Source organism: Aegilops tauschii, chromosome 7, assembly GCF_002575655.3.
Source record: "Aegilops tauschii subsp. strangulata cultivar AL8/78 chromosome 7, Aet v6.0, whole genome shotgun sequence".
NCBI lineage: Eukaryota > Viridiplantae > Streptophyta > Magnoliopsida > Poales > Poaceae > Aegilops > Aegilops tauschii.
In genome coordinates this window covers 441,624,060-441,696,148 of record NC_053041.3, presented here as the reverse complement: position 1 = coordinate 441,696,148, position 72,089 = coordinate 441,624,060, and the positions used below count along the sequence as shown (strand labels likewise).

Here is a 72,089-nt window from a genome sequence, read left to right as displayed (position 1 = left end):
TAACTCTTTTTGCGGTGTGTTTGTCGGGATCCGATGAACTTTGAGTTTATGACCAGATCTATTTTATCCATGAATGTTATTTGAGTTTTGATCTCTTATATGCATGATTGCTTATAGCCTCGTATTTCTTCTTTGAATCTTTGGTTTAGTTAGGCCAACTAGTTCGATTTTTCTTGCCATAGGAAGAGGTGCTTTGTGATGGGTTCGATCTTACGGTGCTCAATCCCAGTGACAGAAGGGGACATGACACGTATGTATCGTTGCTATTAAGGATAACAAGATGGGGTCTATTCCTACAAGAATAGATATTGTCTACATCATGTCATAGTTCTTATTGCATTACTCCGTTTTTCCATGAACTTAATACACTAGATGCATGCTGGATAGCGACCGATGTGTCGAGTAATAGTAGTAGATGCAGGCAGGAGTCGGTCTACTAATCTTGTATGTGATGCCTATATAATGATCATTGCCTGGATATCGTCATGATCATTTAAAGTTCTATCAATTGCCCAACAATAATTTGTTTACCCGCCGTATGCTATTTTTCTCGAGAGAAGTCACTAGTGAAATCTACGGCCCCGGGGTCTCTTCTTTATCATATTTTCTTTCCGATCTATTAATTGCCACTTTTATTTTCATATATATTATTCCAAAAACCCAAAAATACCTTGCTGCAATTTTTTGTTATTTATTTTATTTCGTGTTCCCACGAGATCTTTTTATCCAATCTACTACAAACCAATCTATCTTTTACCTGGGAGGGATTGACAACCCCTCTTACGCGTCGGGTTGCAAGTATTTGTTCTTTGTGTGTAGGTACCGTTTACATAGTGTTGCGTGGTTCTCCTACTGGTTCAATAACCTTGGCCTCATCACTGAGGGAAATACCTACCGTAGTTGTGCTGCATCATCCCTTCCTCTTCGGGAAAAATACTGACGCGGACACGAGCCATCAAGAAAGGATTTCTGGCGCCATTGCAGGGGAGACATCATCAACATCTATCAGGTTCCTAATCACAAATCTCATCTTCTTGAAATTTACATTATTTTCCATTTGCCTCTCATTTTCATCTCCCCCAATTCACAAAAATTTACCGTTTTATTCGCCTTCTTTTTCATTTGCCTTTTTTCTCGTCAGGTCTTTTGTTTGCTTGTGTTTCCATGTGCCTTCTATTTGCTTGCATCTTTGCTTGCTAAAAATCTATTGATATGGATCCCCATCCACTTGCTAATCTTTTTAAAAGATCCAATCATGATGAAACAATTGCTGGTGAGTTGAGTGCACTAGATTATCTTTATGAAGTTTTGCTAGAGATTCGTGAATCTAAAAATTGTGATGAAGAAATTTATGAAGTGATTAATGATAGCTCCTTGAATGAAAAGCATGATTGCAATGTTTTTACCATAAATTCTATTAATGTCAGTTGTGCTAATAATATGCAAAACCCCAAACTTGGGGATGCTAATTTTGATATGACTACTACTTATTGCAATGATCATGATTAGGGGGATAATGTTTCTTATGATCTTGAAAATTTATTTAAGCCTCATGATGAATATGATATTGATAATAGTGTTTGCAATAATATTGAAAGTGGGTTCGAAAGAGTGTCAACTCTAGGTAAAAATAATCCAACATATTTGGAGAGTGTTCAATCTTGTGAAAGTTTTGATAAAAGTAGGTTTGGAGAGGTCATGACTTTAGTTGATGTTAGTCCCACTATTTTGGAAGATTATAAAACTTTTATGCATGTGGATCATGAAGAGAAAATTGTATATGATAGCTATATTGTTGAATTTGATTACGATCCTAAATGTAATTATTATGAGAGAGGAAAATATGGTTGTGGAAATTTTCATGTTACTAAATTACCTCTCGTTATGTTGAGATTGATATTGTTTCTTTCTTCTTCCTTGAATATGATCGTTTTTTGCTTGCCTTGATAAATTATTTCCTATAAAATGCCTATGCATAGGAAGTATGTTAGACTTAAACTTGTTTTTCACATGCTACATGATGCTCTCTTCGTTTTCCAGTTTCTTATCTTTCATGTGGGCATCGTCGAAATCTTATGCCTAGCTAGGGGCATAAAACGATAGCGCTTGATGGGAGGCAACCCAATAAATAAAATTTATTTTTGCTTTTTTCTTTCTGTTCTTGAGTGTTTTCATAATTATGCTACTGTTATGATTGTGTTTTTCATGTTTTAATTAGTGTTTGTGCCAAGCAAAGCCTTTGGGATCATGTTGGGTGATAGTTGATTTGATCTTGTTGAAAAAAAGAAACTTTCTGCGCCAATAACAGAATTTTGTAAAATCACAGAAGCACGATACAATCCTGATTTTTCTACACAAGATTGATATACTGATTGGCTACATTGTCCTAAATTTTCAGAATTTTTGGAGTTACATAAGTATACAAAGTTTCTAGATTGCTCCAGACTGTTCCGTTTTTGATAGATTCTGTTTTCTTTGTGTTATGTGCTTATTTTGATGAATCTATGGACTTTATCGGGGGGTATGAGCCATAGAAAATTTGGAATATAGTAGATATAATACAAAAATAAAATATGAATGGGTTTGCAACAATACTTAGAGTGGTGATTTGCTTTGTTATACTAACAGATCTCACAAAGGTTTTGTTGAGTTTTGTGTGATTGAAGTTTTCAAGTTTTGGGTGAGATCACGATGGATGAAGGAATAAGGAGTAAGAAGAACCTAAGCTTGGGGATTCCCCATGGCACCCCAAGTTATTATCCAAAGAGAAACAAGCAACTAAGCTTGGGGATGCCCACGAGTGGCATCCCCTCTTTTTCTAACGACCATCGGTATTTTACTTGGAGCTATATTTTTACTCGTCACATATCATGCGTTTTGCTTGGAGCGTCTTGTATTATATGAGTCCTTGCTTGTTTTGCTTTTTAGTTTGTGTCATCTATCCTTGATGGACACACCTATTTGACAGAGCCAAAATTATGCTTTGATTTGTTAGAATTGCTCTTTATGCTTCACTTAAATTTTTTGAGCTATGGAATTGCTCTAGTGCTTCACTTATATCTTTTGAGCACGGTGTGCTTTAGTATTTTTAAAGAAATTCTCTCATGCTTCACTTTGATTTATTTGAGAGTTAGTAAAATTTTGAAGAAATTCTCTGATGCTTCATTTATATTGTTTTGAGAGAAGAAATTTTTATGCTCATGTTCTTGTTGGGGAATGTAGCATGCAATTTCAAAAAATTCCTACGATCACGCAAGATCTATATAGGAGATGCATAGCAACGAGAGGGGGAGAGTGTGTCCACGTACCCTCGTAGACCGAAAGCGGAAGCGTTAGCTTAACGCGGTTGATGTAGTCGAACGTCTTCGCGATCCAACCGATCAAGCACCGAACATACGGCACCTCCGAGTTCAGCACACGTTCAGGTCGACGACGTCCCTCAAACTCTTGATCTAGCAAAGGGTCGAGGGAGAGTTTTGTCAGCATGACGGCATGGTGACGGTGATTGTGAAGTGATCCGCGTAGGGCTTCGCCTAAGCACTACGTGAATATGACCGGAGGCGTAAACTGTGGAGGGGGGCGCCGCACACGGCTAACAATGTTTGTTGTGTGTTCTAGGCGCCCCCTCCCCACATATATATAGGTGGGAGGGGGAGCAGGACAGCCATGGGGCGCCCCAAGTAGGAGGAATCCTACTTGGAGGCCTCCTCCAATTCGGCCTCCCCCTTTCCTTATCTCCGGAGGGGGGAAGGAAAGAGGGGAGAGGGGAAGGAAGGGGGAATCCTATTCCCTCTATTTCCTTTCCTCCTCCCCTTTTACTTTCTCCACTTAGATCAGCCCATATGGGGGCGCACCAGCCCACAAGGGGCTGGTCTATCCCGCCCTAGGCCCAATAAGGCCCATATCTTTGCCGGGGGGGTGCTCGGAACCCCTTCCGGTGACCCGATACGTACCCGGTACCCCCAGAACACTTCCGGTGTCCGAATACTATCGTCCTATATATGAATCTTTACCTCTTGACCATTTCGAGACTCCTCGTCATGTCCGTGATCTCATCCGGGACTCCGAACAACATTCGGTCACCAAATCACATAACTCATATAATACAAATCGTCATCGAACGTTAAGCGTGCGGACCCTACGGGTTCGAGAACTATGTAGACATGACCGAGACACATCTCCGGTCAATAACCAATAGCGGAACCTGGATGCTCATATTGGTTCCTACATATTCTACAAAGATATTTATCGGTTCAACCGCATAACAACATACGTTATTCCCTTTGTCATCGGTATGTTACTTGCCCGAGATTCGATCGTCGTATCCATGACGTTCAAAACGTCGTTGAAGTCCCGGTTCTAAGCCGTAAAAGCATGGCACACTGAACTATCGAGTAGTCATCAGCTTTGCTCTGCCAGACGTTCACAACGTCCGGCGTTGCTCCTGCAGCGGGTTTTGCACCTAGCGGTGCTTCCAGGACGTAATTCTTCTGTGCAGCAATGAGGATAATCGTCAAGTTACGGACCCAGTCCATGTAGTTGCTACCATCATATTTCAACTTAGCTTTCTCTAGGAACGCATTAAAATTCAAAGGAACAGTAGCACGGGCCATTGATCTACAACAAGATAGACATGCAAAATACTATCAGGTACTAAGTTCATGATAAATTAAAGTTCAATTAATGATATTACTTAAGAACTCCAACTTAGATAGACATCCCTCTAATCATCTAAGTGATCACGTGATCCAAATCAACTAAACCATGCCCGATCATCACATGAGATGGAGTAGTTTTCAATGGTGAACATCACTATGTTGATCATATCTACTATATGATTCACGCTCGACCTTTCCATCTCAGTGTTCCGAGGCCATATCTGCATATGCTAGGCTCGTCAAGTTTAACCCGAGTATTCTGCGTGTGCAAAACTGGCTTGCACCCATTGTATGTGAACGTAGAGCTTATCACACCCGATCATCACGTGGTGTCTCGGCACGACGAACTGTAGCAACGGTGCATACTCAGGGAGAACACTTGTACCTTGAAATTTAGTGAGAGATCATCTTATAATGCTACCGCCGTACTAACCAAAATAAGATGCATAAAGGATAAACATCACATGCAATCATTATAAGTGATATGATATGGCCATCATCATCTTGTGCCTTTGATCTCCATCTCCAAAGCACCGTCATGATCACCATCGTCACCGGCTTGGCACCTTGATCTCCATCGAAGCATCGTTGTCGTCTCGCCAACTATTGCTTCTACGACTATCGCTATCACTTAGTGATAAAGTAAAGCAATTACATGGTGATTGCATTTCATACAATAAAGCGACAACCATATGGCTCCTGCCAGTTGTCGATAACTGTGTTACAAAACATGATCATCTGATACAACAATTTACATAATCACGTCTTGACCATATCACATCACAACATGCCCTGCAAAAACAAGTTAAACGTCCTCTACTTTGTTGTTGCAAGTTTTACGTGGCTACTACGGGCTTAGCAAGAACCGTTTTTACCTACGCATCAAAACCACAACGATTTTCCGTCAAGTTTGCTCTTTTAACCTTCAACAAGGACCAGGCGTAGTCACACTCGATTCAACTAAAGTTGAAGAAACAGACACCCACTAGCCACCTGTGTGCGAAGCACATCGGTAGAACCAGTCTCGCGTAAGCGTACGCGTAATGTCGGTCTGAGCCGCTTCATCCAACAATACCGCCGAATCAAAGTATGACATGCTGGTAAGCAGTATGACTATTATCGCCCACAACTCTTTGTGTTCTACTCGTGCATATAACATCTACGCATAGACCTGGCTCAGATGCCACTGTTGCGGAACGTAGCATGCAATTTCAAAAAAATTCCTACAATCACGCAAGATCTATCTAGGAGATGCATAGGAACGAGAGGGGGAGAGTGTGTGCACGTGCCCTCGTAGACCGAAAGCGGAAGCGTTAGCTTAACACGGTTGATGTAGTCGAATGTCTTCGCGATCCAACCGATCAAGCACCGAACGTACGGCACCTCCGAGTTCAGCACACGTTCAGGTCGATGACGTCCCTCGAACTCTTGATCCAGCAGAGGGTCGAGGGAGAGTTTCGTCAGCATGACGACGTGGTGACGGTGATGGTGAACTGATCCGTGCAGGGCTTCGCCTAAGCACTATGTGAATATGACCGGAGGCGTAAACTGTGGAGGGGGGCGCCGCATACGGCTAACAATGTTTGTTGTGTGTTCTAGGCGCCCCCTCCCCACATATATATAGGTGGGAGGGGAGGGGGACAGCCATGGGGCGCCCCAAGTAGGAGGAATCCTTCTTGGGGGCCTCCTCCAATTCGGCCTCCCCCTTTCCTTATCTTCGGAGGGGGAAGGAAAAAGGGGAGAGGGGGAAGGAAAGAGGGGAGAGGGGAAAGGAAGGGGGAATCCGATTCCCTTTATTTCCTTTCCTCCTCCCCTTTTCCTTTCTCCACTTAGATCAGCCCATATGGGGGCGCACCAGCCCACAAGGGGCTGGTCTGTCCCGCCCTAGGCCCAATAAGGCCCATATCTTTGCCGGGGGGGGGGGGGGGGGGGGGGTTCCGGGCACCATATATAGAACGATAGTATTCGGACACCGGAAGTGTTCTGGGCCGGCGAAGAGATGGTGATACAAGTGCAATATGGATGGTAGATATAGGTTTTTGTAATCTGAAAATATAAAAACAGCAAGGTAACTAAAGATAAAAGTGAGCGTAAATGGTACTACAATGCTAGGAAACAAGGCCTAGGGTTCATACTTTCACTAGTGCAAGTTCTCTCAACAATAATAACATAATTGGATCGTATAACTATCCCTCAACATGCAACAAAGAGTCACTCCAAAGTCACTAATAGCGGAGAACAAACGAAGAGATTATGGTAGGGTACGAAACCACCTCAAAGTTATCCATTCTGATCGATCTATTCAAGAGTCCATAGTAAAATAACATGAAGCTATACTTTCCGTTCAATCTATCATAGAGTTCGTACTAGAACACCTTAAGACACAAATCAACCAAAACCCTAATGTCACCTAGATACTCCAATGTCACCTCAAGTATCCGTGGGCATGATTATACGATATGCATCACACAATCGCAGATTCATCTATTCAACCAACACAAAGTACTTCAAAGAGTGCCCAAAATTTCTACCGGAGAGTCCAGATGAAAACGTGTGCCAACCCCTATGCATAGGTTCATGGGCGGAACCCGCAAGTTGATCACCAAAACATACATCAAGTGAATCACGTGATATCCCATTGTCCCCACAGATACGTGTTGGGGAACATAGTAAATTCAAAAAAATTCCTACGCACACGCAAGATCATGGTGATGCATAGCGACGAGAGGGGAGAGTGTTGTCCACGTACCCTCGTAGACCGAAAGCGGAAGCGTTAGCACAACGCGGTTGATGTAGTCGTACGTCTTCACGATCCGACCAATCAAGTACCGAACGTACGGCACCTCCGAGTTCAGCACACGTTCAGCCCGATGATGTCCCTCGAACTCCGATCCAGCCGAGTGTTGAGGGAGAGTTTCGTCAGCACGACGGCGTGGTGACGATGATGATGTTCTACCGACGCAGGGCTTCGCCTAAGCACCGCTACAGTATTATCGAGGTGGACTATGGTGGAGTGGGGCACCGCACACGGCTAAAAGATCAATAGATCAATTGTTGTGTCTCTAGGGTGCCCCCTTGCCCCCGTATATAAAGGAGCAAGGGGGGAAGAGGCGGCCGGCCAGGAGGGGCGCGCCAGGAGGAGTCCTACTCCCACCGGGAGTAGGACTCCTCCCTTTTCCTTGTTGGATTAGGAGAGGAGAGGGAAGGAGAGAGACGGGGAAAGGAAAGGGGGGCCGCCGCCCCCCTCCTTGTCCAATTCGGACTTGAGGGGGAGGGGCGCGCGGCTGCCCCTTGGCCACCTCTCCTCTTCCACCAATTGGGCCCATGAGGCCCAATAACCTCCGGGGGGTTCCGGTAACCCCCCGGTACTCCGGTATATATCCGATAACCCCTGGAACCATTCCGGTGTCCGAATATAGTCGTCCCATATATCAATCTTCATGTCTCGACCATTTCGAGACTCCTCGTCATGTCCGTGATCACATCTGGGACTCCGAACAACCTTCGGTAATCAAAACATATAAACTCATAATATAACTGTCATCGAAACTTTAAGCGTGCGGACCCTACGGGTTCGATAACTATGTAGACATGACCGAGACACATCTCTGGTCAATAACCAATAGCGGAACCTGGATGCTCATATTGGCTCCCACATATTCTACGAAGATCTTTATCGGTCAGACTGCATAACAACATATGTTGTTCCCTTTGTCATCGGTATGTTACTTGCCCGAGATTCGATCGTTGGTATCTCAATACCTAGTTCAATCTCGTTACCGGCAAGTCTCTTTACTCGTTCCGTAATACATCATCCCACAACTAACTCATTAGTTGCAATGCTTGCAAGGCTTAAGTGATGTGCATTACCGAGTGGGCCCAGAGATACCTCTCCGACAATCGGAGTGACAAATCCTAATCTCGAAATACGCCAACCCAACAAGTACCTTCGGAGACACCTGTAGAGCACCTTTATAATCACCCACTTACGTTGTGACGTTTGGTAGCACACAAAGTGTTCCTCCGGTAAACGGGAGTTGCACAATCTCATAGTCATAGGAACATGTATAAGTCATGAAGAAAGCAATAGCAGTATACTAAATGATCGTGTGCTAAGCTAACGGAACGGGTCAAGTCAATCACATCATTCTTTTAATGATGTGATCCCGTTAATCAAATGACAACTCATGTCAATGGCTAGGAAACATAACCATATTTGATCAACGAGCTAGTCAAGTAGAGGCATACTAGTGACACTCTGTTTGTCTATGTATTCACACAAGTATTATGTTTCCTGTTAATACAATTCTAGCATCAATAATAAACATTTATCATGATATAAGGAAATAAATAATAACTTTATTATTGCCTCTAGGGCATATTTCCTTCAATACACACGGCAAGACATACATCAAGTGTTCTCAAATCGTTAAAGACTCAATTCGACAAGACAACTTCAAGGGGAAAACTCAATTCATCACAAGAGAGTAGAGGGGGAGAAACATCATAAGATCCAACTATAATAGCAAAGCTTGCGATACATCAAGATCGTATCACCTCAAGAACACGAGAGAGAGAGAGAGAGAGAGAGAGATCAAACACATAGCTACTGGTACATACCCTCAGCCCCGAGGGTGAACTACTCCCTCCTCGTCATGGAGAGCGCCGGGATGATGAAGATGGCCACCGGTGAGGGATCCCCCCCTCCGGCAGGGTGCCGGAACATGATCCCGATTGGTTTTTGGTGGCTACAGAGGCTTTCGGCGGCGGAACTCCCAATCTATTCTGTTCCCTGATGGTTTTAGGGTATATGGATATATATAGGCGAAAGAAGTCGGTAAGGGGAGCCACGAGGGGCCCACGAGGGTGGAGGGCGCGCCCAGGGGGGTGGGCGCGTCCCCTGCCTCGTGCCTTCCTCGTTGATTCCCTTAGGTACACTCAAAGTCTTCTGGATTGCTTCCGTTCCAAAAATAACTCTCCCGAAGGTTTCATTCCGTTCGGACTCCGTTTGATATTCCTTTTCTGCGAAACACTGAAACGAGGAGAAAAACTGAAACTGGCACTGGGCTCTGGGTTAATAGGTTAGTCCCAAAAATAATATAAAAGTGTTTAATAAAGCCCATAAACATCCAAAACAGATAATATAATAGCATGGAACAATCAAAAATTATAGATACGTTGGAGGCGTATCAGCATCCCCAAGCTTAATTCCTGCTCGTCCTCGAGTAGGTAAATGATAGAAACAGAATTTTTGATGTGGAATGCTACCTAACATATTTATCAATGGTATCTTGTTTTTTGTGGCAAGAATATTCAGATCCATAAGATTCAAAACAAAAGTTTAATATTGACATGAAAACAATAATACTTCAAGCATACTAACAAAGCAATCATGTCTTCTCAAAATAACATGGCCAAAGCAAGCTATCCCTATAAAATCATATAGTCTGGCTATGCTCTATCTTCATCACACAAAATATTTAAATCATGCACAACCCCGATGACAAGCCAAGCAATTGTTTCATACTTTTCATGTTCTCAAACTTTTTCAATCTTCACGCAATACATGAGCGTGAGCCATGGACATAGCACTATAGGTGGAATAGAATGGTGGTTGTGGAGAAGACAAAAAGGAGAAGATAGTCTCACATCAACTAGGCGTATCAACGGGCTATGGAGATGCCCATCAATAGATATCAATGTGAATGAGTAGGGATTGCCATGCAACGGATGCACTAGAGCTATAAGTGTATGAAAGCTCAACAAGAGAAACTAAGTGGGTGTGCATCCAACTCGCTTGCTCACGAAGACCTAGGGCATTTTGAGGAAGCCCATCATTGGAATATACAAGCCAAGTTCTATAATGTAAAATTCCCACTAGTATATGAAAGTGACAACATAGGAGACTCTCTATGATGAAGATCATGGCGCTACTTTGAAGCACAAGTGTGGTAAAAGGATAGTGCCTTGTCCCTTCTCTCTTTTTCTTTTATTTTTTATTATTTTTTTATTTGGGCCTTTCTCTTTTTTTATGGCCTCTTTTTTTTCCTTTTTTTTATTTTTTGTCCGGAGTCTCATCCCGACTTGTGGGGGAATCATAGTCTCCATCATCCTTTCCTCACTGGGACAATGCTCTAATAATGATGATCATCACACTTTTATTTACTTACAACTCAAGAATTACAACTTGATACTTAGAACAAAATATGACTCTATATGAATGCCTAAGCGGTGTACCGGGATGTGCAATGACTCATGAGTGACATGTATGAAAGAATTATGAACGGTGGCTTTGCCACAAATACAATGTCAACTACATGATCATGCAAAGCAATATGACAATGATGGAGCGTGTCATAATAAACGGAACGGTGGAAAGTTGCATGGCAATATATCTCGGAATGGCTATGGAAATGCCATAATAGGTAGGTATGGTGGCTGTTTTGAGGAAGGTAAATGGTGGGTGTATGATACCGACAAAAGGTGTGCGGTATTAGAGAGGCTAGCAATGGTGGAATGGTGAGAGTGCGTATAATCCATGGACTCAACATTAGTCACAAAGAACTCACATACTTATTGCAAAAAAATATTAGTTATCGAAACAAAGTACTACGCGCATGCTCCTAGGGGGATAGATTGGTAGGAAAAGACCATCGCTCGTCCCCGACCGCCACTCATAAGGAAGACAATCAATAAATAAATCATGCTCCGACTTCATCACATAACGGTTCACCATACGTGCATGCTACGGGAATCACAAACTTTAACACAAGTATCTCTAAAATTCACAACTACTCAACTAGCATAACTCTAATATCACCATCTTCATATCTCAAAACAATCATAAGGAATCAAACTTCTCATAGTATTCAATGCACTTTATATGATAGTTTTTATTATATCCCTCTTGGATGCCCATCATATTAGGACTAAATTCATAACCAAAGCAAATTACCATGCTTTTAAGGACTCACAAAATAATATAAGTGAAGCATGAGAGTTCATCTATTTCTTCAAAATAAAGCCACCTCCGTGCTCTAAAAGGATATAAGTGAAGTACTAGAGCAAATGACAAACTACTCCGAAGGATATAAGTGAAGATCAATGAGTAGTTGAATGACTATGCAACTATGTGAAGACTCTCTAACAATTAAGAATTTCAGATCTTGGTATTTTATTCAAACAGCAAGGAAAAAAATAAAAAAAATGACGCTCCAAGCAAAACACATATCATGTGGTGAATAAAAATATAGCTCCAAGTAAAGTTACCGATGAACGAAGACGAAAGAGGGGATGCCATCCGGGGCATCCCCAAGCTTAGGCTTTTGGTTGTCCTTGAATATTACCTTGGGGTGCCTTGGGAATCCCCAAGCTTAGGCTCTTTCCACTCCTTATTCCATAGTCCATCGAATCTTTTCCCAAAACTTGAAAACTTCACAACACAAAACTTAACAGAAAACTCGTAAGCTCCGTTAGCGAAAGAAAAGAAAACACCACTTCAAGGTACTGTAATGAACTCATTCTTTATTTATATTGGTGTTAAACCTACTGTATTCCAACTTCTCTATGGTTTAAAAACTCTTTTACTAGCCATAGATTCATCAAAATAAGCAAACAACACACGAAAAACAGAATCTGTCAAAAACAGAACAGTCTGTAGTAATCTGTAACTAACACAAACTTCTGGAACTCAAAAAATTCTAAACTAAATTGGTGGACCTGAGGAATTTGTCTAGTAATCATCTGCAAAAAGAATCAACTAAATATCACTCTCCGGTAAAAAGATTTAGCTAATCTCGCGAGCGCTAAAGTTTCTGTTTTTTACAGCATGATCATAAAGACTTCACCCAAGTCTTCCCGAAGGTTCTAGTTGGCACAAACACTAATTAGAACATAAAACCACATCTAACCAGAGGCTAGATGGATTATTTATTCCTAAACAGAACCAAAAAGCAAAAGACTAAAATAAAATGGGGTTGCCTCCCAACAAGCGCCATCGTTTAACGCCCCTAGCTAGGCATGATGATTTCAATGATGCTCACATAAAAGATAAGAATTGAAACATAAAGAGAGCATAATGAAGAATATGACTAGCACATTTAAGTCTAACCCACTTCCTATGCATAGGGATTTTGTGAGCAAAAACTTATGGGAGCAATAATCAACTAGCATAGGAAGGCAAAACAAGCATATCTTCAAGATTTTCAACACATAGAGAGGAAACTTGATATTATTGCAATCCCTACAAGCATATATTCCTCCCTCATAATAATTTTCAGTAGAATCATGAATGAATTCAACAATATAACCAGCACATAAAGCATTCTTTTCATGATCTACTTGCATAGAAATTTTACTACTCTCCACATAAGCAAATTTATTCTCATCAATAGTGGTGGGAGCAAACTCAACAAAATAACTATCATGTGATTGAAAATTAAAATCAGGATGACAAGTTTCATGGTTATCATTATTCTTTATAGCATACGTGTCATCACAATAATCATAATAAATAGGAGGCATGCTTTCATCATAATAAATTTGCTCATCAAAACTTGGGGGACTAAACATATCATCTTCATCAAACATAGCATCCCCAAGCTTGTAGCTTTGCATGTCATTAGCATCATGGGTATTCAAAGAATTCATACTAACAACATTGCAATCATGCTCATCATTAACATATTTTATGCCAAGCATTCTATGTAATTCTTTTTCTAGCACTTGGGCACAATATTCCTTTCCATCATTTTCACGAAAGATATTAAAAAGATGAAGCATATGAGGCAACTTTAATTCCATTTTTTCGTAGTTTTCTTTTATAGACTAAACTAGTGATAAAACAAGAAACAAAAAGATTTGATTGCAAGATCTAAAGATATACCTTCAAGCACTCACCTCCCCGGCAATGGTGCCAGAAAAGATCTTGATGTCTACTACGCAACCTTCTCCCTGTAGACGTTGTTGGGCCTCCAAGTGCAGAGGTTTGTAGGACAGTAGCAAATTTCCCTCAAGTGGATGACCTAAGGTTTATCAATCCGTGGGAGGTGTAGGATGAATATGGTGTCTCTCAAGCAACCCTGCAACCAAATAACAAAGAGTCTCTTGTGTCCCCAACACACCCAATACAATGGTAAATTGTATAGGTGCACTAGTTCGGCGAAGAGATGGTGATACAAGTGCAATATGGATGGTAGATATAGGTTTTTGTAATCTGAAAATGTAAAAACAGCAACGTAACTAAAGATAAAAGTGAGCGTAAACGGTACTACAATGCTAGGAAACAAGGCCTAGGGTTCATACTTTCACTAGTGCAAGTTCTCTCAACAATAATAACATAATTGGATCATATAACTATCCCTCAACATGCAACAAAGAGTCACTCCAAAGTCACTAATAGCGGAGAACAAATGAAGAGATTATGGAAGGGTACGAAACCACCTCAAAGTTATCCTTTCTGATCGATCTATTCAAGAGTCCGTAGTAAAATAACATGAAGCTATTCTTTCCGTTCGATCTATCATAGAGTTCGTACTAGAACAACACCTTAAGACACAAATCAACCAAAACCCTAATGTCACCTAGATACTCCAATGTAACCTCAAGTATCCGTGGGCATGATTTTATGATATGCATCACACAATCTCAGATTCATCTATTCAACCAACACAAAGTACTTCAAAGAGTGCCCAAAGTTTCTACCGGAGAGTCAAGAAGAAAACGTGTGCCAACCCCTATGCATAGGTTCATGGGCGGAACCCGCAAGTTGATCACCAAAACATACATCAAGTGAATCACGTGATATCCCATTGTCACCACAGATACGCACGGCAAGACATACATCAAGTGTTCTCAAATCGTTAAAGACTCAATCCGACAAGACAACTTCAAGGGGAAAACTCAATTCATCAAAAGAGAGTAGAGGGGGAGAAACATCATAAGATCCAACTATAATAGCAAAGCTCGCGATACATCAAGATCGTATCACCTCAAGAACACGAGAGAGAGAGAGATCAAACACATAGCTACTGGTACATACCCTCAGCCCCGAGGGTGAACTACTCCCTCCTCGTCATGGAGAGCGTCGAGATGATGAAGATGGCCACCGGTGAGGGATCCCCCCCCCTCCGGCAGGGTGCCGGAACAGGGTCCCGATTGGTTTTTGGTGGCTACAGAGGCTTGCAGCGGCGGAACTCCCGATCTATTCTGTTCCCTGATGGTTTTAGGGTATATGGATATATATAGGCGAAAGAAGTCGGTAAGGGGAGCCATGAGGGGCCCACGAGGGTGGAGGGCGCGCCCAGGGGGTTGGGCGCGCCCCCCTGCCTCGTGCCTTCCTCGTTGCTTCCCTTACGTACACTCCAAGTCTTCTGGATTGCTTCCGTTCCAAAAATAACTCTCCCGAAGGTCATTCCGTTTGGACTCCGTTTGATATTCCTTTTCTGCGAAACACTGAAACAAGGAGAAAAACAGAAACTGGCACTGGGCTCTGGGTTAATAGGTTAGTCCCAAAAATAATATAAAAGTGTTTAATAAAGCCCATAAACATCCAAAACAGATAATATAATAGCATGGAACAATCAAAAATTATAGATACGTTGGAGACGTATCAATAAGTCATGAAGAAAGCAATAGCAATAAAACTAAACGATCATTATGCTAAGCTAACGGATGGGTCTTGTCCATCACATCATTCTCTAATGATGTGATCCCGTTCATCAAATGACAACACATGTCTATGGTTAGGAAACTTAACCATCTTTGATTAATGAGCTAGTCAAGTAGAGGCATACTAGGGACACTCTGTTTTGTCTATGTATTCACACATGTACTAAGTTTCCGGTTAATACAATTCTAGCATGAATAATAAACATTTATCATGATATAAGGAAATATAAATAACAACTTTATTATTGCCTCTAGGGCATATTTCCTTCAGTTCTTAACTTAGATTTGTTTGAGCTATCAAAAGCAACATATGAAACTAGTCCCAAAGTGATAGATATTCAAGAGGGATATAATAAAACTTTCATGAAGATCATTGGACAAAATAAACTTGATTCTTTGTAATAGTTTTGTGATATGATGATAGTAATATGTGAGTCATGTTGGTGAGTAATTATGCTTTAGTAAGAATATTGGTGTTAAGGTTTGTGATTCCCTATGCAAGCACGAAAGTCAATAGTTATGCAATGAAATTACATTCTACTTATTGTGCATTATTCGGTGTTATTTATGCTTAACGCTCACTTATGTGATTTTTCGTTTCTTTGTTGGATGCTTCTCTATCTTTTTTCTAGCCTTCCCTTGCACAAAGTGGGAATACTACTTATGCATCCAAAACCCTTAAACCCAATTTTTTCATATAAGTCCACCATACCTACCTATATGCGGGATTCTCTTGCCGTTCTAAGCAAATTTGTATGTGCCATCTCTAATTTTCTAAATAATTTCCTTTTTGTGTGCTCGTACCGCTCATGAAACGGTAGGGGGTGGCTGATATTTTTCCATGCTAGATGTGTTATTCTCAAGATGAGTGTTTATTCACTTGTCATTGCACGAGAGTACGGCAAAGGTATTAGGGATGCCCAGTCCTGAAATAAAAAAATGAATTTACTTTATGTTGTCAAATAATAAATTCCTTGGAAAGTGTTGGTATGGAAGGTACCCGTGGATATGGCTAGCCGTAGAATGTGAAAGTATGGTGGAAAAAGGAATAAACTTTATTTTCTGTTTGGGAACCGCCTATGATATATCTAGCATGGAAAGTATCGGAACTACTCATCGTTTTCGTTAACAGGAAAAGCATGCCACCCAAAATGTTTTACCTCTATCTTTTTTTCGCTTTGAGCTCTGGAACCTATACAAATCCCTACTACCCTCTGCGTCGGGCCTTTCTATTTACTTTATGCAATTTTTATTTTTATTTGAGTCTCCATCTTCTCTTATAAAGCACCAACTAAGGGCACTATGATCGTACTTGAGTATTGGGTGTAGCTAATATGCGAGTGTGTTTCATGAATGGATCAATGATTGAGCATAATGGGCTAGGGATAACTTGCTTTAGTGTTGGTATTTTGAAAGACATGGTTGCTTGTTGATATGCTTGAGTATTAAAATCTTCATGTCAAAAGTAGACTATTGCTTTGAACCATATAAAAGTCCAAATGTCCATGCTACAAAAGAAAAGAATATGTGATGAACATGTTAGGCAACAATTCATATAAAAAATTCTATTTTTATCATTTACGTACTCGAGGACGAATAGGAATTAAGCTTGGGGATGCTGATACGTCTCCTACGTAGCTATAATTTTTGCTTGTTCCATGCTGTTATATTATCATTTTTGGATGTTTTACAATCATTTTATAGCAAATTTATATCATTTTTTGGGACTAACCTATTGACATAGTGCCCAGTGCTAGTTGCTATTTTTTGCTTGTTTTTTACTTCGCAGAAAATCAATACCAAACATAGTCCAAATGCAGCAAAACTTTTTGGAGAATTTTTCTGCACCAGAAGGAACAATTTGGGCCGAAAAAGTACCAGAGGGGTGTCGATGTAACTATTTTTGCAGTGTGTTTGTTGGGATCCGATGAACTTTGAGTTTATGACCAGATCTATTTTATCCATGAATGTTATTTGAGTTTTGATCTCCTATATGCATGATTGCTTATAGCCTCGTATTTCTTCTTCGAATCTTTGGTTTAGTTAGCCCAACTAGATCGATTTTTCTTGCCATAGGAAGAGGTGCTTTGTGATGGGTTCGATCTTACGGTGTTCAATCCCAGTGACAGAAGTGGACATGACACGTATGTGTCGTTGCTATTAAGGATAACAAGATGGGGTCTATTCCTACATGAATAGATCTTGTCTACATCATGTCATTGTTCTTATTGCATTACTCCGTTTTTTCATGAACTTAATACACTAGGCTCATGCTGGATAGCGGTCGGTGTGTGGAGTAATAGAAGTAGATGCAGACAGGAGTTGGTCGACTAATCTTGGACGTGTGCCTATATAATGATCATTGCCTGGATATCGTCATAATTATTTAAAGTTCTATCAATTGCCCAACAGTAAATTTTTTACCCGTCGTATGCTATTTTTCTCGAGAGAAGCCACTAGTGAAATCTACGGCCCCCGGGTCTCTTCTTTACCATATTTGCTTTCCGATCTATTATTTGCCACTTTTATTTTCAGGTCTATTATTCCAAAAGCCCAAAAATACCTTGCTGCAATTTTTTGTTATTTATTTTATTTCATGTTCCCGCGAGATCTATTTATTCAATCTACTACAAAACAAATCTATCTTTTACCCGGGAAGGATTGACAACCCCTCTTACTCGTCGAGTTGCAAGTATTTGTTCTTTGTGTGCAGGTACCATTTACATAGTGTTGTGTGGTTCTCCTACTGGTTCGGTAACCTTGGTCTCATCACTGAGGGAAATACCTACCATAGTTGTGCTGCATCATCCCTTCCTCTTCGGAGAAAATACTGATGTGGACACGAGCCATCAGAGAGCCCCCGACCCCCACCCTCGTGACCTCGCATAGGGCGCTGCCCCTCGAGGGTCCTAGATCTGGCCCTGACACCCGCCACAGGGCGACTTATGCCGCATAGCAGGGCCATCGATGCCTACCGCTGCACAACCATGCCACTGAGACGAGGGGCTGCCGCCCAGGAGCGGCTCGCACCCTGTGTTGGGTAACGTAGCAATAATTCAAAATTTTCCTACGTGTCACCAAAATCAATCTAGGAGATGCTAGCAACGAGAGAGAGAGAGAGAGAGTGCATCTTCATACCCTTGAAGATCGCTAAGCGGAAGCGTTACAAGAACGCGGTTGATGGAGTCGTACTCGCGGCGATTCAAATCGCGAAAGATCCGATCTAGCGCCGAACGGACGGCGCCTCCGCGTTCAACACACGTACAGCCCGGGGACGTCTCCTCCTTCTTGATCCAGCAAGGGGAGAGGAGAAGTTGAGGGAGAACTCCAGCAGCAGGACGGCGTGGTGGCAATGGAGCTCGTGGTTCTCCGGCAGAGCTTCGCTAAGCACTACGGAGGAGGAGGAGTTGGAGGAGGAGAGGGCTGTGCCAAGGGAAGGGTGTGGCTGCCCTCCCACCCCCTCACTATATATAGGGGGAAGGGGAGAGGGGGCCGACCCCTCTAGATGGATCTAGAGGTGGAGGCGGCGGCCAGGGGAAACCCTAGATGGGTTTGGGCGCCCCACCCCCTAGGAAACTTGCCCCCCAAGCCGGGAGGGGCGGCTGCCCTAGGGGTGGCGCCCCCACCTCTCCTGGTTACGTGAGAGGGGTTGGGAGGGGCGCACAGCCCCTTAGTGGGCTGGTTTGCCCCTTCCCCTTGGCCCATAAGGCCCCCCAACGCTTGCCGGGGCCTCCGAAACCCCTTTCGGACATGCTGGCCATAGCCTGGTACCCCCGGAACAATTCCGGACTCCAATACCCTTCGTCCAATATACCGATCTTCACCTCCGGATCATTCCGGAGCTCCTCGTCATGTCCGGGATCTCAACTGGGACTCCGAACAACCTTCGGTAACCACATACTATTTCCCATAACAACTCTAGCGTCACCGAACCTTAAGTGTGTAGACCCTACGGGTTCGGGAACCATGCAGACATGAACGAGACACCTCTCCGGCCAATAACCAATAGCGTGATCTGGATACCCATATTGGCTCCCACATGTTCCACGATGATCTCATCGGATGAACCACGATGTCGGGGATTCAATCAATCCCGTATTCAATTCCCTTTGTCTATCGGTATGTTACTTGCTCGAGATTCGATCGTCGGTATCCCCATACCTCGTTCAATCTTGTTACCGGCAAGTCTCTTTACTCGTTCCGTAACGCATGATCCTGTGGCTAACTCATTAGTCACATTGAGCTCATTATGATGATGCATTACCGAGTGGGCCCAGAGATACCTCTCCGTCATACGGAGTGACAAATCCCAGTCTCGATTTGTGCCAACCCAACAGACACTTTCGGAGATACCTGTAGTGCACCTTTATAGCCACCCTGTTACGTTGTGACGTTTGGTACACCCAAAGCATTCCTACCGTATCCGGGAGTTGCACAATCTCATGGTCTAAGGAAACGATACTTGACATTAGAAAAGCTCTTAGCAAACGAACTACACGATCTTGTGCTATGCTTAGGATTGGGTCTTGTCCATCACATCATTCTCCTAATGATGTGATCCCGTTATCAATGACATCCAATGTCCATGGTCAGGAAACCATAACCATCTATTGATCAACGAGCTAGTCAACTAGAGGCTTACTAGGGACATGTTGTGGTCTATGTATTCACACATGTATTACGGTTTCCAGTTAATACAATTATAGCATGAACAATAGACAATTATCATGAACAAGGAAATACAATAATAACCATTTTATTATTGCCTCTAGGGCATATTTCCAACAGTCTCCCACTTGCACTAGAGTCAATAATCTAGTTCACATCACTATGTGATTGTAATGAATCCAACACCCATGGGGTTTGTTCATATCTCGCTTGTGAGAGAGGTTATTAGTCAACGGGTCTGAACCTTTTAGATCCGTGTGTGCTTTACAAATCTCTATGTCATCTTGTAGATGCAGCTACCACGCGCTACTTGGAGCTATTCCAAATAACTGCTCTACTATACGAATCCGGTTTACTACTCAGAGTCATCCGGATTAGTGTCAAAGTTTGCATCGACGTAACCCTTTACGACGAACTCTTTTACCACCTCCATAATCGAGAAAATTCCTTAGTCCACTAGTTACTAAGGATAAGTTCGACCGCTGTCATGTGATCCATTCCTAGATCACTATTGTACCCCTTGACTAACTCATGGCAAGGCACACTTCAGGTGCGGTACACAGCATAGCATACTGTAGAGCCTACGTCTAAAGCATAGGGGACGACCTTTGTCCTTTCTCTCTCTTCTGCTGTGGTCAGGTCTTGAGTCTTACTCAATACTCACACCTTGTAACACAGCCAAGAACTCCTTCTTTGCTGATCTATTTTGAACTCCTTCAAAATCTTGTCACGGTATGTATTCATTTGGAAGTACTATTAAGCGTTTTTGATCTATCCTTATAGATCTTGATGCTCAATGTTCAAGTAGCTTAATCCAGGTTTTCCATTGAAAAACACTTTTCAAATAACCCTGTATGCTTTCCAGAAATTCTACATCATTTGTGATCAACAATATGTTAACAACATATACACATCAAAAATTCTATAGTGCTCCCACTCACTTCTTTGGAAATACAAGTTTCTCATAAACTTTGTAAAAACCCAAAATCTTTGATCATCTCATCAAAGCGTACATTCCAACTCCGAGATGCTTACTCCAGTCCTTAGAAGGATTGTTGGAGCTTTGCATACTTTTTAGCATCTTTCAGGATTGACAAAACCTTCTGGTTGTATCACATACAACCTTTCCTCAAGAAAATCGTCGAGGAAACAATGTTTTTTTTACATCCTATTTGCAAGATTTCATAAATAATGCAGTAACTGCTAATATAATTCCAACAGACTCTTAGCATCGCTACGAGTGAGAAAATCTCATCGTAGTCAACTCCTTGAACATGTCGGAAAACATCTTAACGACAAGTCGTGCTTTCTTAATGGTGACACTTACCATCATTGTCTGTCTTCCTTTTAAAATCCATCTGCACCCAACAGCCTTACGACCATCAAGTAGTTCTTCGAAAGTCTATACTTTGTTTTTATACATGGATCCTCTCTCGGATTTTATGGCCTCGAGCCATTCGTCGGAATCTGGGCCCACCATCGCTTCTCCATAGCTCGTAGGTTCATTGTTGTCTAACAACATGACTTCCAAGACAGGATTACGTACCACTATGAAGTAGTACGCATCCTTGTCATCCTACGAGGTTTGGTAGTGACTTGATCTGAAGTTTCATGATCACTATCATAAGCTTCCACTTCAATTGGTGTAGGTGCCACAGGAACAACTTCTTGTGCCCTGCTACACACTAGTTGAAGTGACGGTTCAATAACCTCATCAAGTCTCCACCATCCTCCCACTCAATTCTTTCGAGAGAAACTTTTCCTCGAGAAAGGACCCGTTTCTAGAAACAATCACTTTTGCTTCTAGATCTGAAATAGGAGGTATACCCAACTGTTTTGCGTATTCTATGAAGATGCATTTATCCGCTTTGGGTTCGAGCTTATCAGCCTGAAACTTTTTCACATAAGCGTTGCAGCCCCAAACTTTTAATAAACGACAACTTAGGTTTCTCTAAACCATATTTCATACGGTGTCATCTCAACGGAATTACATGGTGCCCAATTAAAGTGAATGCGGTTGTCTGTAATGCCTAACCCATAAACGATAGTGGTAATGCGATAAGAGACATCATGGTATGCACCATATCCAATAGGGTGCATTTATGATGTTCGGACACACCATCACACTATGGTGTTCCAGGCGGTATTAGTTGTGAAACAATTTCCACAATGTCTTAATTGTGTACCAAACTCGTAACTCAGATATTCATCTCTATGATCATATCATAGACATCTTATCCTCTTGTCACGACGATCTTCTACTTCACTCTGAAATTACTTCAGACTTGTATTTCATCAAGTAAATATACTTAGAATCTAATCAAATCATCTGTGAAGTAAGAGCATAATGATATTCACTGCGTGCCTCAGCACTCATTGGATTGCACACGTCAAATGTATTACTTCCAACAAGTTGCTCTTTTGTTCCATCTCACTGAAAACGAGGCCTTTCAGTCATCTTGCCCATGTGGTATGATTTGCATGTCTCAAGTGATTTAAAATCAAGTGAGTCCAAACGATCCATCTGCATGGAGTTTCTTCATGCATATATACCAATAGACATGGTTCACATGTCTCAATCTTTTCAAAAAACGAGTGAGTCCAAAGATCCATCTACATGGAGCTTCTTCATGCGTTTTATACCAATATGACTCAAATGGCAGTGTCACAAGTATGTGGTACTATCATTACTATCTTATATCTTTTGGCATGATCATGTGTATCACTACGATCGAGATTCAATAAACCATCCATTTTAGGTGCAAGTCCATTGAAGGTATTATTCAAATAAACAAAGTAACCATTATTCTCCTTAAATGAATAACAATATTGCGATAAACATAATCCAATCATGTCTATGCTCAATGCAAACACCAAATAACAATTATTTAGGTTTAACACCAATCTCGATGGTAGAGGGAGCATGCGATGCTTGATCACATCAACCTTGGAAACACTTCCAACACATATCGTCATCTCACCTTTAGTTAGTCTCCATTTATTCCGTAGCTTTTTATTTCGAGTTACCAACACTTAGCAACCGAACCGGTATCTAATACCCTGGTGCTACTAGGAGTACTAGTAAAGTACACATTAATATAATGTATATCCAATATACTTCTGTCGACCTTACCAGCCTTCTCATCTACCAAGTATCTAGGGTAGTTCTGCTTCAGTGACCGTTCCCCTCATTACAGAAGCACTTAGTCTCGGGTTTGGGTTCTACCTTGGGTTTCTTCACTAGAGCAGCAACTGATTTGCCGTTTCATGAAGTACCCCTTCTTGCCCTTGCCCTTCTTGAAACTAGTGGTTTTACTAACCATCAAGAATTGATGCTCCTACTTGATTTCTACTTTCGCGGTGTCAAACATCGCGAATAGCTCAAGGATCATCATATCTATCCCTGATATGTTATAGTTCATCACGAAGCTCTAGTAGCTTGGTGGCAGTGACTTTGGAGAACCATCACTATCTCATCTGGAAGACAACTCCCACTCGATTCAACCGATTGTAGTACTCAGACAATCCGAGCACATGCTCAACGATTGAGCTTTTCTCCCTTAGTTTGCAGGCTTAAGAAACTGTCGGAGGTCGAACACCTCTTGACGTGGGCACAAGCCTAAAATCCCAATTTCAGCTCTTGGAACATCTCATATGTTCCGCGACGTTTCAAAATGTCTTCGGTGCCTCAATTCTAAACCGTTTAACATTACACACTGAACTATCACGTAGTCATCAAAACGTGTATGTCAGATGTTCGCAACATCCACAAACGACGCTCGAGGTTCAGCACACCGAGCGGTGCATTAAGGACATAAGCCTTCTGTGCAACAATGAGGACAATCCTCAGTTTACGGACCCAGTCCGCATAATTGCTACTATCAACTTTCAACTAAATTTTCTCTAGGAACATATCTTAGTAGAACTAAAGCGTAAGCTACGACATAATTTGCAAAGACCTTTTGACTATGTCCATGATAATTAAGTTCATCTAATCAAATTATTTAATGAACTCCCACTCAGATAGACATCCCTCTAGTCATCTAAGTGATACATGATCCGAGTCAACTAGGCCGTGTCCGATCATCACGTGAGACGGACTAGTCATCATCGGTGAACATCTCCATGTTGATCGTATCTACTATACGACTCATGTTCGACCTTTCGGTCTCTTGTGTTCCGAGGCCATGTGTGTACATGCTAGGCTCGTCAAGTCAACCTAAGTGTTTCGCATGTGTAAATCTGGCTTACACCCATTGTATGCGAACGTTAGAATCTATCACACCCGATCATCACGTGGTGCTTCGAAACAACGAACCTTCGCAACGGTGCACAGTTAGGGGGAACACATCTCTTGAAATTTTAGTGAGGGATCATCTTATTTATGCTACCGTCGTTCTAAGCAAATAAGATGTAAACATGACAAACATCACATGCAAATCATAAAGTGACATGATATGGCCAATATCATCTTGCGTCTTTTGATCTCCATCTTCGAGGCGCGGCATGATCACCTTCGTCACCGGCATGACACCATGATCTCCATCATCATGATCTCCATCATCGTGTCTTCATGAAGTTGTCTCGCCAACTATTACTTCTACTACTATGGCTAACGGTTAGCAATAAAGTAAAGTAATTACATGGCGTTTTTCATTGACACGCAGGTCATACAATAAATTAAGACAACTCCTATGGCTCCTGCCGGTTGTCATACTCATCGACATGCAAGTCGTGATTCCTATTACAAGAACATGATCAATCTCATACATCACATATATATAATTCATCACATCCTTTTGGCCATATCACATCACATAGCATACCCTACAAAAAAAATGTTAGACGTCCTCTAATTGTTGTTGCATGTTTTACGTGGCTGCTATGGGTTTCTAGCAAGAACGTTTCTTACCTACGCAAAAGCCACAACGGTGATATGTCAATTGCTATTTACCCTTCATAAGGACCCTCTTCATCGAATCCGATCCGACTAAAGTGGGAGAGACAGACACCCGCTAGCCACCTTATGCATCAAGTGCATGTCAGTCGGTGGAACCTGTCTCACGTAAGAGTACGTGTAAGGTCGGTCCGGGCCGCTTCATCCCACAATGCCGCCGAATCAAGATAAGACTAGTAACGGTAAGCAAATTGAACAAATCATCGCCCACAACTACTTTGTGTTCTACTCGTGCATAGAATCTACGCATAGACCTCACTCATGATGCCACTGTTGGGTAACGTAACAATAATTCAAAATTTTCCTACGTGTCACCAAGATCAATCTAGGAGATGCTAGCAACGAGAGAGAGGGAGTGCATCTTCATACCCTTGAAGATCGCTAAGCCGAAGCATTACAAGAACACGGTTGATGGAGTCGTCCTCGCGGCGATTCAAATCGCGGAAGATCCGATCTAGCGCCGAACGGACGGGGCCTCCGCGTTCAACACACGTACAGCCCGGGGACGTCTCCTCCTTCTTGATCTAGCAAGGGGAGAGGAGAAGTTGAGGGAGAACTCCAGCAGCACGACGGCGTGGTGGCAATGGAGCTCGTGGTTCTCCGGCAAAGCTTCGCTAAGCACTACGGAGGAGGAGGAGGAGGAGGAGTTGGAGGAGGAGAGGGCTGCGCCAGGGGAAGGGTGTGGCTGCCCTCCCACCCCCTCACTATATATAGGGGGAAGGGGAGAGGGGGCCGGCCCCTCTAGATGGATCTAGAGGAGGAGGCGGCGGCCAGGGGAAACCCTAGATGGGTTTGGGCACCCCACCCCCCTAGGAAACTTGCCCCCCAAGCCGGGAGGGGCGGCTGCCCTAGGGGTGGCGCCCCCACCTCTCCTGGTTACGTGAGAGGGGTTGGGAGGGGCGCACAACCCCTTAGTGGGCTGGTTTGCCCCTTCCCCTTGGCCCATAAGGCCCCCCAACGCTTGCCGGGGCCTCCGAAACCCCTTTCGGACATGCTGGCCATAGCCTGGTACCCCCGGAACAATTCCGGCCTCCAATACCCTTCGTCCAATATACCGATCTTCACCTCCGGACCATTCCGGAGCTCCTCGTCATGTCCGGGATCTCATCCGGGACTCCGAACAACCTTCGGTAACCACATACTATTTCCCATAACAACTCTAGCGTCAGCGAACCTTAGGTACACCCAAAGCATTCCCACGGTATCCGGGAGTTGCACAATCTCATGGTCTAAGGAAACGATACTTGACATTAGTAAAGCTCTTAGCAAACGAACTACACGATCTTGTGCTATTCTTAGGATTGGGTCTTGTCCATCACATCATTCTCCTAATGATGTGATCCCGTTATCAATGACATCCAATGTCCATGGTCAGGAAACCATAACCATCTATTGATCAACGAGCTAGTCAACTAGAGGCTTACTAGGGACATGTTGTGGTCTATGTATTCACACATGTATTACGGTTTCCAGTTAATACAATTATAGCATGAACAATAGACAATTATCATGAACAAAGAAATACAATAATAACCATTTTATTATTGCCTCTAGGGCATATTTCCAACACCCTGCACACCGAGCGCTCGTGATACCTACATGGGAGTGCCAACCAACGAAGAGAGCGCCCCACCACCACCTTCCTGGGGCGCGCACGGCTTTGTCGGCGTCCCATCAAGCGGCAGCAAGGACGTGGGAGTGGGGAGGACGCTGGGGGTGGCGCGACTAGAGTTTTCTAGAGTCACGAGAGGAGGAAACTGAGGGAAGTTGTCATGTCCTAACAAAGTGGCAAGGGACATGGCGGTTGGTGGGCGATACCTCCTTGGCGGTTGGTAGGAAGTATGATGTGAAGGAGAGAGAGCGCCATTGTGAGGGTGAGGTAGGCGCCATACGTTTTTAAAGGAGAGGGCTTCAGGTAGAAATGTCCCGCTACAGCAGGAAACCGAGCGGGAAGGGGATGGTTTGACAGGAAAAGGGAAGGTTGCATCGTAGGGTGGGTTTTTTGTATGAGACCACGTGTTGGAGATAACATGGCCGATTGTCCGGACAAACACATCCCCTCCCCACCCCACATATGAACTGGATTTGTGGGAGTTCAGACTGTTCAGCTGGTTAAATTTTGAGGAGCCCGCTAGACACCTGTTTGATGTCCTAACAGTCCCGGATGTTCAGATATGCCCGTGCATTGTAACACAATATAAATATTCTAATATGTTAGCTTGTGATTATCTTTCCATATTAATATGATTGCGTAGATAGATGTTTATCAAATATTGGCCCTTTTTTACTTATATTTTGATGAAGTTTGATAAGTAAATCAAAATAGAATTGATTCAGAAGGTAAGTAAATTAAGATGATTGATTATCATGCACATAGAAGGTTGGAGGAAGGGGTGATCAGAAAAATGGTGAACATACAACCTCACATTCCTTTTTTTAGGGTTACATTCCTTTTAATTAGTGTTTATGTGTACTCTCAACCTTACATTCTTTTTACCCTTAAAAAAACCTTACATTCTTTTTAAGAATAATAAATAATTTACCTATATGATGAGAAAAAAAGTCGTGGCCCGGTCCCACGACTTCATCCGATCTCCTAATCTCGTCACCGTCCGATCAATCTAAAACCATCCAAACCGATCAACCATCGTCAAAACCCTAGCGCCGCCGCACTATATAAGCTCCTCCCGTCCAATCTATCCCCATTTCCCAGACCACCCAATCCCACACATCCCACTCGGCGGCGGCGGCGGCGGCGGAGCACGCGAAGATGGTGAAGTTCCTGAAGACCGGCAAGGCGGTGATCCTTCTCCAGGGCCGGTTCGCCGGCCGGAAGGCGGTCATTGTGCGCGTTTTCGAGGAGGGCACACGCGACCGCCCCTACGGCCACTGCCTCGTCGCCGGCCTAGCCAAGTACCCCAAGAAGGTGATCCGCAAGGACTCGGCCAAGAAGACGGCGAAGAAGTCGCGCGTGAAGTGCTTCCTGAAGCTGGTCAACTTCACCCACATCATGCCCACCCGCTACACCCTGGACGTCGACTTCAAGGACGTCGCCTCCGGCGGGCCCGACGCCCTCGCCACCCGCGACAAGAAGGTCGCCTCCTGCAAGGCCGCCAAGGCACGTCTCGAGGAGAGGTTCAAGACCGGTAAGAACAGGTGGTTCTTCACCAAGCTCCGCTTCTAGGAGCAGAGCGTCTTTACAATACTTATTAGTAGTTCCTTGTTCTTGCAATCAATAGCACACTGAGCTATCTCTATCACTGTTTTTGTATTGTCCATGAGGATTTTGTGGTTAGTATGGATCTCGGAGAGAGTTTAATTAAGGCATGATGATGATGATGTTCCATGTGTTAAATCATGCTAAATGATGCACATGGTTGCAATTTTGTTAGAGCTTACTCCCTGAGCTGTTTATTTCCCCAATTCTTATAACTGGTATATTGTTTAGTCTTGTTTGTGAGTAATATCTGACGCAACCTTTCTCTTAAATAGTGCGTTGTTTAGGACTAACATGGATTCTGTTCTTTCGGTGTCTATTAGCTATCCAGTATATTCTGTTAGCCCTTTTAACTGTGTAATAATTACTGCACTGCTTGATATGCTTGTAACTTCCACATATTGACCATCTCACTGCCTTGCATGCTCCACCGATCCACCCTCAACATGTTGTGTTGAGTTTAATACTGTTTTGGTATGCTTGTAGCTTCTTCATATTGACCCTTTTCACTGTCCTGCATAGCTTCTTCATACAGTTATATGCAGTGCTGAGACAGTAAATAGTCTCATATTGTCATTTTGATTATATACCCTTTTTGGCTTGCAATTAAAATGCATTACTTGTTTTTCTCAATTGAACATAGTATCAGAGCCTTATAAAGTTATCATCCGGATACCATGTTCACCCTTGGAAGAAACTATGATATATCTTAATGAAAATGGGAATATGAGACAATGATGCAGTGAAACAGTCTGTTGATCATGTCATACAACATACAACGTTCACAGTGCAACATGATCTCAAAGATTGAGTTCCATATGTAGTGCTCATACTAGATCAGCCTTGTCTTGCCTTTGATTTGGTGTTCCATATTTGTGTGCTGCCTATATGGACCAAAAATGATAATCTATATATTGCTTCTCTCAGATACATGGTGAAAATTAATGGAACAGCCCTGCCATGTTACTATCATGTGGTGAAAACATTTGCCTTAGTGTATTCTGAACCAGAATTGCATTATTTCAAGTACTCTCTCTGATCCATATTACTTTGTCCGCCCAAAGGGATGTCTAGGTCTGTATTGGCTATATTTTTATTTGATCCCTTTGAGTGTTTTGCGATGACAAATGCTGTATTTATATCTCTGTTGCGGATATTCATTTCTGAGCTCGGGCTCAGATGAACCCTAAATCAGCATCGTCCAGCAGCATGGGGATTTTGATTTGTGCCGCCAGTGGTATTCTATCTCTGTATTTCTCAGGTATAGTACTAAATAAAAGCCATGTCACAGGCGCATTAAATTTGACGGCAGCGCGCCCTGTAGACGTGGAACAGGTAACCCGACCACGGCTCATCCAATTTTCCGAGCCAGTCTGAGCCGCGTCATCCCACGGACTCAATAACGGCCACCATGACCAGCGCCTCATAAATATATCAAACCATGGGACGCAATACTAGCAGGTTTGCAAAACTGAGATTCAGGTATACCAACACCCTCACCCTCGGCCACACTAAAGCCAGTAGAACAAACATTTTAACAACCAGTGAATCAGAAACAGTTCTGACAAACAAGATCATCGTTTTATCATCTGATTCAGGCTTTTTGCCACCTTGAAAATGGAGGAACAAGCATGGAGCACTGCTCACTAGAACACACTAGAAAATCTTCAGCAACTAAGAACAGAGTATAAACTTAAATATCACATCCCATTTTTTCAGCAATTCCCAGTGGCCTGGTACATATGTTCTAGTGATGGCCTACCATACTATAGTTCTTGCATTTTCCAGGGTTTGCACGGCTTCTTCGGTGCATCCCAGGACAGGTTGTTCCCTTGTGTCCCTCGCGCTGGCAGAAGCTGCAGAAATTTATCCATTTGCTCCATTTGCTCAGACCCTCGTAAGGTGCCTTCTCCAGTATCTGTCGGCCTTCCAACCCCTCTGCTTATCCGGGACTGCAAGACCTTTGCTAATTGGTCCTCAAAAGCCAAACAATCTCTACGGTGCACTAGTAACCAACAATCATTCAGACTAGCTAACATGTGCTCGAATGACTCTGCACTCGCATCCCCCATCATCATGACATCCATAGCTTTCATATATAGCGTCGAATGTCTGCACGTGAAAGACAAGTTAACTGAATGTTCTTCACGTCCTTGGTCCACCGCTTGACAATATGCTTAACAGGAATCTCCTCTAAGTGAAGTACATCCATGAACTGTGACAGCAAACACGGTTTTCAGAAATGTACATCCTCAAAGCAGGTCACTCGCATCTACACAACCTGCTATTCTCAGCCTCTGGCTTCCCTGTTTTCCAAAAAAAGTAGAAACGCTTTGTTAGTGACACATTCAACTATTCTTTTTGAGTTCATATACTTGAACAAGCGGCTTTAAGAATTTACCGAGCAGATGCAGACAATCTCCTGCATTGATTTGGTCCTCTCTGCGTTCAATCTGCTTTTTCCATATCTTATCCCAAAGCCAATCTGCCACGAATACAAATTGTATAAATTGTACGCCTTAAATTGAATTGAAACTTAGTCCTAGTTCAGGACAAACCACACATTTTTGTCGGTTTCTCCGCATACTTGTGAATTGACTACTCAAGGGCACTCATTCTTGAAGGAAATGGGTTCTGTCTGGCAGCACGCTCCCTAGACGCAACCTGTATTTCCATAGAAAGATAACATTGGTCAGTTTCAACACGAGGGAACAGGGGAGGAGGCGCAGAAGGCATACTTCGCATAATTATTAAGCTAAGCAGACGGAATGAGGGTCGGATATCAGATGCAAAATACATTTGGCATGGTGGGATGCTTGCATTATTGGAAGAAAGATATTTTCAACACATTCAAAAGTTGACATGTAGCCAAAGCAAACGTGGGGTAAATACGGAAGACAATTTTATGTATGGATGGTTTGCCATGGAATACAAAATCATGCCTCATACTCTTTTTTCTCAACCACAACTTGACTTCTCAGGGTTCTACATTTTGCGTTCCCAGTTCTGATTTCGTTAGGATTACTGAATCATGCATGTACCTATTTGACACGCGCAACTTCAGTAACTACTCTTCTGTCAGCTTCTAAAATTCAGCATAACTGTGATTTTTGTTTGTTCTCAAACAAAAACTAGTGTTCTTTTCCATCACAGAGATCATGGCGGCCAATTAAAGTACGTAGTTCGACAAACGGACTAGCAATCAACAAAAAAAACATATTAGATGCATGGCAATGGTTTCAGACCGCAACTTATTGTTCATCCTGGCGCCTCCGGATTCACCCTCTGTCAACTGTTCGGACCTTGTCGGAGACGCCTCGCAGCGTCGCCGCCCGCTGCCCTCTTCCCACACCTGGCTAACGCCGCCAACTCGCTGCCCGCATCCGGACCCAACGTTTGAGTCAGCCGACTCAACGCTTGTCGCACAATTCCACGAGAGAACCGCCAGAGGAACCGGATCTCCGTGGTCTAGGATGTTCGCGAATTCTTCACAGAGGGGAAATCTGCAAAGGCATGGCCATGTCGAGGCGCACAATTTGTCAGCCGTTGACTCATGTCCAGTGCAACTGGAAAAATACATAGATCTCCAATTTGGGAAGGGTTCCCTTACCTGTCGACCGCGTCGAGAAGGAACTCAAGGCCATTATCTTCCATTGTTGGTTAGCTTCAGCCGCCGTAGACTTGAACGGCAGTGGGGATGGAGTATAGCTGCTCGCGGCGGCGGCGGCTTTGTTTCGAGGACCACCGAGGGCAAGGGTTTGTGGGTTCAGCGCGGTCCCACCCAGGGGACAACCTCTGCTTATCCATCGAAGCGGCACCACGAACAGTCGGTCGCCGTCTAGCTATTGATCGAAGACGGCTCTGTACCTAACATCTGTTCCACGGCTCGGCCTAAAAGTAAACGATCTGGTACACGGACCAGCCAGACTCGCGCTCGGGGCGGACGTCCACGCATACGATTCTGGCCCACGTACGCCCACTGTTAGCTACCCTGCTGCGCTGTATAACGATTTACAAACGTACCACCGCAGACTTGTCAGGCCACATTATGCGAATCCCCATACGAGAACCAACGAGAGAGATTTAGGGAGCGGGTGAGCCCGAGCACCAAAACTCCGCGTCCTCTCTGTTGCAAGTATTCTTTTTTTCTAGTGTTGCAAGTATTCTGGTGAAAAGCTAACTAGCAACAATACTTAGAAAACAAAGTACTGAATACTAGTTTTTATTAGCTTGTGTACCTCTGCTCTTCCTGGAGCTAGGTTGGTTCAGTCGTAGTTTTGTGTTATTCCCTTAGTTTGTGTTATTCCATTGATGTAAGTTCAGTAGATACTGTATGATATTGTAGTTATTGTAACGATTGCAAAATAGTTCTGTTACTATATATGTATGTTAATATTATATTGTAGTAATTTGTTACAGTTCAGTTCAGTGATTTTGGTAAGTATATTTATATGGTTTAGTTTTGTACTATATGTTGTGTTAGTGACGTTTTATTGTTGATGTTGGCTGTAAATTGCTGAGTTATGTTACTCACGCCCCTCTTGTCGGTTTCGCCCTATTCTACTCCACGCCCTCTAATTCTTCAATGGGGTTTGAAATTGGCACTTAATCTGATGGACACCGCCATTTTGCAACATGTCTGGGTGGCCCACATGTCAGTGATCCAACTGCACACTGAAGTACATCAGGGGAGTTGAGTCCTTTGCTGGTTCAGCAATTCAACTCTTGACTCATTCTTTCCCTGCGTAGTTCTGTTTTTAGATCCTCACGTATCACAGCTGTGTTTGCTGCAAACCAAGAGTTGCTCCCAAGAGCTGCTGTCCGTTTGGGTAGAGCAATGGGGTCGTGTCCTGGGATATGGTGGCCGTACGCCCAACGCGCGGACGCATCCCGGCCGCATCCTGTTCGCGTATTTTTTTTCTTCTTTGCAAGCCTTTAAACTTTTTTTCATCATTAATTCTTTGTACATGGGAATACATCACCAAATTTTGACTAGAAAAGCAAGACCAAAGAAAGCAAGAACCACAAGAATACATTTTAGAAGATATCCAATTTCCATAACTGCTCCTGTAAGTTGGATTAGTGTCTCTTCGATGCATTCATTGTTGATTTGCGAAAGAGCCGCCTCCATCTTGCGTGTTTCTTTCTTCTTCGAGTCTAAAGAAGTAGATGTTGCTTCCTCGTATCTAGTCTAGTGTCTAGCCTCTAATCTAGCAACAAATGCACTTGTCTCATCTACAACCTCTATGCTAGCTAAAAGTGCACGAACATCTACTAAATTGCACTCTATCAATATATCGATGTACTCTTCTTCCCAATACCAAAACTTGCATCCATTCTACACAACAAAATTTGAAGTTAGCACAACTAGTCAAATCTAAAGCATAAACCGAAGCTAAAAAGAGCACATACCCCATCGTTTAAGCACTTGATGAACACCCATCCGGAATGTTCCGGCGTTGTAGACACACGGCGAACGACCTTCTTTGGGCAGTGGTCGCACTTAACGAGCGGCAACGGTGCGCCGACGAGCTTTTGGGCTAGCACCGAGCCCGACCGACCGCCATTCGTGTATCTGCTGGCGGACCACCGACGGTATAGATCTGAGCGGCTAGAGGAGGCGAAATCACTAATTAAGGAGTACTCGTTGCAAAGAACACTCCATCTTACCAGGTCACGGCAAGTGGCGCACATGCAGCGCGCCACTTGTCGCAACTGGGACTTTTCCCTTTTTCCGTAGATTCGTTTATTCAAAACGTTTTATCTCTTAAACTGTGCGTCCAAATCTCAAACCGTTTTCACCATTGGATTCCTCGCGTCGAGATCTTCAAAACTAGATCCCATGTTGATAGGTTTTGACGAACTTTTTTTTCACGAAAAAAACCGGACGAAAAAACCAAACCGGGAGTACGGTTTGTTCCCTTTCCGAAAGAGGCACGCCCGTGCCTCTCGCGAAATCACAACCATGCCTCTCGTGGAAGCAAAACCGTGACTCTCGTGGAAAGAAAAAAAACAGAAAACGCGTTTTTTTCCTTTCCGAAAGAGGCACGCCCGTGACTCTCGCGAAAGCACAACCGTGCCTCTGGCAAAAGCAAAACCGTGACTCTCGCGAAAGAAAAAAAAACAGAAAACGCGTATTTTTTCCCTTTCCGAGAGGCACGGTCATGACTCTCGCAAAAGCACAACCGTGCCTCTCGCGGAAGCAAAACCGTGACTCTCGCGAAAGAAAAAAGCAACAGAAAACGCGTTTTGTTTTTCCCTTTCCGAGAGGCACGGCCGTGACTCTCACGAAAGCACAACCGTGCCTCTTGCGGAAGTAAAACCGTGATTCTCGCGAAAGAAAAAAACAGCAAACGCGTTTTTTTTCGTTTCCGAAAGGCACGGCCGTGACTCTCGCTAAAGCACAATCGTGCCTCTCGCGAAAAAAAACGTGACTTTTCATGAAAGGGAAAAAAGTAAACGCGTTTTTTCGCGCAAAAATTTTTTTTTCAAATTTTTTTTTGGTCGAAACGCTAAGGAAGACCGGGGAAAAACCAAAACGTCAGAAAAAACCGGGAAAAAACCGTTTAAAAAGCCGAAAACGCGTGCGAAAAAATAAAAAAACAAAATCTGAAGGGAGCGTCCAGAGCGCGACACGTGGCGAATGGCTGAGAGCGCGCCAAGTGGCGCTGATCGTTGCGAGGTTCCCGAAGGAGCGCTCGTTAACTAGTTGCTCCCGAGAGGAGGAGCCACTGCCTGCATGTGGCCTTGCGGCCCTGCCAGGGCCTTCCGGCCCGGTGCCCGGCCAGTCCATGGCGCGGCGCGGCCTCCTATAGCCGGGCGAGCTCAAGACCGACCGGATCCGCCCCAAATCCGGCCGGCGGGTGTGCAAATCAGGTGGCCGTGGTTGGGTAGCTCGGGGGCGCCGAGGGGAAGGGGCTGGGCGAGCGCGCGTCCGAGTTGCGCAGCTACAATGGCAGCGGCGGCGAGGGAAGAATGAGGGAAGAGTGGAGAAGAATGGAGGGCGTGCGGCCGGAGGGAGGGGGCGGATAGAAAAAGGCGCCCCTGTGCCACCGACGGGTGGGCCAGGGGAGGACACGCGCAGACGGCCCGCGCGTCCGTGTGCTGTCCGTTTCATCCCAAAAGCGGCGGAAACTTGGGCCGAGGATGGGTCGAAAGCGGACAGAAAACGACAAAAATCCGTTTGCGCCAGCGCGCTTGGCCGTCTGGTTCGTCCATTTTATCCCAAACAAACGCACGCGTACAGGATGGGGTCACACAGTAGAGTTGGCCTTATCGCCCTAGACAGATCAACGTCCAGTTTTTTCTAAAATAAACATACGTTTTTTATCAATTGTCTAAAACTTGTTATTACCTGATGATTCTCTAATGGTCCTTGGTAAACGTCCCTTTGGGATTAACTTCAGGCGCTTCAAGCAGATACCACCAATGACATCGATGAGATATGGTCTGACAAGTGTGCTTCAGGTGATTATCCCAATTCCTTGGAGCTCGGGAAACAACCGTAATGTCAATCATCTACAAGATGTGTTTGATACGCTGCATATAGGCTAATCAGACCCGCGTGGCACGAAAAATGTCCTGTTTGTTTGCCTAGATTGCCTCAAAATGTTGGCCCGCGCACACCTTAACGCACTTTTAGGCCTGGCTTAGGAGGAACGGCTGAATTGGCCATTTGTTCACAGCCAGGGCCGAGCGATGCAACTCAAGGCACGTGGTAGGCGGGGGCAAGGCTCGAGACGTGGCATTGTTTCCCGAAGCGCCGGCATAATTACCCTCACCACTCTCTCCCCACTCTCACACCGATGACGATAAGTAGCGGAGCGAAGAATTGTAAGGCGAGCACTGATGTCGATCACCGGCTTCACCACCTCACTGGCAGGTGTTCGACAATGGCGATAAGCCTTTTGTCCTTTCTTTTGATTTTTTTTCATTCGATTCGATTCGTGAGTTAGGGATTGGATTGAACGTGGGGTTTGAAAAGGGATTAAGCACTACATGTGGATTAAGGCGGTACAAATGAATTTTAGGGTTCATCGAGGATTGAATACAAGGGAGCTAGGGTTGGGGGATGGGGGTAAATCGAGCGTACATACACCAATACATACTAGCCGCAGCGACCCTGGGGTCGCTTGGAGCAGTGGGGACCCTTAGCCTTGTCGTCGTCCACCTCCAGCTCGACCGCATCATCCATCATCTCCTAATCATCGGCGTGGTCGAGAACGATTAGCATTGTACGGTTGCCTAGCCGGCGCCCTGATCACCAGCTCCACCACTTCGTGCTCGTGCTTCGGCGCCACCTGACGGTCGCTTGGGCATGAGGAGGCCCGACAAGCCTGTCCTTGGTCCATCTGGCTCTTTGACCAGGATCGTCGGACTCGGCCTGATCCATTTCCCAACGCAGTATGTCCACTAGCATAGTGCCATTGACTGGGTTAGGTATTATCGTCTTCAACTCCCCCTTCATCGGCTTCAACACCACATCGTCTGCCTTTTTATGCATGTCCTCAATGCTGGTGAACTGAGAGCTCACCTCCATGGTCTTGGCGAACTTGGTGCGGTCACCGAGCGAGTAGCTAAGGAAGAAAGACCTATGTCCAATGTCGTTGGGGAAGGGGTTGGGGATTGTTGGGGAACGTAGCAGAAATTCAAAATTTTCTACGCATCACCAAGATCAATCTATGGAGTAATCTAGCAACGAGGGGAAGGGGAGTGCATCTACATACCATTGTAGATCGCAATGCGGAAGCGTTGCAAGAACGCGGATGAGGGAGTCGTACTCGTAGCGATTCAGATCGCGGTTGATTCCAATCTGAGCACCGAAGAACGGTGCCTCCGCGTTCAACACACGTGCAGCCCGGTGACGTCTCCCATGCCTTGATCCAGCAAGGAGAGAGGGAGAGGTTGGGGAAGACTCCATCCAGTAGTAGCACGACGGCGTGGTGGTGATGGAGGAGCGTGGCAATCCCGCAGGGCTTCGCCAAGCACCGCGGGAGAGGAGGAGGAGGGAGAGGGGTAGGGCTGCGCCAAAAGAGAGACGTTCTCATGTCTTGGGCAGCCCCAAACCTCAACTATATAAGGGGGGGGGGCTGCGCCCCCTCTAGGATTTCCACCCCAAGGGCTGGCGGCCAGCCCTAGATCCCATCTAGGGGGGCGGCCAAGGGGAGGAGAGGGGGGGGGGGCGCCACTAGGGTGGGCCTTAAGGCCCATCTGGACCTAGGGTTTGCCCCCTCCCACTCTCCCATGCGCCTTGGGCCTTGGTGGGGGGCGCACCAGCCCACCTAGGGCTGGTCCCCTCCCACACTTGGCCCACGCAGCCTCCTGGGGCTGGTGGCCCCACTTGGTGGACCCCCGGGACCCTCCCGGTGGTCCCGGTACATTACCGATATCACCCGAAACTTTTCCGGTGACCAAAACAAGACTTCCCATATATAAATCTTTACCTCCGGACCATTCCGGAACTCCTCGTGACATCCGGGATCTCATCCGGGACTCCGAACAACATTCGGTAACCACGTATATCTTTTCCCTATAACCCTAGCGTCATTGAACCTTAAGTGTGTAGACCCTACGGGTTCGGGAACCATGCAGACATGACCGAGACGTTCTCTGGTCAATAACCAACAGCGGGATCTAGATACCCATGTTGGCTCCCACATGTTCCACGATGATCTCATCGGATGAACCACGATGTCGGGGATTCAATCAATCCCGTATTCAATTCCCTTTGTCTATCGATATGTTACTTGCCCGAGATTCGATCGTCGGTATCCCTATACCTTGTTCAATCTCGTTACCGGCAAGTCTCTTTACTCGTTCCGTAACTCACATCATCCCGTGATCAACTCCTTGGTCACATTGTGCACATTATGATGATGTCCTACCGAGTGGGCCCAGAGATACCTCTCCGTTTACACGGAGTGACAAATCCCAGTCTCGATTCGTGCCAACCCAACAGACACTTTCGGAGATACCTGTAGTGCACCTTTATAGCCACCCAGTTACGTTGTGACGTTTGGTACACCCAAAGCATTCATACGGTATCCGGGAGTTGCACAATCTCATGGTCTAAGGAACTGATACTTGACATTAGAAAAGCTCTGAGCAAACGAACTACACGATCTTGTGCTATGCTTAGGATTGGGTCTTGTCCATCACATCATTCTCCTAATGATGTGATCCCGTTATCAATGACATCCAATGTCCATGGTCAGGAAACCATAACCATCTATTGATCAACGAGCTAGTCAACTAGAGGCTTACTAGGGACATGTTGTGGTCTATGTATTCACACATGTATTACGGTTTCCAGTTAATACAATTATAGCATGAACAATAGACAATTATCATGAACAAGGAAATACAATAATAACCATTTTATTATTGCCTCTAGGGCATATTTCCAACAGTCTCCCACTTGCACTAGAGTCAATAATCTAGTTCACATCACTATGTGATTGTAATGAATCCAACACCCATGGGGTTTGTTCATATCTCGCTTGTGAGAGAGGTTATTAGTCAACGGGTCTGAACCTTTTAGATCCGTGTGTGCTTTACAAATCTCTATGTCATCTTGTAGATGCAGCTACCACGCGCTACTTGGAGCTATTCCAAATAACTGCTCTACTATACGAATCCGGTTTACTACTCAGAGTCATCCGGATTAGTGTCAAAGTTTGCATCGACGTAACCCTTTACGACGAACTCTTTTACCACCTCCATAATCGAGAAAATTCCTTAGTCCACTAGTTACTAAGGATAAGTTCGACCGCTGTCATGTGATCCATTCCTAGATCACTATTGTACCCCTTGACTAACTCATGGCAAGGCACACTTCAGGTGCGGTACACAGCATAGCATACTGTAGAGCCTACGTCTAAAGCATAGGGGACGACCTTTGTCCTTTCTCTCTCTTCTTCTGTGGTCAGGTCTTGAGTCTTACTCAATACTCACACCTTGTAACACAGCCAAGAACTCCTTCTTTGCTGATCTATTTTGAACTCTTTCAAAATCATGTCAAGATGTGCGTTCTTTGAAAGTATCATCGGGCGTCTTGATCTATCTCTATGGATCTTGATGCCCAATATGTAAGCAGCTTTATCCAGGTCATCCTTTGAAAAACTCCTTTCAAACAACCCTTTATGCTTTTCAGAAATTCTACATCATTTCGGATCAACAATATGTCATTCACATATACTTATCAGAAATGTTGTAGCGCTCCCACTCACTTTATTGGAAAAACAAGTTTCTAACAAACTTTGTATAAACCCAAAAACTTTGATCACTCCATCAAAGCGTATATTCTGACTCCGAGATGCTTGCTCTAGTCCATGGAAGGATCGCTGGAGCTAGCATATCTTTTAGCATTCTTAGGATCGACAAAACCTTTTTGATTGTATCACATACAACCTTTCCTTACGAAAACTGGTAAGGAAACTTGTTTTTGACATCCATCTGCCAGATTTCATAAATGCAGCTAATGCTAACATGATTCCGACGGACTTAAGCATCGCTACGGATGAGAAAATCTCATCGTAGTCAACTCCTTGAACTTGTGAAAATACTCTTTGCCACAAGTCGAGCTTCATAGACGGTAACATTACCGTCCACGTCCGTCTTCTTCTTAAAGATCCATTTATCTCAATGGCTTGCCGATCATCGGGCAAGTTCACCAAAGTCCATGCTTTGTTCTGATACATGGATTCTATCTCGAATTTCATGGCCTCGAGCCATTCGTCGGAATCCGGGCCCACCGTCGCTTCTCCATAGCTCGTAGGTTCATTGTTGTCTAGCAACATGACTTCCAAGACAGGATCACGTACCACTCCGAAGTAGTACGCATCCTCGTCGTCCTACGAGGTTTGGTAGTGACTTGATCTGAAGTTTCATGATCACTATCATAAGCTTCCACTTCAGTTGGTGTAGGTGCCACAGGAACAACTTCCTGTGCCTTGCTACACACTAGTTGAAGTTATGGTTCAATAACCTCATCAAGTCTCCACCATCCTCCCACTCAATTCTTTCGAGAGAAACTTTTCCTCGAGAAAGGACCCGTTTCTAGAAGCAAATACTTTTGCTTCCAGATCTGAAATAGGAGGTATACCCAACTATTTTGGGTATTCTTATGAAGATGCATTTATCTGCTTTGGGTTCGAGCTTATCAGCCTGAAACTTTTTCACATAAGCGTCGCAGCCCCAAACTTTTAAGAAACGACAACTTAGGTTTCTCTAAACGGTGTCGTCTCAACGAAATTGCATGGTGCCCTATTTAAAGTGAATGCGGTTGTCTCTAATGCCTAACCCATAAACGATAGTGGTAATTCGATAAGAGACATCATGGTATGCACCATATCCAATAGGGTGCAGTTATGATGTTCGGACACACCATCACACTGTGGTGTTCCAGGCGGTATTAATTGTGAAACACTTTCCACAATGTCTTAATTGTGTGCCAAACTCGTAACTCAGATACTCATCTCTATGATCATATCACAGACATTTTATCCTCTTGTCACGACGATCTTCAACTTCACTCTGAAATTACTTGAACCTTTCAATAATTCAGACTTGTGTTTCATCAAGTAAATACACTCAGCATCTACTCAAATCATCTGTGAAGTAAGAACATAACGATATCCACTGCATGCCTCAGCACTCATTGGACTGCATACATCAAAATGTATTACTTCCAATAAGTTGCTCTCTTGTTCCATCTTACTGAAAACGAGGCCTTTCAGTCATCTTGCCCATGTGGTATGATTTGCATGTCTCAAGTGATTCAAAATCAAGTGAGTCCAAACGATCCATTAGCATGGAGTTTCTTCATGCATATATACCAATAGACATGGTTCGCATGTCTCAATCTTTTCAAAAACGACTGAGTCCAAAGATCCATCTACATGGAGCTTCTTCATGCGTTCTATACCAATATGACTCAAATGGCAGTGCCACAAGTATGTGGTACTATCATTACTATTTTATATCTTTTGGCACGAACATGTGTATCACTGCGATCGAGATTCATTTTAGGTGCAAGACCATTGAAGGTATTATTCAAATAAACAGAGTAACCATTATTCTCCTTAAATGAATAACCGTATTGCGATAAACATAATCCAATCATGTTTATGCTCAACGCAAACACCAATCTCGATGGTAGAGGGAGCATGCGATGCTTGATCACATCAACCTTGGAAACACTTCCAACACACATCGTCATCTCACCTTTAGCTAGTCTCCATTTATTCCGCAGCTTTTATTTCGAGTTACTAACACTTAGCAACCGAACCGGTATCTAATACCCTGGTGCTGCTAGGAGTACTAGTAAAGTACATATTCATATAATGTATATCCAATATACTTCTGTCGACCTTGCCTGCCTTCTCATCTACCAAGTATCTAGGGTAGTTCTGCTTCAGTGACTGTTCCCCTCATTACAGAAGCACTTAGTCTCGGGTTTGGGTTCAACCTTGGGATTCTTCACTAGAGCAGCAAATGATTTGCCGTTTCATGAAGTATCCCTTTTGCCCTTGCCCTTCTAGAAACTAGTGGTTTTACTAAGCATCAACGATTGATGCTCCTTCTTGATTTCTACTTTCGCGGTGTCAAACATCGCGAGTTGCTCAAGGATCATCATGTCTATCCCTGATATGTTAAAGTTCATCACGAAGCTATAATAGGTTGGTGGCAGTGACTATGGAGGACCATCACTATCTCATCTGGAAGATTAACTCCCACTCGATTCAAGCGATTGTGGCACTCAGACAATCTGAGCACATGCGCAACGATTGAGCTCTTCTCCCTTAGTCTGCAGGCTTAAGAAACTTGTCAGAGGTCTCATATCTCCTGACGTGGGCATTAGTCTGAAATCCCAATTTCAGTCTTCGGAACATCTCATATGTTCTGCGACGTTTCAAAACGTCTTTGGTGCCACAATTCTAAACCGTTAGCATTACGCACTGAACTATCACGTAGTCATCAAAAACGTGTATGTCAGATGTTCCGCAACATCTACAGACGACGCTGAGGTTCAGCACACCGAGCGGTGCATTAAGGACATAAGCCTTCTGTGCAGCAATGAGGACAATCCTCAGTTCATGGACCCAGTCCGCATAATTGCTACTATCAACTTTCAACTAAATTTTCTCTAGGAACATATCTTAAACAGTAGAACTAAAGCGTAAGCTATGACATAATTTGCAAAGACCTTTTGACTATGTTCATGATAATTAAGTTCATCTGATTATTTAATGAACTCCCACTCAGATAGACAACGCTCTAGTCATCTAAGTGATACATGATCCGAGTCAAACTAGGCCATGTCCGATCATCACGTGAGACGGACTAGTCATCATCGGTGAACATCTCCATGTTGATCGCATCTACTATACGACTCATGTTCGACCTTTCGATCTCTTGTGTTCCCAGGCCATGTCTGTACATGCTAGGCTCGTCAAGTCAACCTAAGTGTTTTGCATGTGTTCCGAGGCCATGTCTGTACATGCTAGGCTCGTCAACACCCGTTGTATTCGAACGTTAGAATCTATCACACCCGATCATCACGTGGTGCTTCGAAACAACGAACCTTCGCAACGGTGCACAGTTAGGGGGAATACGTCTCTTGAAATTTTAGTGAGGGATCATCTTATTTATGCTACCGTCGTTCTAAGCAAATAAGATGTAAACATGACAAACATCACATGCAAATCATAAAGTGACGTGATATGGCCAATATCATCTTGCGCCTTTGATCTCCATCTTCGAGGCGCGGCATGATCACCTTCGTCACCGGCATGACACCATGATCTCCATCATCATGATCGCCATCATCGTGTCTTTATGAACTTGTCTCGCCAACTATTACTTCTACTACTATGGCTAACGGTTAGCAATAAAGTAAAGTAATTACATGGCGTTTTCATTGACACGCAGGTCATACAATAAATTAAGACAACTCCTATGGCTCCTGCCGGTTGTCATACTCATCGACATGCAAGTCGTGATTCCTATTACAAGAACATGATCAATCTCATACATCATATATATATATAATTCATCACATCCTTTTGGCCATATCACATCACATAGCATACCCTGCAAAAACAAGTTAGACATCCTCTAATTGTTGTTGCATGTTTTACGTGGCTGCTATGGGATTCTAGCAAGAACGTTTCTTACCTACGCAAAAGCCACAACGTGATATGCCAATTTCTATTTACCCTTCATAAGGACCCTTTTCATCGAATCCAATCCGACTAAAGTGGGAGAGTACAGACACCCGCTAGCCACCTTATGCAACTAGTGCATGTCAGTCGGTGGAACCTGTCTCACGTAAGTGTACGTGTAAGGTCGGTCCGGGCCGCTTCATCCCACGATGCCGCCGAATTAAGATAAGACTAGTAACGGCAAGTAAATTGACAAAATCGACGCCCACAACTACTTTGTGTTCTACTCGTGCATAGAAACTACGCATAGACCTAGCTCATGATGCCACTGTTGGGGAACGTAGCAGAAATTCAAAATTTTCTACGCATCACCAAGATCAATCTATGGAGTAATCTAGCAACGAGGGGAAGGGGAGTGCATCTACATACCATTGTAGATCGCGATGCGGAAGCGTTGCAAGAACGCGGATGAGGGAGTCGTACTCGTAGCGATTCAGATCGCGGTTGATTCCGATCTGAGCACCCAAGAACGGTGCCTCCGCGTTCAACACACGTGCAGCCCGGTGACGTCTCCCACGCCTTGATCCAGCAAGGAGAGAGGGAGAGGTTGGGGAAGACTCCATCCAGTAGCAGCACGACGGCGTGGTGGTGATGGAGGAGCGTGGCAATCCCGCAGGGCTTCGCCAAGCACCGCGGGAGAGGAGGAGGAGGGAGAGGGGTAGGGCTGCGCCGAAAGAGAGACGTTCTCATGTCTTGGGCAGCCCCAAACCTCAACTATATATAGGGGGGGGGGGGCTGCGCCCCCTCTAGGGTTTCCACCCCAAGGGCTGGCGGCCAGCCCTAGATCCCATCTAGGGGGGCGGCCAAGGGGAGGAGAGGGGGGGGGGGGGGGGCGCCACTAGGGTGGGCCTTAAGGCCCATCTGGTCCTAGGGTTTGCCCCCTCCCACTCTCCCATGCGCCTTGGGCCTTGGTGGGGGGCGCACCAGCCCACCTGGGGCTGGTCCCCTCCCACACTTGGCCCATGCAGCCTCCTGGGGCTGGTGGCCCCACTTGGTGGACCCCCGGGACCCTCCCGGTGGTCCCGGTACATTACCGATATCACCCGAAACTTTTCCGGTGACCAAAACAGGACTTCCCATATATAAATCTTTACCTCCGGACCATTCCGGGACTCCTCGTGACGTCCGGGATCTCATCCGGGACTCCGAACAACATTCGGTAACCACGTATATCTTTTCCCTATAACCCTAGCGTCATTGAACCTTAAGTGTGTAGACCCTACGGGTTCGGGAACCATGCAGACATGACCGAGACGTTCTCCGGTCAATAACCAACAGCGGGATCTGGATACCCATGTTGGCTCCCACATGTTCCACGATGATCTCATCGGATGAACCACGATGTCGGGGATTCAATCAATCCCGTATTCAATTCCCTTTGTCTATCGATATGTTACTTGCCCGAGATTCGATCGTCGGTATCCCTATACCTTGTTCAATCTCGTTACCGGCAAGTCTCTTTACTCGTTCCGTAACTCACATCATCCCGTGATCAACTCCTTGGTCACATTGTGCACATTATGATGATGTCCTATCGAGTGGGCCCAGAGATACCTCTCCGTTTACACGGAGTGACAAATCCCAGTCTCGATTCGTGCCAACCCAACAGACACTTTCGGAGATACCTGTAGTGCACCTTTATAGCCACCCAGTTACGTTGTGACGTTGGTACACCCAAAGCATTCATACGGTATCCGGGAGTTGCACAATCTCATGGTCTAAGGAACTGATACTTGACATTAGAAAAGCTCTGAGCAAACGAACTACACGATCTTGTGCTAGGCTTAGGATTGGGTCTCGTCCATCACATCATTCATCCTAATGATGTGATCCCGTTATCAACGACATCCAATGTCCATGGTCAGGAAACCGTAACCATCTTTTGATCAACGAGCTAGTCAACTAGAGGCTTACTAGGGACATGGTGTTGTCTATGTATCCACACATGTATCTGAGTTTCCTATCAATACAATTCTAGCATGGATAATAAACGATTATCGTGAACAAGGAAATATAATAATAACCAATTTATTATTGCCTCTAGGGCATATTTCCAACAGGGATGGGGTTCATGGTGATGGATAGGTGGTGAGACAGAGCCATGGAAGAGGATAGAAGGCAGAGAGACAAAGAGAAGTAGTGAAGTGCAGTGGTGGATAATTAGGGGCTTTGGACTAGGTGGGTGGGACTAATGAATGCTGACAAGCAGTTATGGTGTGTTGCATTTGTCCCTTCATTGACCTTCATTCATGTTGTTCATAATGCAGATCGACAATGCGCACTAGGAGAACTCCAGGAGCAAGCATGTAGTGTCGACCGAAGAGAAGGGCAAGGAGGTGGTGGAGCACGCCAACACCCCCAAGTCGGCAAGCAACTTCGACCATCTCCATGAGGAGGCTGAGCCAACCCACTTTTTCAAGGTCATCCTTGCACCGAATCTGGAGTGTCTACTGATGCCACTGGACTTCACCAAGCACTTCCCCGCCGCCCCTTAGGAATTCAAGCTCAAGACCAACATCGGTTGCACCTGGAGGGTGACGGTCCTGGTGATCAACGGGACAGTCACCCTTGACCAAGGTTGGTCCCCCTTCGCCACTGTTCACCAAATCAAGACTGGGTACCTTGTCACTTTCAAGTTGCTGACTCCCAGCACCTTCAAGTTGATCGTCTTCAACAAAGCCGACGCCAAGGTGGTGACGATGTGCAAGAAGCACGATGTGGCCTTTGCCATGGATGTCTAGAAAGTTCACTCTTGTGTGGTTTGCTTCATTTTAGTGTTGAACGGTTTGTTTAAGACTATGTTGAATTATGTGCCACTATGTTGAACTCGCTGCTATCTATGTCCTACTTGCGAGTGTGCTGGTAAGCTCAGAACTCCTGAAGGAGGTTATCAGACAACATGCATTGCATCTAACCAAACAACCTGACTTACGTTTCTGCCTAAACAAGCCAGCAACCAAACAACGGGACTTGCGTTTCTTCGCCACCAGGTTGGGGGTATGCAGGCAACCACAATATGTGCATATGATTTTTTTGTCTACATTTGCTCAACCAGAGCCAACTGAGAGAAATATGCAAAGTGTCAAAGGATGATGGACACAACCAAACACGCCCTGAAGAAATAAAGTGGAGGACCTTCAAACTGTGACTCGAGGACACACAAATGACTTTCTGTTATGGCCTCGGATGCAACAAAGAAGAAGAAACTCGAGGACCATGTTCATCTCATTTCTCCACAATTACTTAGTTTACACGCTCCTTGTGTTTTCCGGTTCCTAGTAAGGGCATCTTCAACACTGACCCACAAAATTTGCTCCGGTTGTCTTTTGGGTGGGTCGGGGATGTCAGAGTCCTACGTGTCTGCTATCCGGACTCCCGCAACCCCCCCCCCCCCCCCCCCCCCCCCCCCACACACACACACTTTTGGTTTCAGTTTGCCAGAAAAAAGTGAACTGAACCGCTCGGTGGACAATATAAGTCCACACTGGATGGCACAACACATCCAGACAACGCGATCCGGACGTATGCGGGCGGTTTGAGGGTCCGTTGAAAATGCCCTAATCAAGTGGTACAATGTTGGTCCTCGAGCGGTGAAGCTGATCACACGAATGTAAAACTTGAGATCAGTGTTAAATTTTTTCGAGTAGTAGTGTTGGTTTATAAATTGCCAACAACTACATAATACGGGAGCATATATGTGACTAATATACGGCAATGTGCAACGAATCAGAATTTCTGTACAATTAACCTTCTCATATGAATATGGCTTTAGGAGCCTGAGGAGTATATGTATGCCATGTTGCCATGATATCAGTGCGTAGGACGTAGGTACGTTCTTTTCCCAGCTACAAAATTGACCTGCCTATCATCCTTAGCATGCTGCATGCACAGTGTTACTAAATCTTGTGCATCCACAAACAAAAATACAGAAGACAAACAATGCATGGCGGTTCTCCAAGCTGTTCTTTTTCTGCACTTCGTAGCTGATGGCGCGGTTCTTTGCAACTGATCGATCGATCTCTGCGCTCGATCGATTTCCTGACCAGAGTCCTCACACCTCGATGCCGCTCTGCGAGACCCGGTCGTCGGGCGGGCTGATGGTGATCCAGAGCAGGGAGACGGTGATGGAGATGAGCCCCGCCCAGACGTAGACGATGGTCGGCGTGCGGCCCCGGCGGCCCATGAGGCCCTTGGCGAACGGGTAGTAGTGCGCCAGCACCCAGAAGCTGAAGAACCCGCCGCCCAGCAGCTTGCTGTACTGCGGGATCTCCGCGTACACGCAGCGCGACACGCCCACCACCATGGCTATGATGTTGATCCCGATGATGGCCAGCGGCGGGATGAAGAGCGACGTCCACTTGATGAGGTACAGCTCCGCGAACGGGTCGTCGTCGTCCTCCGCCGCCGCCTTCGCCGTCAGCGTGAACGATATCTCGATGCCGGCGGCCACCTTGAGCAGGCCCTGCAGCACGGCCGCCAGGTGCGCCGACGTGCCCCCGATCACCCAGAACTGCTCGTTGCGCCACCACTCCTCCAGCCCTATCCCGGACCACTTCACCTCCAGTAGGCACAGCAGCACGAGCGTGACGGTGATCAGCAGGAGGTAGCAGAGGAAGGTCGGGTCCAGCGTGGCCACGATGAACTGCCCGGAGAAGAGGGAGAGCGCCGGCAGGAGGCAGTACATGATGAGGAAGAGGGACGTGAACGGGTAGATGCCGACGTTGATGTACGACATGCGCTGCAGGAACATGAGCCGGCGGGACGCGAGCATCGCGTTGTTCTTGGAGAAGAAGATCTCCACGGACCCCGTCGCCCACCGGAGCACTTGGTGGAGCCGGTCGGTGAGGTTGATGGGCGCCGTGCCCCGGAACGCGTCGCGCTTCGTGATGCAGTACACGGAGCGCCACCCGCGGTTGTGCATCCGGTACCCGGTCACCACGTCCTCCGTCACGGAGCCGTAGATCCAGCCGACGCGCAGCCCCCACTCCGTGTTGTCCTCGTACCAGCAGGAGATCACCGAGACGGCCTCCGCCACGGTGGCGGCGTCGAGCGGCGGCCGCGGCATGAGCAGCGCGCCGGCCGGGCGGCCGTTCCGGACCGAGGGGTGATCCGCCAGCGGCCTACCCTGGTACTCGGCCACGGCGATGGACTCGATGAACATCTTGGACTTGCCGAACCGCTGCGGCGCCTCGTGGTCCGGGTGGTCGGACAGCGGGCGGAGCTCGTCGGCGATGCCGTCCCCAGAGCGTGCGTGCGGGTCGATGGGTACCCTGGTTTGGCCGACCAAGCCGTGGTACTCGACCGCACGCGGCGGGTTGAAGCCGTAGATGGCGTAGCGGCGGAAGAGGCAGCCGGTGCCGACGTACATGGGCCCCTGGAGGCCGTCGAGCGCGCGCATGTTGCCGTCGAAGAAGACGGTGTTGTGGTTAGCGTAGCGGTCGGAGGGGTCGATGCCCTCGAAGCGCTGCGGGAACTGGATGTAGCAGATGCGGTCGCCGCCGCGGTCGAGCATGTAGCACATGGCCTCCCGGATGGCCTGGCAGTTGTACACGTAGTGGTCGCAGTCGAAGTTGAGCATGAAGGGCCCATTGGACAAGACCGCGGACGCGCGCACCATGGCGTTCATGGCGCCCGCCTTCTTGTTGTGGTCGTACCCCGGCCGCTTCTCCCGCGACAGGTACACGAACATGGGGATGCGCACGTCCACGTTCGTGAAGTCCAGGTACGCGTGATCGTCCGCATCCCCGTACACCACGTCATGGTGTGGGTTCTTGATCATCACCTAATCGGTTGACAAGATCGTAACATGAACATGCATGCCTGCGCACCAAAATTACTTGTGAAACGGAATGGTCGGTGTTGATGGAGACCTGGATGATGCTGGCGTGGTCGCCCTTGCCGTGGTCGGGGGCGGAGTCGAGCCAGGTGCCGGGCCAGTGGGTGCCGTCGGCCATCCAGGTGGCCTTGACGGGGGGCGGGGCGGCATCGGACGAGGCGGCGGCCGTCTCACGGGCGATTTTGCGCTCGTGGGCGTTCATGGCCTTCGCGCGCCGTTTGATGGCCTCGGGGAGGTCATTGATACGCACCTTGTACTCGTCGTACTCGCGCTTGATCCAGCGCCGGTCCTTGACGAAGTCCGGCCGCTTCTTGCCTTTCGTGGGGTCGCCCTTCTGGGTGAAGTACGCCTCCGGGTTGCGCGGCTCGATGGAGTGCTTGCGGCAGAAGGGCACCCACACCTTGGCGTAGGCGCAGGCCTCCGCCATGGCCTCGAAGGTGAGCAGCGCGCCGCCATCGTCCGAGATGTAGACGAAGAGCTTCTCCACCGGGTAGTCGGTGGCGAGGATGGAGAGCAGCGTGTTGGCGGTGACGAGCGGCGGCTCCTTGTAGGGGTCGGCGGTGGAGATGAAGACGTCGAGCCCCGGCAGGTCGGAGCGGCCCGTCGGGTTGGACGGCGTCTTGGACTCGAACTTCTCCCGGAGCGCGGCCAGGTCGGCGGCGCGGTTGATGGGGTTCAGCTTGGGCATCTGGTCCAGGAGCCAGGACAAGGCGAACCAGTACTCGCACACGATGGAGATCCCCCACAGCCACATCGCGTCCGGGTTGGGGTTCGTCGCGCGCCATACCAAGAAGAGAAACAGCGCCACGAACCGCACCAGCACCAGCAACCTGCCCACGCAAATCCCCGCGCCGCTTCAAAATTTAAATCACGTGCCGTGTCGCAACATTTTGATTGAAATTTCTGGAGTTTTGCAAACCTGTAGGGGCTTAGAATGCCCGGAGGAATGGCCACCTTCCGGCTCAGCGGCTTCCAGGGCTTGTCGACGAGGTCCTCCATCTTGACGCTGCCGCCGCCCATGCCGGCGCCGTCGTCGTTGTCGTCCTGCGGCCAGTAGGCGTTCCCGATGCCGTACGTGCCCTGGGTCTCGAACAGCCACCGGTTGTGGTCGAATTCCCCGGTCTGGCTCCGCACCAGCAACGACTTGGACGGCGACGCCACCTGCTCCGTGGAAAGCCGACGTTCCATCTTGGCGCCGCCGGCCGCGCCATCGTCGCCACTCCGGCGGTTCACGAGCTTGGAGCCCGAGGTGTAGCGTGGCAAGGGAAGGTTCTCCGGCTTGGTGGAGCCCCCGGACGCGGGAGTGGGCGCGGCGCCTGGCTGGTTGTCCGGGGTGGGCGGCATGAAGACCGTGTAGTTGGTATGGTCGCTTGCCATGGTGGAGCGCTCGGGCGAGATGTCGATGTCGTCAGCGTTGTCGTTGGAGAGGCCGGCGAGGCGCTCGTTCGACGTCCGATGGACGCTATAGCCTGCTGCCGGTAGCTTCGGCACGGACGGCGACGGGCGGGAGCGTTCCTCCTAGGTTGCTACGGCCGGTTTGGTGCCATGCTCCCCGCCATTGTTGCAAACTGAGTCCCACATGGAGAGGGAGATGTTTGCATGGCTTGGAGGGAATTGTGCTGGAGGGACGGATCGAGATGTGGAGTGGCGACACTTTCGGAGACCGGAAGCGTCGAGGGAGAAAGGCGCTGTCATGCATGCACTCGTGCAATCGAATAGCTAGCGTTCAGACGAAAGTGCATTTCTGCTCGAAATGTTTTCAGAAAAATCCAATTTCTTTTGGGAGAAACATTGACAAAAATTCTAAGTGCTTGCAAAACTTTGTGGTGGAATCACATTTTTAAGGCGTGGCAAAAAAAAAAAAACAATTCAGTGCTTCAAAACGCTTTTGAATGTAGCATTTTCAGAGTACTGTTTTTTTTCCACGTCTTTTAGGAATGTGATTTCATGACGAATTTTCGCAAGCACTTAAAACTTTTGTCGATAAAAAATAGAATTTTTTGATTTTTTTTCTTCTGATTTTACTGTTCAAGCTCGGTGCAGAAACTCTGCGTCCGTGTTCAGATTCCTTTTCAGGAATTCTTTCTTGTCCGCTGTTCGGCATGCATGCAAAGTTTTCAAAGATTACATGTACTAAAAGATTATTATTCCCTCTGTAAACAAAATATAAGAGCGTTTAGATCATTACTTTCGTGTTCTAAACGGTCTTATATTTCTTTAAATTAGTTATGTGCAAAAGGGAAGGAAAATAGGACTGCCACATACAAAAAAAGAACATGGCAAAAAAAGGTGATATTCGACAATTCATCATTTTTAGCACAACTCACTAGGTTTTATTGATTAATGATCACCCAGGGGGTCCCAGCCCTTGATCTAAAGAAGAAGCAAACCAAGCTAGGTAGTGCCGTTGTGGGCTTCATAGTTTTAGCCTCTTTGTTCATGAACAAAATTATAAGAGGTAAGTGATGATCTACGAGTGCTAAATTATTTGATGAAATCTTCATATTTCTCCCCTTTCTTTGTAGCAATATTGTTGATGACGTTAAACAACCTGATGCAATGTGCAAGTCCTGTAGATAAAGGTCCATCGCCAACGCTAGTCCTTCCCGGCAAGCAAGAGCCTTCAAAGTTGCAGGATCTATTACACACGGCATTACTAGGGCGACACACCCAAGTATGCTCCCTGATCATCACGAGTTCACGACAAAAGGCCGCGATAATGCCAGTAGATTCCGGCCTGGAAACACCATCGTCCACAATAATATTTCCACATCAGAGGGAGGAAACTTCCATATATTAACCGGAGCAGGCGAGGCAGTGGAACTAGTTGTCCTAGGAGCTTTGAGATTGTTCAAATCATCCAACTGGTTGATATACCTGGTCACTAATTCATGAGTTTGGAAAGGACTTTCAAAAATGTCATCATGAATTGCCTTTCTCCTTGTTGCCCATATAACCCATAATGTCACCACTTGGCGATAATGACTCGAACATAACAAACAATCATGTCTTTGGATTCAGCTTTGTTGTAGCTATAATATGATCAAGCATATCTCCACCAACGAGTGTACAAACGCAATGGAACATGGTGCACTCAGGGAATTGCGCCATAAATCCACAGCGCCACACAACAAACAGAAGCTGCTCATGCCCATCCGCATGTGATGGCAGTCATCCTCAGATGGGAGAGAAACTTGAGCAAGGCGCCATAAGAACATACGAACTTTTGCAGGCACTTCAACCTTCCATTATTTGCGCCACCTAGATTGCTCGATGGCTGGATTTGAAAATCCAGGGCGGTCTTCTAGCCAAACTTCTCTTCAACATTTTGTTGCCACTAACATACGATATGCCAACCTAACTGAAAACCAGCCATTACGCCCAAAATTCCACGACCAGAAATCATGTTGTACACTAATGACCCACAAGTATAGGGGATCAATCGTAGTCCTTTTGATAAGTAAGAGTGTCGAAACCAACGAGAAGCGGAAGGAAATGACAAACGGTTTTCAGCAAGGTAATTTCTGCAAGCACTGAAATTGTCGGTAACGAGTAGTTTGATAGCAAGATAATTTCTAACAGACAAGTAACGATAACGGTAAATAAAGTGCAGCAAGGTAGCTCAATCCTTTTTGTAGAAAAGGATAGGCCAAAACGGTCTCTTATAATAAGCAAAGCATTCTTGAGGGCACACGGGTATTTAATCTAGTCACTTTCATCATGTTGGTTTGATTCGCGTTCACTACTTTGATAATTTGATATGTGATTAGACCAGTGCTTGGGTGCTGTTCTTACTTGAACAAGCCCCCCACCTATGATTAACCCCCTCGCAAGCATCTGCAACTACAAGAAAAGTATTAAAATAAAATCTAACCATAGCATTAAACATATGGATCTAAATCAGTCCCTTACGAAGTAGCGCATAAACTAGAGTTTAAGCTTCTGTCACTATAACAACCCATCATCTAATAACTACTCCGTAATGCATTCCCTTAGGCCCAAAGATAGTGAAGTGTCATGTAGTCGACGTTCACATGTGTAGCGATCCGACCTCAAATGGTCAAATCTCTGTGCATAAGTGTCATACCTGGATCGGTAATGCTGACACACACAGTACTTGAAGGATTTATAACAGAGTGCAACTACACACTTATTACATCGAATGTCTCAAAAGAGAACTTATTACAATAATATATGGCTTAAAGTCATCTAAATAAGATATCTGCGGAAGCATCGAAGGTAAATGAGTCCATCAACTTCAACGGCATAGCTGAGTGCACGACAACGACCTAGCGCACATTACTCTTCGTCTGAAAAGTCTGCAACACAATACGTTGCAGCCCGAAATGGGTCAGCACATGGAATATGCTGGCAAAATAACACACTAGAGCAATGAACATGGTAAATGCTATCACTACATGCATATATGGCTAGTGGAGGCTCTATGGTTATAATGTTTTGCGAAAAGCCAAATTTTCCCTACAACAAAGGAATATATTTTATTTAACTATCATGGTAGTTGAAACATTGAGAAGGTTCCTCCAACTCAATCCCAATTAAGCAACATTTAGAACCCAACAAATTAATTTAGAGTGATGAGATCAACATGATAATTCAAGAACCAGATACTCAAGATGTCCATAACCAGGGACACGGCTAACCATGATTAGTTTGTACAGTCTGCAGAGGTTTGCGCACTTTTCCCCACAAGACTCAATCTCCTCCGTTGAATTTCTCGCTATACATGGTGTTTGAGAAACGGATGACCGAGACACCGTCTTTCAGAAACATTAACTCTTTACTCTGGGTAGACAGTACCACCTACTTTCCCCTACATCTTCTAGCCTACCACTGAAAGAGGTCACGCAACATACTCAACTATGCTAGAGCCCATAATGGCTTGTGGCTGCACACGGAAGTTTCTAGCATGAAAAATCTTATGATCCCTTTGAGCCTGGGTGGCGAACCGTAGGATGATCACACGGGTACTCCGGGATATCCCAGGACAACACTGGATTCTCCAGGTGCCCGCAACCAATCCACCCAGTTGTGTATTTAGGTAGCCACCTTAAGTTAACCATTAATTAACAATCTCACATCTGTCATGGATACACTCAAACCAAACCACGTCTACGAGCATAGCATGGCAGTATAAGCATAACGTAGAAGTAACTCCCAAGGGTTTGATAATAAAAGGGCATTAGGTTCTACCTCATCATCTACTTCCCAATACCCACAATTTAATCACATCCTAATCATGCAGTGTTTGAGGATTGTAACTAATGCATAAAAACTGGGTAATAAAGAAGTATGATCAATGTGTTACTTGCCTTGCTGACGATCTGCAAACCCTAGAGACTCGTAGTAGCACGCTTCGCACTCCGGGAATTCTATCGCAAACAAAAAATAGCATACATAAGAACTCAAGCATAGATGCAAGGATAAAACTCAGATGAGAAAGATAAAATCTGAAAGTGCAACTGAAGAGCCTCGATTTGCAAAAAGAATCAATCGAACAGGAGCTACGGAACTGAAACTACGATCAAAAGAAGTTCGAAATCAAATCTGCTTGAACCAAATTTTAAATTGTCAAAATCATGTTCAAGTTGTTTAACCGGAAAGAGGGGTTCGAGACGAAGATTTTGGCGTTGGTGTCACTGGATTTGGATGAACAGTTAAAAAGTTGCAAGGGTTTGAAGATCCGGGGCTAATCTGCGAGAAAATGTAATCGCGGATAGGTCCCTGGCGAAAATAAAACAGAAAAAGAAAAATCTACGGGACGAACGTCCACTAACAGAGACCAATGAACGATTTCGTTTGCTATAGAAACTAAACAAACGAACGTTCGTAAAATAAGTCTAACCGAAGAAAACCGATCTAGGGTTAAAAAAACCGTGGCGGCTTTTTGCGGTTTTTTACCGGTTCACGATGGAAACCGGCTGCGGTGGGCGGGATCCGAACGGCGGCAGCGGCGTCGCGGGTCAACGGCGGCGAGGCGAGGCGACGACGCGGCGGCAGCGGCAACGGGACGGCGGCTGCGGCGGCGCTGGTGGCGCGGCTGGCGATGTGGGGGAGAGGCGGCGGCGGGTGGCATTTATAAAGAGGGGGGTGCGGGTGGCTTGAGGGAGGTGCTGGTGGCGGCGGAGTCCGGGCGGGACACGGCGGCGGCGCGGCTCGGGACTCCGTCCCTAGTCGGAGCGGGAGGCGGTGCGGGGTGCGGGGCGCTGGGCCGTTGGCCCAGTCGGGCGACGCGTTTTTTTAAAATAAATTTCGCCAAAAAGGGAAAATCCTAAATAGATATATAAAAAATTTAAAAAAAATCCAAAAAAAATTTTCACCGTCTAAATAAAATATTTAGAACAAAGTGAACATTTTTCTGGCCTAAAGTGCAATTTTAAGAAAATGCATATTTTCTAATTCAAATAAAATAGCAATAAAATCAAAATAAAATTATTTATTTGATTTTAGTATTTTTATCCAATATTTCTTTTATTTTGGAGAAGTCATATTTTCTCCTCTCTTTTATTTTTAATATTGGAAATATTTTTTCGGAGGGAAAAATTATTAAAACCAAAATGATCCTCTTTTCAAATTTGAGAAAACTTCAAATATGAAAATAAATGAAATCCCTAACTCTCTCCGTAGGTCCTTGAGTTGCTTAAGATTTCTAGGATCACAACCAAATGCAAATAAAAATATGATATGCATATGATGACCTATGTATAACATTCCAAATGGAAAATTTGGGATGTTACAGACCTACCCCCTTAAGATGAATCTCGCCCTTGAGATTCGGGTTGGCTAGAAAATAGGTGTGGGTGGTCTTTCCGTAGGTCTTCCTCTCGTTCCCAAGTGGCTTCATCCTCGGTATGGTGGCTCCACTGAACTTTGCAAAATTTGATAACCTTGCTGCGCGTAACTCGGCTGGCAAACTCCAGAATCTTGACAGGTTTCTCCTCATAGGTCAGATCACTGTCCAACTGAATTGCTTCCAGGGGCACTGTATCTCTCAGAGGAATATCGGCCATCTCTGCATGGCACTTCTTCAACTGGGAAACGTGAAACTCATCGTGAACTCCTGACAGTCCTTCGGGTAACTCCAACTTGTAGGCCACTTCTCCCATACGCTCCAAAACTCGGTATGGTCCTACAAACCTCGGGGCTAACTTTCCCTTGACTCCAAATCATTTAACTCCTCGCAGAGGTGATACACGAAGATATGCTCTGTCTCCGATTTCATAGATTACCTCCTTGCGTTTTGAGTCTGCATAACTCTTCTGCCTGGACTGAGCTACCTTCAGTCTGTCACGAATCAACTTGACCTTCTCTTCTGACTCTTTGATCAGATCTGGTCCAAACAACTGACGGTCTCCAACTTCATCCCACATCAACAGTGTCCTGCACCTTCTTCCATACAAGTCTTTGAACGGGGCCATCTTCAAACTGGCTTGATAACTGTTGTTGTATGAGAACTCCGCGTACGGCAAATTATCATCCCAACTAGATCCATAATCTAGCGCACAAGCTCTCAACATGACCTCCAGAATCTGATTTACTCTCTCAGTCTGTCCATCTGTCCGCGGATGAAAAGCTGTACTGAACTCTAGCCTGGTACCCAAAGTCTGATGCAATTGATGCCAAAACTTTGAAGTGACCTGTGTTCCTCTATCTGATACGATGGTCCTCGAAACTCCATGCAGACATACAATCCTGGTCATATATATCTTGGCCAACTGCACACTCGTATAGGTGGTTTTCACTGGGATAAAGTGAGCCATTTGGTCAGACGATCCACTACTACCCAAATAGAATCATATCCCGATCGGGTCCTGGGTAATCCGGTGATAAAATCCATGCCAAGCTTGTCCCACTTCCATTCGGGTATCGGCATAGGCTGCAGCAATCCTGCTGGCTTCTGATGTTCTGCCTTCACTCTCTGACATACATCACATACAGCTACATACTCGGCGATATCCTTCTTCATACCTGTCCACCAGAAACGCTCCTTCAAATCCAAATACATCTTGGTGTTTCCGGGGTGTATCGAGTATGGCGAGTCATGGGCTTCCTGAAGTATTAACTTCCTGATCTCCGCGTTATTGGGTACATAAACACGGTCCTCAAACCATAAAGTGTCGTGTTCATCCTCACGAAAACCTTTGGCTTTTCCTTCATTCATCTTCTCCTTTATCTCAGCAATCTCCTTACCATCCTTCTGAGCTTCTCGAATCCTTCCCAATAACGTTGACTGAACCTCCATTGCTGCAACAAAACCTGGAGGAACTATCTCCAAATGAAGCTCCCTGAGATCTTCGGCTAACTCCTTTGGTAATCCTCCGCTTACGAGGGTATTGACATAACTTTTCCGACTCAAAGCGTCTGCTACGACATTGGCCTTGCCTGGATGATAGTGGAGTTTCATATCGTAATCCTTTATAAGCTCCAACCATCTCCTTTGCCTGAGATTCAGCTCCTTCTGTGTGAAAATGTACTTCAAACTCTTGTGATCCGTGTACACATCACAACGGTTTCCAATAAGAAAATGTCTCCAGGTCTTGAGTGCATGAACTACAGCTGCTAACTCCAAATCATGTGTGGCATAATTCAACTCATGCGGTTGAAGCTGACGTGAGGCATATGAAACAACTCTTCCATCTTGCATAAGTACACCTCCAAGTCCTAAACGAGAAGCGTCACAATACACTTGGAAATCTTTGCGTATATCCGGCAGAATCAGTACCGGGGCTGTAACCAAACGTTTCTTCAACTCCTGAAAACTTGCCTCACATTCATCTGTCCATTTGAACTTGGTGTCCTTCTTCAACAACTCCGTCATGGATTTCGCAATCTTGGAAAAATTCTCAATGAATCTCCGATAATATCCCGCGAGTCCTAGAAAACTGCGGATCTCTCCTACTGAGGTGGGTGCCAACCATTCAGTGACTGACTGGACCTTGGTAGGGTCTACTACTATACCTTCTCCTGATATAACATGTCCAAGAAATCCAACTTCCTTCAACTGAAACTCACACTTGCTGAACTTGGCATATAACTGGTGCTCCCTGAGCTTCTCGAGAACTAAACGCAAATGCTCCTTGTGTTCCTCTTCATTCTTCGAGTATACCAAAATATCATCAATGAACACCACAACAAACTTATCCAAGAACTCCATGAACACCTTATTCATCATACTCATGAAATAGGCAGGGGTATTAGTCAATCCAAATGACATAACCGTGTACTCATATAGCCCATACCTTGTAGTGAAAGCTGTCTTAGGTATATCCTGTCCTCGAATCTTCAGCTGGTGGTATCCTGATCGCAGATCGATCTTGGAGAATACTTTAGCTCCTTGCAGCTGGTCAAACAAATCATTGATCATCGGTAGTGGGTACTTGTTCTTGATCGTCACTTCATTCAACGCACGATAATCAACAACCATTCTCAAAGATCCATCCTTCTTCTCAACTAAGAGCATTGGGGCTCCCCACGGTGACGAACTTCGTCGAATGTAAGCTTTCTCCAATAACTCCTTAATCTGCTTCTTAGGCCTTGTACAATGGGAGATGCTTAGGGAGGTGCTTAGAAAAATAAACCGGGTTTTTCTGAAGCACCGGTGCCTATTTCTATAGGAGAGACACTTAGTTAAGCGTCTACCCTATACAAATAAACACCGGTGCTTAAGGAAATCCTGGTTTATTTCTCTAAGCACCTCTCCTAAGCACTTCCCATTGTACAAGGCCTTAATCTCCTCCAGATCATTTGTGGGCATCCGGTATGGCCTCTTTGATATCGGTCCGGTGCCTGGCAACAGCTCTATCAAAAACTCAATGTCTCGATCCGGCGGCATGCATGGTAGTTCCTCTGGAAATACATCTGGGTAATCCTTCACTACTGGCACTTCCTCCTGAACAACTCCTGAGAGGGAGTTTACTTGGATTCTCCTTGGCGCATGCCTGGATACATACTTAATCCTTTTCCCCTCCGGGGTGGTGAGCAGGATTGACTTACTAGCACAGTTAATGTTTCCTCCATACTTCGACAGCCAATCCATGCCCAGTGTTATATCCAATTCTTGTGACTCCAAAATTATTAGGTCTGAGGGGAAAACATGGCTACCAATGGTTAAGGGTAACCGATCACACCATCGGCTGGCCACATACTCTGCTCCTGGTGAGCTTACTAACATGGGTGACCTAAGGGCTAAGGTGGGTAACTTAAACTTGTCCACAAATCCCCTTGATATGTATGAATGCGATGCACCAGTATAAAAAAGAACGAGAGCAGTAAATGACTTAACCAAAAACATACCAATCACTGTGTCAGGCTGATCTTCAACCTCCTCCACGTTGATGTGGTTCACCTGAGCTCTGGTGAAAGGATTGGGATTCTTCCCAGCGCTTCCATTCCATTTCCATTCTTGGGGCCATTGTGATTATGCGAACTTCCTCCATTGTGAGTGTGGCCTCCATGATTATGGGTATATCCTCCCAAGTTTCGGGTAAAACGAGGCTTCTGCGAGGCTCTAGAATTGTACCTCCCTTGTCCATACTTCCTTTTGCGGCTCTCTATTTGCTGCTGCTTTCCTTCAATCATAAGAGCCCTGTCTACCAACTCCTGGTAGTTAGAAAATGTGGCTACCATCAACTGCATACTCATCTCATCATTCAGCCCTTCCATAAACTTCTCTTGCTTCGCGGCGTCTGTGGCCACATCATCCGGGGCATAGCGAGCTAACTTGCTGAACTCATGCATGTACTGCCCCACAGTACGATTTCCCTGGCGTAAGTTGCGAAACTCACGCTTCTTCATGCTCATAGCTCTAGTTGAGACATGTGCAGTGCGGAATGCTTGCTGAAACTGATCCTAAGTGACATTGGCTATAGGGAAAGTGGTTGTGTAATTCTCCCACCATGAGGCTGCGGGTCCATCCAGTTGGTGTGTGGAAAAATGCACCTTCTCCGCATCTATGCAACCTGCGGTGGTCAACTCCCTTCCAATCCTGCATAGCCAGTCATCAGCAACAATCGGCTCGGTGCTGCTGGAAAACACCGGCAGATTCAACCTCATCAACAACAATCGGCTCTGCTGTTGTTGTTGTTGTTGTTGTTGTTGTTGTTGTTGTTGTTGTTGTTGTTGTTGTTGTTGTTGTTGTTGTTGTTGTTGTTGTTGTTGTTGTTGTTGTTGTTGTTGTTGTTGTTGTTGTTGTTGTTGTTGTTGTTGTTGTTGTTGTTGTTGTTGCTGTTGCTGTTGCTGTTGCTGGCTGCTGGCTGCTGGCTGCTGCTGCTGCTGCTGGTGCTGCTGGTGCTGTTGTTGTTGTTGTTGTTGTTGTTGTTGTTGTTGTTGCTGTTGTTGTTGTTGTTGTTGTTGTTGTTGTTGTTGTTGTTGTTGTTGTTGTTGTTGTTGTTGTTGTTGTTGTTGTTGTTGTTGTTGTTGTTGTTGTTGTTGTTGTTGTTGTTGTTGTTGTTGTTGTTGTTGTTGTTGTTGTTGTTGTTGTTGTTGCTGTTGTTGCTGTTGTTGCTGCCGCCTTGGTTCTGGACTATTGCTGCTGCCTTGGTTCTGGACTAGTAGCTGCATCAAGGCATTCTGCTGTTGGATCAACTGAGTGATCTCCGGTGGGAAGACAAATCTGGTGTCACGTCTCGGAGGCATCTGATGGGTTTAGAGGGGAGAGATTAGAATAGAGTGAGGTCTAGTGAGAAAGCACTACCCATATGCACATGAGACAAACACAATCATATCACACCAATCAATTCAAACAAGGGCATACAAATGATCTAACTACCGTTACAAAAGCGCTCAGACTACTACTATATACATGGGGGAATACTAGTACTGATGTGGTGGTCGACTAGAAATGCAATAATGTTGTGGATGATAACCCAAATCATCGAGGGAAAAGGATGCTATTTCTCATCAAGAATTCGATAGATATCTTGGAAGACCTCAGAATGTTGATGATGATCACGACACATTTGTCGAGAGGTTCCACGAAGAAGCAATCGAACAGCGACTGCATCAAGCAAAGGGACGGTTGTAGCGAAAGATATTGGATCCACGGATACAACACCAACTCGGGATCAAGCTTGTTGTTTGAGGTGGAACGATAAGATGAGGAAATTGACATAAGCTTAGCTCATCATCGGAAGTTGTGCTCCGGGATTAAGGACCAGGTAGCACAGTTAAAATCAGCACGATAATGATATAGCCGACCAGGCTAGGAACGACTTGAAGGATTATTAAACTCATAAGCAACGAAAATTACTTAGAGTTATTGAATCAGAGTGCAGACTTGATTCACTATTCGGTGTTCTCGGTTGACGACAACCAAGAACCCAGGAAAATTGGAATCGGTGAGAATTAACAGTTGATGAAGAACCCATAAGAAGTTATGCAGTCCCATGATATTCTCGAGATACCAGAGTGTAATACTCGATGATAGATCAAAGTAAAGGTTGGACTGGGGTATTGATCCGCAGAAGAAATACTTAAGCTTGCCCGAGAAATGGGATCAAAGAAGAACAATATGGTCGAATGTATAGCTGCAAGGGATCCAATTTAATGACACCGAAAGAGTTACCAAAATGATTAAATATTTTGCAAGCAGCTTCCGTGATAAGTTCCACATCGGGTCCATGGGCATGAACACAAAGGTTCAAGGTCGACTCCTACTTCTTCACTTCAAAACCTTTCATTCACTTCTCGCTTTCGAAGAAGTTGTAGCATTGAAATTTTATCTGGCAAAATGTCAGAAGAGTATGACTCATGAAAACTTTCGAGTTCACACATATTATGGAAGGCATAGGTTCAACCCATCGGGGCATCGTGGAAACATATACCACAAGCTTCAATAGTAAATATCACCAGCTCGAAAGCAGAGCATGGTTGGACAAATCAAGGAATAGGATTTACCAAAGGCATTATGTATCAGGGAAAGAACTTCCAAAGTGATTGAATATGAAGGACATTGTCGGATAAAATACAACAAAGGATCTGATGGTCCTCAAGGGATCTGATGTAAGTATCGATACTTAACCAGAAGAGGAAAGAATGCAATTGTAGTAGGTTATGGAATCATCTAAATATTTCAGAGCTTAAAGAAAGGAATTATGATTGCAAATCGAAGGATCGGAAGCAGACGCTCTGATCAAGGATGGATAAGTTGAATAGACTTAGGGGCACAATCGACGGCAATTTGAATTGTCGAGAACCAGCTCATGTTTAAAATGACGTCTGAGTCGGAAGATGAATTCTAGGATCCGATTGAGGATTGCGGGCATTCGCAACATATTGAATCAACGGACTCAAAATGGAAATGACAAGGGAAGTCAATAAGATTACGAGACTTATGGAATTAACCATAATGCAAGCAAGCAAGAATTTCAAAAGCAATAGGTTGCTCAGGATTTTCGGAAGACCGAATGGTATTTCGAAGACTTTTGTGAAACTTATGAACAACTGGGGATGAGCGGATACTCGACAAGTGCGAGGATTTATCCGTAGCGGTATTCACGTGACAAAGAAATGCAAGTCAGTAGGCACCAAGTATTCTTGCAACAATATAGAGTATTTCGGGGTATCTTGTAATAACAAGATCAACTGGGAAACATTGTATGAATGGCGAGTATACGTGGTTATCCATAGGAGTTTATCGATGGAAGGGAATTGCAAAAGCGATGAACACAAGTTCTCGGGTTAACAGCGGAGAGTGTCTTCAGGGTCCTCACGTGCAGCAGACGATCATCAGTAATAAGGGGCTCTCCGGGTGAAAGTGATAACGAGATCCTAATGTTAGAATTAGCTAAATTCATTTAACCCGAATAGGAGAGAGATCAGAGTCCCAGAGTAAAGGTCGAGGAGTAAAAGATCCTAGTACCACCCAATGGCGACGTGGGCCCGTAAGACACACAACCATGTTAGTAAAAGTTTTTCAATGACTAGACTCGACTTCGGCCAAGGAGTTTGGAAGGGGGATTCCTACAGGCAGTCGGCTCTGATACCAACTTGTGACGCCCCCGATTCAATCGTACACTAATCATGCACGCAAATGTGTACGATCAAGATCAGGGACTCACGGGAAGATATCACAACACATTTCTACAACATAAATAAGTCATACAAGCATCATAATACAAGCCAGGGGCCTCGAGGGCTCGAATACAAGTGCTCGATCATAGACGAGTCAGCGGAAGCAACAATATCTGAGTACAGACATAAGTTAAACAAGTTTGCCTTAAGAAGGCTAGCACAAAAGTAGCAACGATTGAAAAGGCAAGGCCTCCTGCTTGGGACCTCCTAACTACTCCTCGAAGCTGAACTCCAGGTAGAATCATCCTCGGGATCTCTAGCTCCTGGACTCCAGCATCTGGTTGCGACAACCAAGTATAGAAAGGGGAAAAGAGGGAGAAAAGCAACCGTGAGTACTCATCCAAAGTACTCGCAAGCAAGGAGCTACACTACATATGCATGGGTATATGTGTAAAGGGCCATATCGGTGGATTGAACTACAGAATGCCAGAATAAGAGGGGGATAGCTAATCCTGTCGAAGACTACGCTTCTGGCCACCTCCATCTTGCAGCATGTAGAAGAGAGTAGATGGTAAGTTCACCAAGTAGCATCGCATAGCATAATCCTACCCGGCGATCCCCTCCTCGTCGCCCTATTAGAGAGCGATCACCGGGTTGTATCTAGCACTTGGAAGGGTGTGTTTTATTAAGTATCCAGTTCTAGTTGTCATAAGGTCAAGGTACAACTTCGGGTCGTCCTTTTACCGAGGGACACGGCTATTCGAATAGATAAACTTCCCTGCATGGGTGCACCACATAACCCAACACGCTCGATCCCATTTGGCCGGACACACTTTTCTGGGTCATGCCCGGCCTCGGAAGATCAACACGTCGCAGCCCCACCTAGGCTCAACAGAGAGGTCAGCACGCCGGTCTAAATCCTATGCGCGCAGGGGTCTGGGCCCATCGCCCATTGCACACCTGCACGTTGCGTACGCGGCCGGAAGCAGACCTAGCCTAGCAGGCGTTCCAGTCCAATCCGGCGCGCGCCGCTCCGTCGCTGACGTCAAGAAGAGCTTCGGCTGATACCACGACGTCTAGTGCCCATAACTGTTCCCGCGTAGTTGGTTAGTGCGTATAGACCAAATGGCGAGACTCAGATCAAATACCAAGATCTCGTTAAGCGTGTTAAGTATCCGCGAACGCCGACCAGGGCCAGGCCCACCTCTCTCCTAGGTGGTCTCAACCTGCCCTGTTGCTCCGCCATAAAGTAACAGTCGGGGGCCGTCAGGAACCCAGGCCCACCTCTACCGGGATGGAGCCACCTGTCCTTTCAGCCCCCCTCATCAGAATCACTTGCGGGTACTCAACGAGCCTACCCGACTTTAGTCACCACATATGTCATGTATATAAAGTATATAGTATATACCCGTGATCACCTCCCGAAGTGATCACGGCCCAGTAGTATAGCATGGCGGACGGACAAGAGTGTAGGGCCACTGAGGGAACACTAGCATCCTATACTAAGCAGTAGGATAGCAGGTAAGGGTAACAACTGTAGCAACAATGACAGGCTATGCAGCAGAATAGGATTAACCGAAAGCAGTAACATGCTACACTCTTCTAATGCAAGTAGTATAGAGAAGAGTAGGCGATATCTGGTGATCAAGGGGGGCTTGCCTGGAAGTTCAGCTGAGAAGGAGGGCTCGTCGGTGATGTAGTCGTACTCGGGGGCATCAGCACCGGTCTCGGGGTCTACCGGAGAAGAAGAGGGGGGAAGAAACAGTAAATACGGAGCAAACAAAGCATCACAACATATAACAAGGCAATACACGGTGCTAGGGGTGACCTAACGCAGTAGGAGGTGATACCGACGAAGGGGGAAAACATTCGGGAAAGTATTCCCGGTGTTTCGCGTTTTCGGACAAATGAACCAGAGGTGAAATGTTGCAGGTTCGCTATGCTAGGGATGTGTGGTGGACGAACAGGCTGCGTATTCGGATTCGTCTCGTCGTTCTGAGCAACTTTCATGTACAAAGTAATTTCATCCGAGTTACGGATTATTTTCTATGAATTTCTAAAGTTTATTATTTTTTGAATATTATTAATTCGAATTTAAAAAGGAATTGGCTAGGTGCACACAGCAGTAGCTTAGTTTCAGTGGCTTACAAGTGGGGTCCAATGGTTGGGTTGACCTAGTCAAGGGTGACCAGTCAACAGGGAGTGTGGCCCACATGTCATAGACTACACCTAATAATAGAAATAGGCCTACCCAATTAACTAAACTAATTAAGTACAAGGGCCCACTTGGCATATGATAGTTTAGCCCCTAATCTAAACCACTACTAATTAAATGGACCGGCCATTAGTCTAGCCGTGCCTCACGGCTGGGCATGCGCAGCCACGGCCTGAAGCACACAAGGCATCCAGGAGCAGCCACACGAGAGGCGCGCGAGCTGTGGGCATGGCGTGCACGCGGGGCATGCACGGGAGGGCGCAGGGCACGGTCGAGGTGGCCAAGGCGAGCGGCAAAATCAGGGCCTTGCGGCAGGGAGCAGAGCACCAACAGGGTGAGCAGCGGGGCAACAACAAAAGAGCAGCAGCAAGCAGCCGCATGGAGCAGGAGCAGTGGTAAGAGGAGCCGCGTGCAGCGTGGCAGACGGCTGTAGGCACAGGGGCGCGGCCACGGGCGGCCGGGCGCGCGCAGGGGGCGACATGCATCAACGTTCTAGAGCAGCAGCAGCGCGGTCACGCACGGCAGCTTGAGCTCCGGCCACGGCGGCTGAAGTGCGGGCGGCTAAAAGGGGACGGATCGAGGGGGAGAGCAGGGGGAGCGGGGGTTTTGGAAGAGGAGCTCACAATGGTTCCAACGGAAGCGACGGGAAGGCCAGAGGTGGACTGGAGACGAGGCAATCGTCGACGGCGGCCAGTGATGTACGCGGTGAATAGGAGCTCGATGGCGAGCGCACGGGACGGCTCCGCTCGATTTGATGCTCTGGATGGACGAAGTCGACGGCGGCGGTCCTCCTGGACTAGTCAGTTCGGCCAAGGAGCGGTCGTGGCCATGGCAACGGCGACGACGCGGTGACGACAGTGAGCGGCGGCACTCGGGTGAGAGGGCATGGGGGTGCGAGAGGAAAGGGGTGGCCTAGGGTTCGAGGAGGGGCCAGGGTGGTCTTATCCCATCTATGGAACCGCGAGATCAACGACGCGTGTGCATCGGCGGCGTCGACGTGCGTGCTGCGTCCACGGCGCCTCTGGTGAACAGGGGAAGGAGATGACCGCTATGGTGGGCTGGGCCTGTACTATAGCTAGTGGGCTCAAGTGTACAGTGCCCTTTAGCTCTTTTACTATTCTTATAGTTCTGTAACTTTTATTCTTTCTGTTTTGACTTTAATTTTAATAGCAAACTAGTTTTATAAAATGTGAAACTTGGTCCATAAATAGTGTTGCTAATTTAGACTCTGCCACAAAAAGGTTTGGTAGTTACTTAAATGTTTTGGAATTTTATAGTTTGGAAAAGAATTTTAAGTTACTGTTTTGACCCTGTTTTAATTATTTTTGGGCATTTAAATACCTTATAAAATGTTGGTTAGTATATGTTAATTACTTAGAGAATATTTGCAACCCAACGAACATTTTGTCTTTTAAATTTTGAAGAAAACAATTTGACATGCAATTTGAATTTGAATTTGAGTTTGATTTGGAACCAAGTGATGTTTGGCAAACTAATTGTGATGACTTGGCAGTCATTATCAGGGGATTACTGTAGCGTAATTATCCGGGCGTCACAAATCTCCTCCACTACAAGCAATCTCGTCCCGAGATTTAAGAGGTGGAGTAAGGGGGAAAGTTCTGGTTACAAAATTCTATCGAGTCTTCTCGGTCTTGGTTGCTCTTCTCGAAGTGGTCGATCCATAGCGCTGATGTCTTCATTTCTCTGCTTCAGGTCATCATGATGAAGTTGTCGTACTTCCTTCAGGATCTTCACCGTACTTACGAAAGGGTAAGAAGGGAAAACTCTATATGGATGGATTCTAACAAGATTGAGCATCAGACGGTTCACTCAGGGAAGAAGCATAAGTATCTCTCGATTTGAAACTTAAGAAGATATCGAGAGCAAAGTAAGAAGGTACCATGAGAAGTTTCAAACGGATAGGCAATCGTTCGTTGCCTGAAACGAAGTGTGAAAGGGGTTTATAGCAATGGGAATAAGTATTGCGTCTGATACCAGAATAGATCACTAGGCAGGTGGCCCGTGAACTACATACGAAGTCAAGTGCGAGGAATAACTTTTGAAACCGGGGGTGTATAGGAGAGTCAGGTTTCGATCCTGTAGAACTGTGGGTTATGGGCCCACCATGTGGGTTAAAAGTAGGAAGAGGGGCGACGTCTTGCACGATCATGTAAGCAAGGCATGCCAGAGAATAGCCAGTCAGTTATGTTGGCAGCATCGTTGGTACCAAAGGCGAGGGACGAAGAGAACCATTTTCCTGCTCGTTGAAACAAGGCGGACCAATAGGCAAAGTTCTCGTCCATCGGTGGATACCGAAATGTCATCAACAATAGTAACACGGTCTTACTGACAGAGATGTACATCGAGGTGTTTACATAAGCAGTAAATTATTACTGCTTATATCATATAGATCACAAGAAAGATTAAACAAAACAATGGAAAGGAAAATGTGTTTAAACACATATTTCAGGGGTATATCCTTCCCAAGGACAAGCAGAGCATGATATCCATGATTGGATAGAAGTAGAAAACCCTTTAGATAAGGGGAGAGTAATTTCATGACATTACCCATACAGCGGTGTTTGGATAATTGAGCAGGAAACATTTAGCATTGGGCTTCAAATGTTCTCATTGAAAATCGGAGTACCATAGACATGCTTCGAGATAGCATTGACATGGTCATCAGGTGAAGATCCGACTTTGGAAACACAAAGGATTCATCAAGAACAACTTATAGAATAAGTGTTACAATTTCCTCATGGAAGAATCGCTAAGCTTGCTAAAAAGAAAACTATAACAATAGGTCCTCCGGCCAGGTGTGCTAGGCATGACATCACCGTACCGGTTCATATAAAGACCAATGATATAACTCTTGGAAATATGTTCCAACCATCATATCCGACCGAGATTCAGATCTGATTGGTGTCAGAATACCTCCAACTCAGGATGCCTGAGAAGAAAAGGTGCAACACAAATTGACGAGATGTCATTGTAAGATTCTCGGGAAATGAACTATGGAAGCAAGTTCCGGAACAAGAGTTCATCATTTAACTAAGGAAAGAACGAGGAGGTGGCTGATGAACTCTGTGACAATTCATTGAGATTTTCAAAAGATCGATTTCCACAATTATGTGAACAAGGAGATAACATTTGTCAGAGCAAATGATATAATGATGTAAGTTCGAGGAAAACATCCACAATTAAACATTGGCTGAAAAGGTGCACCCGAAATGTGGGCTTATAGTAGCATGAGCAACGTTAGAATGGTGGTTTAGCAACCGATAGGCTAAGAATGAATTATCGATCATTAACTTCAAAGCAATAGGGTTGCTAGAAGTGCAGAATCCAAACAACACCGTTCACTTGTGGGTACCCCGGTTGGAATCAACACGAGGACCAAGAAAGAATGGTGATGGTGAGAAGTATCATTATAGCAAGAATTCTTAAGAGGTGGAGCAATCCTCACAACATTCTTGACATCAAAGATGGTAATACTCCGCGGTAGAACATAACATAAGTTGGATATCAAGGAACTCAAGGTACAACACAAAACAGGAACAAGTTTTGTGTTGGAGGGAATGCAATAATGTTGTGGATGATAACCCAAATCATTGAGGGCAAAGGATGCTATTTCTCATCAAGAATTCGATAGATATCTTGGAAGACCTCAGAATGTTGATGATGATCACGACACATTTGTCGAGAGGTTCCACGAAGAAGTAATCGAACAGCGACTGCATCAAGCAAAGGGACGGTTGTGGCGAAAGATATTGGATCCACGGATACAACACCAACTCGGGATCAAGCTTGTTGTTTGAGGTGGAACGATAAGATGAGGAAATCGACGTAAGCTTAGCTCATCATCGGAAGTTGTGCTCCAGGATTAAGGACCAGGTAGCACAGTTAAAATCAGCACGATAATGATATAGCCGACCAGGCTAGGAACGTCTTGAAGGATTATTAAACTCATAAGCAACGAAAATTACTTAGAGTTATTGAATCGGAGTGCAGACTTGATTCACTATTCGGTGTTCTCGGTTGACGACAACCCAAAACCCAGGAAAATTGGAATCAGTGAGAATTAACAGTTGATGAAGAACCCATAAGAAGTTATGCAGTCCCATGATATTCTCGAGATACCAGAGTGTAATACTCGACGATAGATGAAAGTAAAGGTTGGACTGGGGTATTGATCCGCAGAAGAAATACTTAAGCTTGCCCGAGAAATGGGATAAAAAAGAACAATATGGTCGAATGTATAGCTGCAAGGGATCCAATTTAATGACACCGAAAGAGTTACCAAAATGATTAAATATTTTGCAAGAAGCTTCCGTGATAAGTTCCACATCGGGTCCATGGGCATGAACACAAAGGTTCAAGGTCAACTCCCACTTCTTCACTGCAAAGCCTTTCATTCACTTCTCGCTTTCGAAGAAGTTGTAGCATTGAAATTTTATCTGGCAAAATGTCAGAAGAGTATGACTCATGAAAACTTTCGAGTTCACACATATTATGGAAGGCATAGGTTCAACCCATCAGGGCATCGTGGAAACATATACCACAAGCTTCAATAGTAAATATCACCAGCTCGAAAGCAGAGCATGGTTGGACAAATCAAGGAATAGGATTTACCAAAGGCATTATGTATCAGGGAAAGAACTTCCAAAGTGATTGAATATGAAGGACGTTGTCAGATAAAATACAACAAAGGATCTGATGGTCCTCAAGGGATCTGATGTAAGTATCGATACTTAACCAGAAGAGGAAAGAATGCAATTGTAGTAGGTTATGGAATCATCTGAATATTTCGGAGCTTAAATGCAAAGGAATTATGATTCCAAATCGAAGGATCGAAAGCAGACGCTCTAATCAAGGATGGATAAGTTGAATAGACTTAGGGGCACAATCGACGGCAATTTGAATTGTCGAGAACCAGCTCATGTTTAAAATGACATCTGAGCCGGAAGGATGAATTCTAGGATCTGATTGAGGATTGCGGGCATTCGCAACATATTGAATCAACGGACTCAAAATGGAAATGACAAGGGAAGTCAATAAGATTACGAGACTTATGGAATTAACCATAATGCAAGCAAGCAAGAATTTCAAAAGCAATAGGCTGCTCAGGATTTTCGGAAGACCGAATGGTATTTCGAAGACTTTTGTGAAACTTATGAACAACTGGGGATGAGCGGATACTCGACAAGTGCAAGGATTTATCCGTAGGGGTATTCACGAGTATTTCGGGGTATCTTTAATAACAAGATCAACTGGGAAACATTGTATGAATGGCGAGTATACGTGGTTATCCATAGGAGTTTATCGATGGAAGGGAATTGCAAAAGCGATGAACATAAGTTCTCGGGTTAACAGCGGAGAGTGTCTTCAGGGTCCTCACGTGCAGCAGACGATCATCAGTAATAAGGGGCTCTCCGGGTGAAAGTGATAACGAGATCCTAATGTTAGAATTAGCAAAATTCATTTTACCCGAATAGGAGAGAGATCAGAGTCCAAGAGTAAAGGTCGAGGAGTAAAAGATCCTAGTACCACCCAATGGCGACGTGGGCCCGTAAGACACACAGCCATGTTAGTAAAACTTTTTCAATGACTAGACTCGACTTCGGCCAAGGAGTTTGGAAGGGGGATTCCTATAGGCATTCGGCTCTGATACCAACTTGTGACGCCCCAGATTCAATCGTGCACTAATCATGCACGCAAATGTGTACGATCAAGATCAGGGACTCACGGGAAGATATCACAACACAACTCTACAACATAAATAAGTCATACAAGCATCATAATACAAGCCAGGGGCCTCGAGGGCTCGAATACAAGTGCTCGATCATAGACGAGTCAGCGAAAGCAACAATATCTGAGTACAGACATAAGTTAAACAAGTTTGCCTTAAGAAGGCTAGCACAAAAGTAGCAACGATCGAAAAGGCAAGGCCTCCTGCCTGGGACCTCCTAACTACTTCTCGAAGCCGAACTCCAGGTAGAATCATCCTCGGGATCTCTAGCTCCTGGACTCCAGCATCTGGTTGCGACAACCAGGTATAGAAAGGGGAAAAGAGGGAGAAAAGCAACCGTGAGTACTCATCCAAAGTACTCGCAAGCAAGGAGCTACACTACATATGCATGGGTATATGTGTAAAGGGCCATATCGGTGGACTGAACTGCAGAATGCCAGAATAAGAGGGGGATAGCTAATCATGTCGAAGACTACGCTTCTGGCCACCTCCATCTTGCAGCATGTAGAACAGAGTAGATGGTAAGTTCACCAAGTAGCATCGCATAGCATAATCCTACCCGGCGATCCCCTCCTCATCGCCCTATTAGAGAGCGATCACCGGGTTGTATCTGGCACTTGGAAGGGTGTGTTTTATTAAGTATCCAGTTCTAGTTGTCATAAGGTCAAGGTACAACTCCGGGTCGTCCTTTTACCGAGGGACACGACTATTCGAATAGATAAACTTCCCTGCATGGGTGCACCACATAACCCAACACGCTCGATCCCATTTGGCCGGACACACTTTCCTGGGTCATGCCCGGCCTCGGAAGATCAACACGTCGCAGCCCCACCTAGGCTCAACAGAGAGGTCAGCACGCCGGTCTAAAT

The 72,089-nt window shown here is 45.4% G+C and overlaps 2 protein-coding genes across 2 annotated transcripts; one reads left to right on the top strand and one right to left on the bottom strand.

Moving 5' to 3' along the window:
* The first annotated feature begins 27,641 nt into the window (after positions 1-27,641).
* Positions 27,642-28,342, top strand: LOC109760947 (large ribosomal subunit protein eL27x). Its single transcript, XM_020319736.4, has one exon. It carries the CDS (start codon positions 27,722-27,724, stop codon positions 28,133-28,135), a length of 414 nt encoding a protein of 137 aa, XP_020175325.1. The 5' UTR covers positions 27,642-27,721; the 3' UTR covers positions 28,136-28,342.
* A 19,101-nt stretch (positions 28,343-47,443) lies between these two features.
* Positions 47,444-50,620, bottom strand: LOC109760945 (putative cellulose synthase-like protein D5). The gene is made up of 3 exons (XM_020319735.2): positions 50,148-50,620; positions 49,263-50,058; positions 47,444-49,174 (listed from the first exon to the last, which is right to left on the bottom strand). Exons 1-3 carry the CDS (start codon positions 50,603-50,605, stop codon positions 47,444-47,446), a joined length of 2,985 nt encoding a protein of 994 aa, XP_020175324.1. The 5' UTR covers positions 50,606-50,620.
* Between the last annotated feature and the right edge of the window lie 21,469 nt (positions 50,621-72,089).

Excerpts from the sequence above, each read along its gene's own strand:
- LOC109760947 (XM_020319736.4), top strand. The coding sequence starts at position 27,722 with ATGGTGAAGTTCCTGAAGACCGGCAAGGCGGTGATCCTTCTCCAGGGC.
- LOC109760945 (XM_020319735.2), bottom strand. The coding sequence starts at position 50,605 with ATGGCAAGCGACCATACCAACTACACGGTCTTCATGCCGCCCACCCCG. Across the intron at positions 50,059-50,147 it reads GGCATTCTAAGCCCCTACAG|GTTGCTGGTGCTGGTGCGGT; the intron begins GTTTGCAAAACT and ends TTGCGTGGGCAG. Across the intron at positions 49,175-49,262 it reads ACCACGCCAGCATCATCCAG|GTGATGATCAAGAACCCACA; the intron begins GTCTCCATCAAC and ends TCAACCGATTAG.